Source organism: Rhea americana, unplaced genomic scaffold (genome assembly GCF_003343005.1).
Source record: "Rhea americana isolate MKP2758 unplaced genomic scaffold, rheAme1 scaffold_386, whole genome shotgun sequence".
Lineage (NCBI taxonomy): Eukaryota > Metazoa > Chordata > Aves > Rheiformes > Rheidae > Rhea > Rhea americana.
Window position 1 is genome coordinate 47964 of NW_028186519.1, and position 61526 is coordinate 109489.

Genomic DNA, 61526 nt, shown 5'->3' on the forward strand with positions numbered 1-61526 from the left:
AAAAATGCAGACAAAAAGTCCTTTGTACGCCTGGCAGATCTCCTCAACATCCAGGTGATTACCCTGAAGATACGCAGACATCCACTGGGGCAATGGCTGCCTCATATCTACAACTCTGTGGCAAGCCAATTCCTGCGCAGCATGGTTAGACACAGGTAAGTCTGTGCTGTTGGAGCAAGTAGCCCTTAGTATTCAAAGGGCTGCAGAGCAGTGGTATGGCAAGCAAATGCTCTTCTGAGTGACATACTGGAAACTGCAAACTCTGTGCAGGCAAATACTGAGTCCTGTTTTCAAAAACATTCTGTGGACCAGCTCCTAGTCTACCTTTGCTGGTGTGCAGAAACTAGACTAAGCTGTTTGTGAGTCCATACCCCTTCCAGTCTCACTTGTTCAGCTTTTTTGATTCCAGTAACAGCTACTAAATGCTGCACCTGTAGAACTGCTAGATCATCTAGTGTAACAGTCTTGCTTAAAGCAGAGTCAACTAGATGAGGTGGTTCAGGGCTATATCTGTTTGGGTTTTGAATATCTACAATGATGGGACTTCAGAGTCTCTGCAACATTTGACAGTCCTCTCCTTTTAAGAGAAAAATACCCGAACCAACCACGTACATACACAGGTTTGTACACACACCCTCTTGTTTAAATGGAACTTACTGCATTTCAGCTAGTGCCCGCTGCCTCTTGTAGTTTCATTGGATTCMGCTCATAAGAATCCAGCTCCACCTTTGCTTCCTCACGTCCAGGTTATACACACTAATAACACCCCCCAAGCCTTCTTTTTTTTTTTTTTCCTGGCTGAACAATCGCAAATCTCTCAGCATCTCATGTGTCCAATGATCTAATGTCTTAATGATCTCTGATGGGAAGTACTGCCTCCCTTGACCTGCTGATTGCGCTCTTCATAAGGTAGCCCAGGATGCTATTGGCTGCCTTTGCCACAAGGGTGCATTGCTAGCACACGTTTAACTTGTCCACCAGGGTTTCCAGGACCTCCTCTGCTGAGCTGTCTTCCAGACAGTTGGCCTCCAGCCTGTACAGGTGCATGAGGCTATTTCTTCCCAGGTGCAGGACTCTGCATTTCCCTTTGAACTCAAATTCCTGTCTACCCATTTCCCCAGCCTGCTGGGTCCCTGAATGAGGAGGAATTTCTTCACTGTGAGAGTGACAAGGCACTGGAACAGGTTGCCCGGGGAGGTTGTGGAGTCTCCTTCTCTGGAGATATTCAAAGCCTGCCTGGATGCAACCCTGTTTAACATGCTCTAGGTGAGCCTGCTGAGCAGGGAGGTTGGACTAGATGATCTCCCAAGGTCCCTTCCAACCTTACTGATTCTATGATTCTGYGAGTAAAACACATCTGGTGTATAAACCACTCCTCCCAAGTTTGTGTAGTCTTCTGTTCTACTTTTCTGGTCATTTTACTTGAAAAATGCTAGTTGATTTCRTGGAAAATTGGCTGCAGTCAGTATCTAAGTTTGTGTTTAACACTGAGGAAAACAGTGGTGTACCTTGAAGGCATGTGCTGTTTTCAGTGTTGGATGTCAAGAGCAAAGCTAAATGCCAGAGCAACTCTACTAAACTCTCAGGTTTAGGAAGAATGGATGAGTAATGATAGTTCTCTAAATGGCAAAGAATTTTGCCACTCCCAAGAAGGTCAAAGTTAGTTACTTCCAAACCAATTGCTCTTTCTTTCTCTTCTTGCAGGGGATTTGTTTGGACTTACGATGTCATAATTCTAATAAATGCTATATTCATTGCTCTGGATGAGGAAAGCCCCTATATTTCCTAYGCAGAGTGGGTCTTCCTTGCTTTGTATATAATTGAGATACTCCTGAAAGTGTATACTTATGAACCAAGGATATTCTTCGGCAAAAACCAATTCTGGAACTGGTGAGTGGAATGGGTGGCTGTTGTGAAGGTAGTGCGAAGTGTGAATTAATCCCTGTGTTTTACTTCTCAAGAACTGAAAGTCTCTTGAGGAAGATTGGCTGACTGAGGCAACTTCTGTGCTAGGGTGTAGTTGAAATGATTGTTGGCACAAGATGATAATATGCTCTTTCCTGGCAGTAATGGGTCTTCTTTTCTCTGTCCCCTCTGCTAACTCAGAGCTTTCTCTTGTTATCTGAGCCCTAGGCAAAAAAAGCCTTGATCATGTATCTTAACGAGGATGGCTTTACAGTGCGCGRACACTTCCCCCTCATGTTGCGCAAGGGAGAAGTGTTTTGCTAAACAAAGCTTTCCCATCTCCCTGCCCTGCAAATCTAAGATGAAGCAAAACTGTACCCTGTGCAGATATAGGGAGAGGGGTCACTACTTGTCTCTTGTGTGGCAGCTGAAAGCCTATTCTGTTGCCCACAAATCCAACAGCATTACCCTTCCCTTGTGCTAGGTTTGATACCCTGATCATCTTTGCTGCCTTGACTGCAACAATACTCAACACCACTCTAAAATCGAGTAAGTGCAGTTTAAATGACCTGCATGCATTTGGGAAACCTGGTGGTCTTAAGAGTCCTCTTTTGCAATTATCTTTGGTTTGGGAAGCCTTTAGAAAGGTCAAAGAATTTCCTGTAAGATTTCTAAGAACTATCCTAGGCTTTTTTTTTTTACAAGGAGGGAAACACTTTGCATTTTTTTGTTAAGCTCTAACTATTCATAACAGGTAGCAATAAACCGAAAAATGTGCTTTACATCTACAGTTTCCTGCTTATTTTTCTGAAAAACAATCTTTCTTTTTCCCTCTCTCAGCCACAGAATACAATAGCCAACAAATCCTGGACATTGTCTTCATATTAAGGGTCCTCAGGCTCATAAGGATTGTTGACAGCATTCAAAGGTAACTAACAGAACAGGAAAGGGATACATTTGTGGGGTAAGCCTTCTCAAAGACTAGCTGAGAGACAGTTTCTTGAGCTGCCCTGCAGGGGTGCTTTGGGCTGACTGTGGCTACTCAAGGCATCCAGAGACCTTGTCTGCATGTGCCTGAGGTGAGCCCAGGTGCTGCAGGCTCTCTGAAGACTTTAATAAATGGGTACATGTGGGAGTGTTTGCTAGATGGGATGTGAAGATAAGCAAGCATGGGCTTTAACAGAGCATCCTCATGGAAGGTGGTGTCATGAATCACTTGTTGTAGGTTCCGGGTCATCATGAACACACTGATAAACATCGTACCAACAATGCTGACATTTGGTGGGCTGACTCTGGTAAGAAACTCTGGTATTTTAGCTCAGAGCACTCCAGCTTTGCAGGAATGTGTTTAAAATCTGGGTTGTTTTAAGAAGATAAATGCAAAGCTCTGGATGGAGGGCCCTTAAAACTGTAAGTGTTGATTTGATTCTTGGTTATTGCACATGTAAATGTGCATAGAGAGGTTGGGTTCCTGTTGGTCACCAGGTCAGAGGTCAGGAGTATTTTGCTTCATAGGGCATTGAAAGTGCTCTGTATAGTCTGGGCTTCAGACRCTGTAAAGAATCAAACTGATTTGGGCAAAAAGCTGAATGAGAAACCTATTTCTTAAACCATTTCTTAAAAACAAGCTCTTTGTGGGTTGAAAATTCCCATTTCCATGTCCTTGAGCTCTGGTTTATATGTGTGGGTGGTTTTTGGTTTGTTTGTTTTTGTTTTGTTTTTTTTTTTTAATTCCTGGGTGGGAATTGCTCTTTAAGTTGGTTGTGTTTCTTTGTCTCTATATACTCTGCAGCAGCTTGCAGTGGCTGTAACAGAACTAAAGAGGTGGGGAGGGGGAAACCTTCTACTGGAACCAGTAAAACTGCTATTGGTCTTGCTGCTTACTGGAGAAACAGGTGATGAATGGAGTTTCTCTTCCTAGGTTGTGTACTATGTATTTGCTATCATTGGCATGGAGTTATTCCAGGGCAAAATCCAGTTCTTCCCTGCAAACTCAAATGCTCCTTATGCCCTGGAGTGTGGAAACCCAGCTCTCAAGGACTCTCTGTTTGCCCGTGGGAAATACTGCAAGAACAACTTCAATAACTTTGCTTCTTCCTTCATAGTCCTGTTGGAGCTCACTGTAGTTAATCAGTGGCATGATATCCTTTGTGGTAGAAGGTCCAGGCTAGAGCTCCATGAAAGAAAGTCCAAACTAGAGCTCCATGGTACCATACTCTTTCCCCTGCCTCCTGTCCTCCCTTATTTGTGTGTACCTAAGTGTATATAGTGCCACACAACAAAAATAATCCCTGCAGAATGTTTTCTCAGAAGATCATTGCTAGGCAATTTTATCTGGTTCCTCCCTTAGTGCTACTCTACAGCAAAATGTTCTCTTCCCTTAGCACTCTAGCCCTTAACTCCTCTGTTATACTCTTTGCCAGCGGATTTGCCAATGTGACTGTTCAACCTGCAAAACTGTACTTCATTGCCTTCCACATTGTGATGGTTATAATTATTGTCAAGTAAGTCTTGAATTGCTCTCATCTCTATTTTGGAGTGAAGGAGAAGGGGCTCTACCTCCTGCCAGGGTAGTGTTGATGATCCCAGGGGTCACGCATGGGGCAGCTCTTGGAGAAAAGCAAGATATTCATTGTAAGAAAGCCTGTTGCAGCTGTTTTCTGAGTGCTTTCTGGTGCTATGACTTACAATTCCCCATTTCCAGCAAACATTACCGTGAGCCCTGAGTATGTAGTGCTTGGGAATATTGAGATAATGGTACGTGCCCACAAGCATGGAGGATGCTAGTGATGAAATGCTGCTATGTAATCCTGCTCATCGTTTCTTTCAGTATCTTTGTATCATTCATTTTGGAGGCTTTCTTTGTGGAGTATTCACTAGAGAAGAGTGAAGTGGAAACAGCCATTGAACAGAAAATCCAGGAACTGGGAATGGGCATCCAAGAGTAAGTCCCCTAAAGAGTGATGATGGATATGGCTGGCTTGACACATCAGATGAGGGCTGTGTGATGGCAGGAAAATACCCTTCTCTGTTCCCAGCTTTTGTCTGAGACTTCCTTGCCATAAAACTCTTTCTAATCTGTATCATAAGCATGGAGGCTTGGTCTAGACAGTAGCAGAAAGTCACTTACCTTGTTCTGGTAGGTGAAAGTGCAGTACAGAGCATGCCTTGGTGAGCTCTTCCAGCCTAGGGCTGTTGCCCAGAGGACAGGAGAGATGCTGGAGACCTGCAGGGTGACCGCAGTGCTTCTCCTTTCTGAGACTCTATTAATGCTATGTACATGTGGCCATCCTCTGGAATAACTTGTCCCTTCTTGTATAGGGAGGAGCTCCAGGATGAAAAACTCCTTGATAATATGGAGAGTGCTGAGCATGACCTTGAGGGAGAAGGTGGATCAAAGCCACAAGCTAAAGGGCTGGTGTTTAAAATTGCCTCCAAGCGTAAGTGTTGCCCTACAAACTTCTGGAGGTGGTAACTCTGCTGCTGGTCTGACCAAAAGTTGCTTTAAAAGAGGCTAGAGCTCTGAACTGTGTCTAGTAGTCCTGTCTCTGGAAGCTCCCAGAGCACTTCTGCTTCCTAGGCATGAGGTTGGCTGTGAGTTTGAGCTAAAAAGGCAGCCAAAACCCAGCTGGAGGCATTTACAGAACCCTGGACAGTCTGTAATGTTGTCTGTTGTGTCTTTTTACTTCTATAGCAATGTTCTTCCACTCTCCTACGTGCTTTGGTGCATGTTTATCAGCTCTGTAAAGACACTGTCTTAGTGRCCCAGGTCCTGCTGTTAAGAAGCTTGTTCTCTACTCGTCTCTGCTCCCTGTATGYACTTGCTTTCCTCCTGGCTTGGATCACTGGGTAACTACATGCTGCATTTCCCCTAGCTTAATACGCACTCTTCCTCCCACTGACCTTATTTCTGTCCTGTAGATAGATCCTCTTTAAGCCCATGTTTCTCATTATGACAGCTGGTAAGATCACACATCCATTCAATGAATGTTCATAAAGGGTAAGACCTTTATTTTAAGCGTTAAAACACTTGTCAAATATGCAGGATGCTTAAAAGTAGATGAATACTGGGAGAAGGCAGTTGGGAGCACTTGTGGATACTGTGGACTTGTTTTGTGATTAGTGTGAAATGAAGCGGAAACAAGATTTGAATAGGAACTTCATTAAGGAAGACATTACCTAACTCTTACTGAGAAATAGGAATGGAGGTTGAGTGACTTTTTCACCCCCTTCAGGGTACAGAACAGTTGATGCTCTGCTCCAGCGCATGTTTGAGGCAGAAATACCCCCGGAGGACGAAGGCCCCTCATTCGAAGAGATCTTAAACCTGTCCCCTACTGATGCTATACCGAGCAATGTCACTTTTGAGGCTGCTGCGTAATATAGGAAATCCACAGCAGGCAAGAAGGAAGAGCCTAATTCTCAACTGTGCCTAAGTCTCAAGAGTGTTCTCTGGCTGCCTTCGGTCAGTCTGCCACTGCAGTCATCTGCCTACGGGCCAGATCAAAAGGCAGAAGGGGCAGCAGATGCTGGAAGTGCTGGAGTTGTTGTGGCATGAGCTTTATCTGATGTAAAGTCTCATTTAAAATGTTGAAACTAGAAATACTGTAAAGAAAAAGCATATGGAGAGTTGGTGGACATGTGTATTGTGCCTAACTCACACAGTAAGACACTACTACCCAAAACAGCATAGCATTCACTATGTTATAAAATATCTTAATTCTTGTAACTGGAATTTTCTATTACAGTCACTTTTTATATGCACATATGAACAAGCATAAGATGAAATAAACAGCTCTTGCAACAGAGTGTGTGACATGTTAGTGTGTTAAAGGCAGCAGTCTCTGAAAATGAGCAGTTCTTACAGCACAAGGGTGGGAGGTCAGGTTGCAACCCTCGTGACATGCTAACAGGCACAAAGTCCTGCAATGCTTCGCTGGGCTGCATGTTTCAGAGCTTCTTCAAATACATCAGTAACAAAAGGAAGACTAGGGAAAATGTGGGCCTGCTGTTGAGTGGGGTGAGGGCCTTGGGGACAAAGAACAGAGAAAGCAGAATTACTGAATTCCTTCTTTGCTTCAGGAATACCAGTGTCTGGAGACAAGAGAGAAAGTCCGGAGAAAGGAAGACTTTCCTTTGAGGGGGATTGGGTTGTCATCCCAAAACTGGGTTTTGTTACCGGGTGTGCAGGCACCCAATAGACACATAGGATCAAGATATYTGTTTATTTGATTTCTGTGCAGAGATTGGGTGCTAGGTGGCAGATCCACCAAGCTAGTAGACCTTCTCCTTTGTTCGTTCTTTACTTATGCATACTTTTGGGGGGGAGTACTTTGTACAAATTTTTCTCTTGGTTACAATTTTATTACATCATGTATTTGCTCTGCATTTTTGCTTTTACATTCCTGTTAATTAGCATGAGAAGTGGAGAAGAAGGCAGTAACAATATTATCATGTCATTATCATCTCATTATTCATTTAGGGGCATGTAGTTTAATATGTTACTAAGCCTTAATGAACTTACAGATTACTTGAGGTTATTCTACTGCTTTTTGTCTTGTCTACCCCTCACATTCTTCCAAGTGTTGTGCTTTCCTCGAGGCTATTTGGCTGGAGCTGCTTGTCCTTTGCAATGCTGTTTTAGGATATCCTCTCTCCCTTGTCCTTGAGGTTTTGTTAGCTATTTGCAGAGTTTCCACAGCATCATTCCTACAGGGTGAGAGATCTTTTAGGCAAACTTAACATCCACAAATGTGCACATGGGTACTGAGGGAGCTGGCGGATGTCAGTACTAGGSTGCTCTCCATCATCTTTGAACGGTCCTGGAGAAGAAGTGCCTGAGGACTGGAAGAAAGCTAATCCAGYCTTCAAGAAGGGCAAGAAAGAGGACCCAGGGAACTACAGGTAGGTTAGCCTCACCTCCATTCCTGGAAAGGTGATGGAACAGCTTATCCTGCACACCATTTCCAAACACATGGAGGGAAAGAAGGTGATCAGGAGCAGCCAACATGGATTCACCACAGAGAAATCCTGTTTAACCAACCTGACAGTCTTCTATGATGGCATGACTGGCTGGGTAGATGAGGGGAGAGCAGTGGGTGTTGTCTACCTTGACTTCAGCAAGGCTTTGGACACTCTCTCCCGTAACATCCTCCTAGSTAAGCTCAGGAAGTGTGAGTTAGACGAGTGGACAGTGAGGTGGATTGAGAACTGGCTGAAAGGCAGAGCTCAGAGGGTCGTTGTCAGTGGCGTGGAGTCTAGTTGGAGGCCTGTGGCTAGTGACATCCCCCAGGGCTCAGTACTGGGTCCCATCCTGTTCAACTTCTTCMTCAGTGACCTGGATGAGGGGACAGAGTGCCTCCTCAGCAAGTTTGCCGCTGATACCAAGCTGGGAGGAGTGGCTGACACACCAGAGGGCTGTGCTGCCATTCAGAGAGACCTGGCCAGGCTGGAGAGTTGGACAGGGAGGAACCTCCTGAGGTTCARCAAGGGCAAGTGCAGAGTCCTGCACCTAGGGAGGAATAACCCTAGGCACCAGTACAAGCTGGGGGCTGACCTCCTGGAGAGCAGCTCTGCAGAGAAGGACCTGGGAGTGCTGGTGGACGACAAGCTGACCATGAGCCAGCGATGTGCCCCTGTGGCCAAGAAGGCCTCTGGTCTCCTGGGGTGCATTGGGAAGGGTGTTGCCAGCAGGTGGAGGGAGGTGATCCTGCCCCTCTGCTCAGCCCTAATGAGGCCTCATCTCGAGTCCCATGTCCAGTTCTGGGCTCCCYAGTCCAAGAGAGACACGGAGCTACTGGAGAGAGTCCAGTGTGGGGCTACAAAGATGATCAGAGGGCTGGAGCATCTACTCTATGAGGAATGGCTGCGAGAGCTGGGCCTGTTCAGCCTGGGGAAGAGAAGACTGAGGGGGGATCTTATCAATGTGTGTAAGTACCTGAAGGGAGGGTGTCAAGGGGACGGGGACRAACTCTTTTCCGTTGTCCCGTGTGACAGGACAAGAGGCAACAGGTACAAACTGAACCGCAGGCAGTTCCATCTGAGCCTGCAGAAGAACTTCTTTTCTGTGAGAGTGACAGGGCACTGGACCAGGTTGCCCAGAGAGGGTGTGGAGAGGTGAACCTGGGGAAAGCAAGACGGGTGGCACTGCCCTGAAGCAAGGCCTGGCCCCCGGGCAGCGCCCGCCGCCGCCCGCGCCCGCCCAGCGCGGGTCCGCGCCGCGCCGCGCCGCGCCCCGGGGAGGAGGAGGAGCCTCGCGGCGGCGGCTGGGATTGGTAGAGCGGCGCAGCCAATGGGGAGGCCGCGCGCCTGCGCGGCGAGTTTAAAACGGCGACGGCGGCAGCCGTTGGTGCGAGTGGTTTTGAGGTGGGGGATGGAGGCGGCAGCGCGGTGAGTGGCGCTCGGGCCTGGGTGGGGAGGGAGGGGGTGCTCCCCTGGGAGCTGCGGGGCAGGCCCTGGGGAGAGCGTCCCCGGACCGGGGAGGCGGCGAGGGGAACACGACAGGTCTCTCTTTAGCCGTGCTCAACCTGCTGCTCGTCCTGCAGGAGTTACGAGGCTCAGATACAGAACTACCGAGGGAGCGACCCCCTGGATCCGTGGGACAGGTCAGTGCTTCCCCCACCCCGGCTATCACCTTCTGATATCAGGCAGGCCTGTATCTTGCTTGGTTACGTTTCAGGTATGTGCAGTGGGTAGAGCAGTGTTTTCCCGACCAAGAAAAGCAAAGCCTCTTGCCAGATCTCCTGCAGCATCTTGTGAAGACTTTCCTCAGTGACAAGAGGTACCATGAGGACCCAAGGTTTATTAACTGCTGTATTAAACTGGTAGGTATATRCATGTTTGGGAGTTAAGCTACCCCCAAAAATTAGAGATACCCTGCCATTCTTTAGTTCTCTGACTGCAAACAAAGTTTAACTCCTTTACTCTTCTTGCTAAGCTGTGTGTTTGCATATAGATGCTTGAGGTGAGTCCTCTTTCCTAGGTATCTTCTGTCCCCTCACCCTGCCCTACTCCCCACCCTCTCCTCTGTTGCCTCACCTAACTGTGGGCTGTGATTGCTGTTCCTCAATGCATCTAGTTTAAAAATCTTCCTTGCTAGGTTGGCAAGCCTGTTATCAAAAGGTGCTCTTGYAATGTTGCATCAAATGGATCCCATCTTTCCCTAGCAGCTCTTGATTCTCAGAGAGGATTTTGTGGTCCTGCTGTGGCTATGATAGTAGTCTTGTAGCTGGGTGTTAACTCACAGGATGTTTTTGCCTGAGCCTTTTGCCTTTCACCTGCAAGGTAGAAAACACCTGGGTTCTCCTGTCCTTCACCCCAGAGCTCTGTGGCTCCACTTAGTTGTTCAAGCTCTCCCTTAGAGTCATTGGTGCTCATATGTATGAGCAGTAATGGGCAAGAGTCAGAGGGTATGAGCCTGTGCTATTTCTCCACAGTGTCTTGAATCCAAGCCCCCAGCAAGCAACAACTGTATTCTTGTTTAGGTACTCTGGCTTTGTGCCAAATTAGGAAGAATGGGAGTTCTTATTTATGTTTTTTGTACTGCAGGGTACAGTGCCTTTAAATGCTGAGTAAAGTAGCATACGTTTTCCTCTTAAATCTTTGTCTAGGCAAAAAAAAATTACAGCTAACTGAGCTAGTTAATTCTATTGGAGCCTGGCCACCTTTAATAYGAGCAGTTTTACTGGCTTCCCTTTCCCCCCCCCACTCATCTAATGTAGGTTGGCCTATAAGTGACCAAGTCTAAATGAGGCTAGGGGAGGAAGGAGAGTATTCCAGGTTGTAGCAAAGAATTCAGAGATATTATACTCCTCAGGAAATCTTGAGTGCTTTCTCAGACTTGCTGAGAGGTGATGATTTTTTAATTATAAGGCTGACTTTTGGGGGTTTTTTGTTTGTTTGTTTTTTTAACTGTTTTGCTTATGAGAGGTATCTTATCTGCCAACTGCTTTAAGTTTAGAAAAAAATAGTGCTCTTCTAGAGATTTTCTTTTTAAAGTTTCTTTGACTTTTGAAAGTGCTAATGGGCTCTGTGTCTTTATCTTACGCAGGGAGAGTTCTTTGCTTCTCCTTGCCAGTATTTTGACTACCTGTATGGACAAGAAATTGGTGTCAGGTCATCTGCTTTCTATGCTGCTTGGGCTCAGCATCTTGTAAATGAAGGCAATGTGCAGTGTGCTGGAATTATCCTTCGGAATGGACTTCGCAACCAGGCACAACCAAGAGACAAATTGCAACAGTTATACTGGTAATTCTGACATGCCTTTTACTTGCTGAGCTATTTGGATAGTGTTCAGTTAAACTTTGTTCTTGCCTACATATACCTTGTGCTTTAGCAGAGGTAGACTAATGATTATTTATGTGAAGGTTATGTACAAGCTTAACATTAATGCTGCTTTGCTGTTCAAAATATCTTCATTATGGGCTGCTATAGAGGATGTTTTGAAAAACTTGAACCACAGTGTCTTCAGTGAAGTAGGACCCAGAAAGAAAATCCCTCAATTAGTTCATTTCTTGCCTAGTCTAATTTTACTAGATCTGAATTATAAAAGGTACGTAGCCTGGCCCACTTCAGGCAACCTATCTTGGAAATACCATGTGTGAGCTTTGTTACTTGGAAACTCAAGCAGTTAGCTGTGCTAATGATTGCTGTGTTTTCCAATTAGTGATGTTCGTATACTTTCCACAATGTATGAATTAGCTGCAGTGTCAGGATACCACTCAATCCCTGTACATGCATGTGCTTTTACTGTCACTGACAGCTGAATGTGTAGTTCAGTTACAGCTGGACCCTCTCTGTCTTTGGTTTATAACTATAACTGGAACTGCAGTGAAATCACGTGTCAGTTCCTGATCTTGAGATGGATTTCTAAGGAAATGTGGGGTTATTGTCAGCATAACCCCCCAAAACCTATAACGAGTATTTCCAGTTTCTTGTGGTGCATGTCACTTAGCACTTATCTGAGAGTGGATATCTGTTCAAGTTCAGTATTAAGCTATTGGAAGCACTAGGATTGGTGCTTACAATCGTGTGTGTTCCTCTAGTTCTGACAGAACAGGAACCTGCTTTCTATCCTTTGCTATCTATTAGAGTGGACTTTTTGAATATTCAAAGGAAACAGTATATGTTCATATGCTGTAATAAGTGTCCTGTAATGATCCTGAGTACTTTAATGTTATTTGTAACACYGTTCAAGGAAACCACAGTTTCTTGGGATGGGGGTTGGGGGGGGGGTGGAAAGAACTGACTTGATAGTAACTGCCGTTTCTTTCAACTTAGCCGGCTGCAGAGTTATGAGCCTCAGAATCTTCCTCTGATGCAAGATGAGGCTAAAGATAATCTTCCTGTGAGCAGTATCTCAGCTTTCCAAAAAGGTATCTAGCAATTTTGCTTATCTATCAGGTATTTTCTGTTTAAGGCTACTAAACAAGTCACCTGTGCATGATTGTTAGCTACTTTGTTTTCCTCTTCTGGCTAGCTTTACTGGTGTATATTACTAAAGCAGTCAGTTTTGCTACTGTGAAGCTACTTTGAAGATGCTTCCTTTCTCTCAGATCTTCAGTTAACAGAAGTTTGTATGGGAAACCCTGTTGTGTTGATTCTACTCTAGCCAAAATATTAAGGCATCTAACAGAGCTTTATTTCAGTAAAGCAGTTAGATCTCTTCAATATAATATTACTGTACAATTCTGCATTATAGCTGGGAATGTAAGCAATGAAGATGAGGAAGAAGCTGAGTCATGGTTCCAAAATGATACTGAAACTGAAAGTCTGAAATCTGAGGAATAGTATTTTAATAATAAAAACTTAAAATTCAGTTTCATGACCAGCATGTGCTCCTTGCTAGACTTAGCTGATAGCTGAATTCATGTCTTATACCATTGCTATTGATATTATAGCACCACTTTCCTTCAAGCATGTAATAATGTGCACTTTAGAAGACTCAACTGAAATCTTTAATTGAATTCCAGAGTTGGTTTAGTTACTATGAAATATAAGAAATTGGCTATAGGAACTGAAAGTTATATTTTCCGGATATCTTAAATTCTTTAAATGAATATTTTCAGAATGAAGTATTTTCCTATATTTGAAGTTATTCACAAATTAACGAGTAGGAATCATTTCCCCATTTATTCATGTAAACCCTTGTTTTTCTATCCCAGCTGCTGCTGCTGTTAAGCCACTTCAAACTTCCCATGCTGAAAATCAAATGACTCCTCAAGAAGATGTTCCAAATCTTAATGATCCAACATATGTTTGCAAAAATCAGGTAACTGACTCTTAATGAATGACTTCACTTGACAAGGAGACATGAAAAATGTCTGTGGATTTTCTTTTATGAGGAAGACACCTTCGTATTCTCTGCAACTCTCTCAGAGTAGATTGAGCTTGATTGACTAAGGAAAAAGATAGAATATTAGAGCATAAAAACATCATTTTTTGGAGATGGTAGATACTGCTAGAAGTATCACATCTGCATGGAAATATCTTGGTTGAAAAGAACTGGGAGATATGTATTAGTCACTCAACATATGGCCAGAATTGTAGGCAGAGTGATGCATTCAGCTAGTTAGCACTCCTTGGCGGAATAGTATTGTCAGCTATACTTCCTGGAAATTGCCTGTACTAGACTTTCATAAAAATCAAGTTTAGTTTTTAAATATCTTTAAGAACAAATAAAAGAATCCAATCCCAGAGGAAGAGACTAGTTCTCAGTGAATTAGTGACTGCTGTAGAAGTCTATCTGATCTGGTAAATCATTAGGAAAAGACTTTATCACAGTCGATGAGCTGCTCTAGGGGAATGTTGGTAGAGCACTCCRTAGTTTGACAGGTCAGTCTGCAAAAACTTCTAGCTGAAGTTCTATCCACATACCTTGCGGAGTCCAATTCCTGTCACCCTGTAGTCGTCTTTCATCTCCTTCCCCATAATTAAAAAAAAGTGCTATTTGCAACTCGTCTTAGATAATGAATACCAGAAGGCAGCTCTGAGGCTTGGTAAAACCAAACCTCACAGCCATACTGATGCGATAAATGAAAGGTGAATGGGAAGGTGAAACTGAAGACTGTGGACAGGAAATTGATGTAACCTTTTTCCTCTCTGTCTTCTAAAAGTTCTTAGATGATACCAACCTGTTCTGTGGCTGCCTTAAGGCTCTGACTTGCATACCTCTTTGATCTGTTCTTGCCATGCTTGTGGCCTAAATTGTTCTCTTCAATAAGAATTAAATATTGTAGGCTTGCAGATTGTTGGTCTGGTCAAAATGGGTAGTTAACTATATTAACAGTGTTTCTTTTCTTCCCTGCTGTAGAGTCCTGATTCTGCTGGTACTCAGTCCTGTTCTTTTGGTGGAACAGAAGTGTAAGTTTTTTTTTTTTAAAGTGATATAGTCACATTAGATTTATTTTTGAAGCCTGCTATTTTTTCATAATGAGCTTAAATAGAACATTTTTATTTTTCCTTACAGAAAGTACATTACATACATCTCCAAATCTGAAGTTGTTCCTAAGTCATCTTCAACTGTTGTTGAATGTGAGCAGGTTGTAATGTATGATAAAAGCCTGCTCATTTGTGAAGGCTCTGAACTTTCATTTGAGGAGCTAAGAGCTGAGAGATACCTCAGGAAATATGAACGCCTCAGAAGACAGAAAGAATGGGGTATTCTTCTTTATTTCTATCTAGCTGCTTCAGAAACTGGGTTATATGAATTTCTTTGCAACCTCTATATTGAAGTCTTACCCCTTGTATATTCAGCACTGGCATGCTTGTTGAAATGGTCAGAACACAAAGATAAGGTAAAGCTTGTAGAAAGAGTACATTTTGTTTGTTACTTGAAAACTTTCCAAAAGCCCAAGTTAGCATCTGCGCACACCAAAACTGGGTGGGATGAGCTTGGAAGCATCAGGTAATGTGTCAGATGAGTACTCTATAATGACATTACTTACCTTCAGTCCCTACAAGGATTGAACATTTAGAGGAAAAACTGTCATATGGTTACATATGATGACAAATGTTGTTCTTGGCCTCACTCCACAGCAGAGGAAGTGGCACTCTTACCTTTGCTTGGTTTTACAATGCACCTTACAAAGCTGCCTACATGCAGAAAACACCTAAATTAAACTGACTAGCCATTTTCTAGGAAAACCTCTTCCTCACTAGACTTTTCACTTAGATGAAAAGCAGCTGCCAAATAATTTTTAAAAAAGCCTTGACTGAAAATTTGATTCCTATTACTACATAGGCAGTAGAACAAAGCTAAGTAATTCTTTTTTACTACTTAGCATAGCAAATGTACCTGTATGATGCCCCTTGTATGTTCAGCACTATTTATAGCTGGAATGGTCTGAATACACAGACAGGGCAAAGCTTGTAGATATAGTACCTCTTGTTTGTTGTATGATTATACTTCAGCGGCAAAATAGATAGGCTTTTAGATAGACAAATTCTTTGGAACTCAAAGAAGCAAAACCAAATTAAATGCAAATAAAGACTAGCCCCTCAGAAGTGACTTAGTCATGACTAAGACCATTTAAGAAGGAAAAAAAATGGAGTTATCCTTGGGATAAAAGGGATGTTGCTGGAGTAAAGTAATTATATCATTTGACAAAGGGGAAAAAAAGGATAAACTGTAGTCAGTGGAACCGGGGAAAGGAACAGGTGGGAGAGAAGATGAAGTGTTTTTAATCTGATTTTTTTTTTTAAATCCAGTAGTTATGTATGATAATTCCCAACAGAGGAAGCTCTTCCACTATGGACAACAAGGTCTGTTCCTGCCCAAACTTTACCAAGTGGTCACTTTGATAGAATCTTTCAGAGTTAGTTTCCTGCTGTCTGAGGAAGGGTGCCACTAGCATGCTTGCAGCAGAACTGAGGCTTGGCACTACTGAAAGTACATATCAGCCTAGTAGTATACTGTGTTATGAATTGTCTGATGTTTGTGGCAGTGACCACCTGCTTAAAAGCATTAGGACTGCCACTGTYTGCCAAGCTAGTGTTGAGATGGTAGTATATTGTTCTCCCTTGAAGAAACAGGACTGAAAGCTTAGACATGGTGAGTCCTCAGGGAAGTGTCAGCTCCTCCCAACTTATCCCCCCTCCCAGAGCTGAGTGTGTTCCTCCTGTGGTCATATAGACTACATGTCAAATCTCAAATTCAAGCAGCTTATGTCTGAGTGCTGATGTACTAAGTGCCGAGAAACTCAGTGGGATACTGATTACCTGTTTTACTTAGTATTATGGTTTTATCCTTAGAAGAAGAAGAGAGAGAAACTATAAGAAAGAAAGACTTGGCTCTCCTTGAACTGCAAGCCCTGCAGCAGAGACTGGAACAGCTCACTCAGCTCACCAAAAGCTTGGAGGAAACTAGATTGGAACAGTCATCTTCAGTGTCAGCTGAGCCAAATAAGGCAGTTGTAAGTATGTACTAAAAGGACCCTCATAACCTGTGCTTTAGACTGTAACCTGAATAGCATGTTAATCAAATCTGGAAATAGACTGCAGTGCCTGACTAGTATAGACACCTAGCATTATTTTAAATACATAATGAAATATATTTTAATTGTTGATTCCAGAAGTTTGTTTTTGCTCCTCTGCAATTCAGTTATAGCAGCATATGAAAGTCACCTCTTATGCATGATAAACTGTTCTAGTTACTGTTCAGAACTGTTCAGAACTGTTCAGAAATAAAAAGTAAAACAGCAATAATTATACCTGTTCATGCAGTTTTGGGGTTTAAAAGCCTTTTTCTTATCTAAAGGTACATCCACATGTGACACCTGGTACAGCTCTGCAGAAGAAATGGATGACATCTTGTCAAAGCTCAGATCTGCAGACCCCTCAGGGTCTTGTGCCAGAGCAGCCTCAGTCAAGTACTTCACCATCTACTGTTCTTACACTGCAGTCTATTGAACCAGTTGGCCACCAGATGCCATCAGTTTCCTTGTTAGAAGCAACATATAAGAAAGACACAATCAAAACTCTGCCAGAAGTTGAATGTCTCCAGAAGAGTTTGCTGCACCCTCTGTTCAATAATGCTCCAGCTCAGGAACAAGCACATCTAGGCTCGATTCAGAATCGGAGCCCTGGAGAACAGTATGTATTACCAGGCTAATTCTTGTTCTGCAAAGTATGCAGTCCTCAGTATCTACATTCTAGCTGGGAATTAACTAAAAAGGCATACTTACTTTTCTTCTAAAAGAACTCTGAAGTAGCCTGTGGAAAATGACGGTCTCTAACACAACCTCCTGTTGTGCTAATTTGTRCAGAATTTCTAAGGAAAATGTCCAGTGATGTAACTGGCCTATCTCTCAGACCAAGCTTTGTCCCAAATCATGACCAAGAGAAGATCCTTGTGTTTTAAGACTAATATGATGATATTAAGGGTCTTGTGAATAAAGACTTTGCAAATCTCAATACTTTAAATTCTATCCTCATAGAGTAGTTTAAAACTATAATATTCAGGCATAGATCAAACTTCTATAACTAGCAGTCCTATTTTGGACTTACAATTCCTTTGATCTTAGCTATTACAACTTTAACTCAGAGCTGAAATATTAGGACAAGTTCAGTGTGTCATTGAAGGAGATTATTCAGCATTGGGTGCCTTGATATGCCTAATATAAAGGGATATGCTCAGTTCATGCTAATCCTGTATGTTGCATCTTGACTGTGAAGCTCCACAGAGGAGAAAATTGTACTTGTGTACTTTAGCTGGTGTGACTGAGGTAATACAGGGCATAGAATAAGGAGGAGGGGATGGAGAAACTAAGCTGGCAAAATAAGCATGGCTGAGTAGGCTTGGCCAACAAGAGAAAATAAGTTGTCATTCACTTCTGTTATGGAGTTGGAGGCAAACCACATTCAAGAAGAATCTTTAATCTCTGTGTTTTATCCTTTTTAAAGGATAAAATCCTGCCTTGCAGGTTTTGTGCCTATTGGTAGCTGTGTGAGAAACCTGGGTGTTTCCTAGTAACATTCTAAAGGATCTTTGACTTAATCTGTATGAATAAATAATAGTTACGATGGTAAGATAGAGTAGTTCAAATACTGTAATGGCTATTAAATTGATCAAATTTCATGGCATATATAAGCAACAAACTACCAGAAAATGGGAGCCTAGTGCTTTGCAATTGCTCACACTGCAAATATTTACATTACAGTAGTGTTTAGTGGCAGTAAGTAGAAATTCACCAGCATCTGAGTTAATCTGACAGCTGTGCACTAGAAGAATGTTTCATTTGTGCTCATATAATACAACTGGTCTTGTACTAGAGCTCAGGAGCTTGTCAGACCCTTAGGTGAGTCATTTCAGCTTCCTAACCAAGCAGAAAATCAGTTTTGGGGGAGTTTAGGTGAGTTCCTTTTTGATTGGTTTCGTGTGACAGCCTGAGATTAATGGCATGATGTGTTATCTTGTGAACTAGATTTTAGTTCTACTTTTGCAGTGCAGACTGCTTGGGTGCTGTAGCACTGTAAAGTCTCAGTCTTGTTCGTATGTATTCCTTACGTCACACTTGTCACAGGTAGCGTAGCCTTATTAATTTTTTAAAATAGATGGCACTTCTTGATTCGCACTAAATAAACTACAGTTGAAGGTAGTCCCATGTGCAGAGGGGAAGGGGGAAAATAGGATCATTAGCTGTTGTCTCCCTGGGATGTTTCCTATATTCTAGGCCAGGAAAGACCTCCTTACTCCTTGAAGTGCATTACCGTAAGTCTTAAACTGAAACTGGAATTTAAGAAATCGGTATGATTGAGTTCATGTTCTTAATCTTTCCCTTGAAGGCACTCTAACAAAAGATCTACTGGACTAACTACTGTGGACATGAAAGAAGGTAATAAACCAAGTTTTGACAAAAACTGGTGCTATTACCATGACTTCTACTGGCTGGGGATGAATAGCATGTGATCTTTCAATATTGGTGGATCTAGAACATCCTGCTTAATTCAGCATAAATACATAGAGGGGCTTTACCATGTAGCTCTGACTTATGCTTGAAGCCTGTGAAAAAAAAATGCATGGATGGCACACATGGATGGTATTTTTATTTCCCTTCCATCTTAAACAGGACTCACTCTTCTCATAGCTACAAAGATTGCCTAACTATTGACTCTTTCCCAAAGGAACTGTACAAACAGTAGAAACTTTCTAAGCTGAGATTCCCCCTAATCGGGTCTCTAGTAGAAATTCTGTAGACTGGAAATATTACAGGATCTTCATTAGTTTTTTCCAGAAAATGTCTGAAATTACAAAGAGTATGTGTGATCTAAGAGCAGAGAGTGAATTACGATTTCTTGAACTTCCATTATAGTATGCTACTTCTGCATTAAGATGACCAAGATATTTAATGTTCTCAATCAGATAAACTTCTATAAGAGTCTTAGTACATAACTAAATTTTCTGCAGGTTTTTTTCACCTGTTCCTCAGACATCAGTAATTGTCTACTGGTAGTAACTAGTTACAATGATTTTGATGGACATATGCTCTCCAGGAAAGTTGACCCCATTGCAGATTTTTTAGGGGGGTTATCTTTTTGAGTGGCTTAATGATGACTTGCCTTTAGAAGAGGATTTTCCTTAGGTTAAGGTAGCAAAGTTGCTGGGAGCGTGTTTTGTCCTCTACTTACCTGTAGAGGTAATGTGGCAGAACAAATAACACCAAACTATTGAAACAATATAGGAATAACCTGGCTGAAACAATAACCTATCCAGAGAGATGCACTGCATGGCCTGTCACTATGTGATCTGTTAATCCCTTCCAGTTCTAAACTGTTAACCCTTACAAGCTGTTTGTATTTCACTAGAATTGTGAATTAATCTAGGTTGGAAACTCTTAAAGCCTCTGAGGTAACGCTTCTCTCACCCAAGCCTCAGGGACCTGGGGGTAGAACTTAAAGTAGGAATGAAAGTAAATCAGGCATCATGTCATGTTCATGTCATCTATTACTAGGTCTCCTGTCCCACAGAGCAGCTTGTCCAGAGTTACCTTAGTTTGTTTTGGTTTTCTGTACTTAACTCTTCTCGTTACCCCTCATGTCCCTTGCTAGTTCCCCCTTTTATCTGAGCTTTTTGATGTTCCTAACTCCATCCCTACCTGCCTGGACTCTATATTCCTTCTATATAGTCTGTCCCTCTTTCCACCTTCTATGCACTTCCTTTCGGTCTTTGAGCTCAGTCAAGAGTTCCCTGTTCATCTGCGCTGGCTTCCTGCCTGCCCCTTTGCTAGACATGTCAGAACTGGCCATTCTCATGTGCTGAGGAAGGTATCCTCAAAGACCACTCAGCTGACTGAGGTGCCTTTGTTCTTCAGGGCAGTCTCTCTATGGAAACCTTCCAAGCAGATTTCTGACTAAGTCAAAATCTGCTCCCCTGAAATTCAGAGTTGTCATTCTGCTACTCTTGTTTACAAATTTTCAGTAGTTAGCGGAAAAGTTACTGAGTAGTAAACATCCTCAGGCTACTTGCAGCTTTAGAAGTCATTGCACTGCTCTCTCTTCTAGCATCTGGAATTGGRAATTCTTCCTTTGTTTCTGGAAATGCTTCTCAAGCTACACCAAACACTTCATTAGGAGGACCAATGCAGGCAACACCATTCAAAGTGCAACCTTCACCTACAGTTCATACAAAGGAAGCATTGGGTAAGCATTTGGAATGAAGTTATCTTGCTGGAGTTAACAGGATCTTACCTGGTAATTTTAGTGGAGCTGAACTTTAACTGAGGCTACTTAGTGGTGTATATATGCATAATTTACTGAAAGAGGAAAATTAATGGGACTGGTGTTCTTTTACAGTTAATTGGATGACCTAAAACTTTGTGTTCTTTGACTATGGTGGGAGTGAAACTTAGCAGAGCATCTATTTCTTTAGCTGACATCCCAGCAGCCACATACTGGAAACTCCTGGATAAATCACTGATGTAACTACTAGGTTGCTTTGGGTAGCAAGCTCTGAGCTGTTTTGCTGTACTGTCATTTAGTGATTCTTGTTTCTGGGTTGATGACCCACAACAGGCTAATGTGGCAGAATAATAGAAAGCTTGTAACTGAGCTTTGGTTGATGTTGAGTTTTCCTCAAAGCTGAAGCAAGGAGGCTTATGCTAAAGATTTGTCAATTTTAAACATTGCTTTTATAAAATATTAAAGGGAAATAACAATTGCATTTCTGATGTCAGACCTGAAGAGATAATATTCTGATACTATTTTGTCCATTCTATATGCTTTACTACCTGCCATGTCCCTCTATTTTTATATTATGTTTACCTGCTACAATGTAGCAAGCTCCTGTAGTTGAATATAGATCTGCAAAAAGAAAATAGAAAAATCTTGTGGTGTTCATTAGTTCTGAAGCTATCTAAAAAGGATGAAGGAACTTGCTATACAGTCAGGCACTTCTACTCTCTTAAATTTCACTTTGAAAAAGAAAATGAAAAGGTAATGACACCAACAGATATGTCTGTTAAGTCTCTGATCATCTTGTGTTTGCTCAGTTATCTGGAGTGCTTAAGTGTGAAGTCAAGGATAGTGGAGGAAGTCAATGGTTGACACTTGATTTATCTTACCAGTGATTCCTACATGGTGAGAAATCTGAGAAGTTTGTTTGTTTTTTAAAGGATTTCTAATGGATATGTTTCAAATGCCCATCTTGCCTGAACCATCTCCTCTTGAGGAAAGTGAGGAGCAGTTTGAGGCCTTTTGCAGAAAAAGTGGTATGTACTGTTTTTCAGTCCATGATCTGTAGTAACACTTCACTTTATTTCCCTCTTACTTCCTCCACCAGTCCTTGTATAATTGAGACAAGTAGTTTGATTAAAGTGGAATGAAGCAGCGAATTCTTTCCTGATAATTAATTTACTGATACTTTCTAAATTCTGACGCCCAGTCTAGGAAAGGCAGAAACACTTTGCTATCAGCAAGCCTATTAATAATGTRTATTAAACAAATTACTTCTCTTTAGACAATTTTCTGACATCAAAACCTAAGTTTGAAAAGYGCAGAGCTAATGAACATGCTTTTGTATGAGTAAAGTATTTTTTTTTTTCTAAAACACTTGTCTCCACCCTTTGTATATCTTGAGTATCACAAGCAATGTGAGGCAAGGAGAATATAAAGGCTGACTAGAGCAGGTCACTTGCAGGTTAGATGTTAGTGCCTGAGTTGCAAGCTCTTCARTAACTGTTAAGGATGTATGAAAGTCAGGAAGCAGCACTGGCTTACTACAGTGGGCACAGAAAAATCTCAGTTATAGCTGATCTGATGCAGGCCAACAGGGAGATTTCTGTACTCTTGGTTTCTCTTGGTTCTGAGACAGAAAAATCTTACCAAATTTCATGAACTTACAGCAAGGACAAACAGAGTGGCAATTCTGAGGACATATCTATCCTATCCTGCCTTGCTCTGGGTCAAGCTTTTTCATGTCTACTTCTTTTAGTCAATTTTGTTAGGTTTCTATATAAGCCTCAAAAGGAAAAAGGATGTTTCCAGTATGTCTGTCCTATATAGAAAATAAGCATGCAGTTTCCTTAAATCTACAATTTCAAGTCTATCAGCTGTTTGGTTGGGGTAAAAACATGGCTCTTTGGAATCATCTTCGCTGGGTGAAGATAATATCAGTGATCTCTTTTTTAAGAGCATGATGGAAGTCTGCAAGTTAATGACCTTGCCCCTGTTGAGCCTGTGATTTCTATCTTTGAAGATGAGAATGAAAAAGAGAACAGCAGGTAAGAGAAGCAAGTAACAATGAATTATATTAAGAATTACATATAGAGAATGCCATATAATTTTGTTATGACTGCATTTGCAGTATTGTGATTKGCTAGAATAAAATGACTAGCAACTGGGGAGGTGACATGAGAAAGTTTTAGTTGCTTTTCTCTAGAATTGCGCAACTTTCCTGTTTGGACAATGTGATTAAGATGCTTAATCTTCTGGATAACCGTGGATAGTTTCTTTGAACTACTGAAATTTCTCTAACTTTCAGTAGGTGAGATTCTTAACTTTTGCCTCAGTCTTCCCAAGGCAGACTGATCATAACTATGAATTTATTTTAAACTGCTTGTTTTCAGGATCCCGCAGCATAGAAACAAGTCAGAAGAGCCCAGAACGATTGGAGAACGTCCCCTGACTGACTGTACAGAAGTGAGTGCTTGCTTACTGTAAGAGTTAGCCTTGAAAATCGGCTATGTAGCTACCAGAGTGTATTGTAGGTAGTTGTTTAGTGGGACCTTGCAGCAACCTTCATTCTATCCCAGTCCTGCAACATTGGTTTAAACCATACCTAGCTGAAGTCTAGGTATCCTTTCCTGCCAAGAGGATGAACACCTTTGTTAATTTTCATAAAACTTCAAGGAGACCTTTATCCTTWGACAAATTTGGCTGCAATAGAAGACTAGATTTGGCAGCTACTTGAGGGAAGAAGGGTGGGGAGTAAGAAACTTAGTGTTTTACTAACCACTTAGTAATTTTCATAGCTGAAGAGAAATATAAAAAATTATATGCTGTTCAGGTGTAAATGATCACGAAGAGGCTTTTTCTAGACTCCCATGGCAATTTTTTGCTCTCTGCCATTTTGCTGAGAAATTGATGATTGCCAACACGTGTGTGTGATACCAAATTATGTAAATCTGTGCTTTGGGTCACCTTTTTATTTCTCTAGTATGATAAGTTGATATGTACAGACTCTGTTATTGAGGCTGATTGTAGAGGTTGCTGCTAGGTTACAGGTCTGACAGAATGGTTTTCATTGCTTAGTTTTAAACCTAAATATGTATTTTCATGTCTAGGAAGAAACTCGGACACTAAAGTTCTTGAAGGATGATTATACAGTGTGGTATGCGCAGTATAGCAATAAAACCTTGGCTTCGAGTCCAGACAGCACGAGAGACTTTGCAGAAGCTGCCCAGCTTGTATCAACACCATTCAGTTACTTAACACAGTCACGATCAGCTTTGGAGGAAAAAGGTAAAAGGCAGCAGTAAACAAATAYTTGAGGTTCACTGTATCTGAATACAGTACAATTCCATTTCTGTGCCCTTGTTACTTGCTAAATACTTCATAGATATGGCTACCAGTGTTGCCACCTCTAAAACTAAATTTGCTGCAGAAGAGCAGGTGGGAGAATTTGTTTGCCTAACACACAAGCTTTCCAGGAATTTATTAATAGGAAAGGAAAAGAAAGGTTGCAAGAATGGTGCTGTTARAACTGTTCTGAACTGCTCCAAAAGGTTCTCAGAAGTCTATGGGTAGTCAAACAACTGACTTAAGTCCCAGCACCTTCTTCTATGAGGACCTTTGTTTGTATGCCTTTCTTTAGGCTTGGAATACTCTCCCCAGAAAAATCAATCTATTGTCTTTCCTTGAATGTTTTAACATAGGCTTGTTCAGTCATAGYTCTGTGGCACCTTAGCAAGTTTCACAGCAGCAGTGTTTTTTATTTGTTTTTAGCCTTTTTGTCTTGGTAAATAAGCACTTGATGATGCACTTGCCTTTTGAAGAAAACAAGCATGTATTATTGTTCTTTGTACAGCCTGTGGGGATGAGTTGCTGCAAATGGATTTGGAGCCCTCTGAAACATCAAACAAGCAGACACAGCCTGAGAATCTAAGGTATGGCATTATGTGCTAAGATTTTTCAAGACTTTTTAGACTGCTATGCAAACTTGGAATTATGTCACAGTAGTCAGCCCTGTTATGCTGTGGCTGGTGCATATTTTCCCAGTAATCCAGAACTGATGCACATTAGTATCAGATTGTCTCCGCTTAGCATATATCACAGCACTTTGGAGTTCATTGAATCTGGGTATGGGCATGATGCCATTAAAAATGCTCTGTGATTAAATTTCCTGACACTTTTTATGAACATCAAGGACTTGAACAATTGTACTGGTTTTGTAAAAATGTATTGCATGTAGGATGGCAGTGGTGATAACAGCTAGCTGACAATACTATTGCTGCATTTGAGGAAGCAGTGTCTGCAAAAAGGTGTGGACGAAACAGGTTCAGCAAATTTTTGACTTCCAATAATTGGATGGCTACAGTTAGTGAATCTGAGTGCAGGCTTGAATTTGAACCTGCTTCAGTACTGTTTGTAAAAGCTCTGAGAGGCTCAGCCTGTGTCTCTTCTGCAATACACACTTCATGCCCAAGTGCAAGAAGAACTGTTTCAAGTGATTAGAGAGCCATGATGAAACTGAGAACATGCTATGTGAATTTGAAGGCAGACTTCACCTTGCCTGTTCTGTCAGCATTCTTCACTTACGAGATGTGTTATCCAGTATATTATTATTATACAGAGGTCAACTGGAGCAGCTTGGCCAAACTGCTACTAAGTATGCCAAGAGATATAACCTCAGTGCAGAGTTCTTGGATACTCTGGACACAAGTTTTCGTGGAATACAGTCTGTGGTTATCAGTGAGGAGTTCATAGAATCATAGAATCGGTAAGGTTGRAAGGGACCTCTGGAGATCATCTAGTCCAACCTCTCTGCTCAGCAGGGTCACCTAGAGCGTGTTAGACAGGGTTGCATCCAGGTGGGCCTTGAAGATCTCCAGAGAAGGAGACTCCACAACCTCTCTGGGCAACCTGTTCCAGTGTTCTTGTCACTCTCACAGGGAAGAAATTCCCCCTCACGTTAATGAATTTAATAAGTGAAGGAATCCTAGAAATGCTGGTTAAGATTAGTCTAGTAGGTTCTGCCTTTCCATAGACTGATTCACTATTAAAGGTAAAAAGATGTAGGTAGATATGCAGTGTTTTCCTCCTTTAGGGATTTGGGGGTTGGTTGGTTTCTGTTCTTAATTTTAGTGGTTTGCATTTTAGTTTTATGAATAACCATTCTCAGAGTTGTGTTCTGTTTTAAAAAAAACAATATTTGATATTGGGAAGAATGTACAATAGGGTCATGTTCTCCAGGTTCACAGTGCTAACAGATTTGAGCATTGTTTGAAAAGGGGAGAGTGTATCACATATGTCCTTAATCCTAATGTAAGCTTTTCTGATAAATTTATTGTGGTTCTTATCTTAGAAAAAACACAAAGCAGCAGTGGTCAGTGTTAACTGAATATTATGCTGATCCACTAAAACATTTTGGACTGTTATGGAAACTGTTCAATTTTGGCTAAAATTGTTGGCCAATGAACTAACTGAAAAGTTATTAGACTGAGTAGCAGGATATAACCTAATCTTATTTTAAGAAATGTCTACTATTTTCATTTTGATTTCTGTTACAGCAAAAGTTGCAAGCAGGGAGTTTTGACATACTTTTGGCTTACTAAAGATGCAAAAAAATGCCATAGCAGTACTGTTGATTAACAATATTTTGTTTTAAATATGTAGCCCTGCTCTTGAATACGTTGCAGAACAAGGAGAGCTTCAAGGAAATGTTATCTCTACAACTGCTTTTCAAAAGCTACGTGAGCAAACTGCAACTAATAAAACTGAATATTTCTTGTCTGCTGGGGTGAACAAAATTTATTATGAAGAGCTATCTGGAACTCAGCAGGACAGGAGCATTAAAAATTCAGGTATAGAGCATTGACTACAGTGTTTTCTTCTGTCATATTGGAGACTGGAAAGCAGTGTCTTTTTTTTTTTTTTTTTGGAGCAGTGGTTTGATTTAACACAAAGCTCACTGAAGTGAGCAAACTGTCTTATGGTTTTTGAAGGACATTGCTGTTTGTGCACAATGACAAAATTTCATGTGGAAGGACAAGTGTGAGCAATATCTGCATTGTATGGTGCCAATGATGCTCTGAAGTGCAGAGTATTCAGGAATACCTAAGGATGGATTCTTAGTCCGAGCTAAGACTTTACTTGAAATATGTTTTCAGCTTGTGATTAAAAAAAAACTGAACAAACTTATATCTACACCACCTTTTTTAAAAAAATCAAAATCAATGCTTATCTAGCTTGTCACTGATGAAAGATCAAAGAGGGACACTTTTTCAAGTATAAGCTTGTGTTACTTCTTCTAAATGACATTTTGCTTATAGCTTAAGTATCCTTCTTTCCTTGAAGTCCTTGTTGAGAACCCTTGGGATGAGGAATTGATTTGCAAATTCTTATCCAAGCTTCCTAAGCCACTCAGTACCTATGCCAACTACTTTGAATGGGATTCTACTCTTCCATCCATCAAACTGAAGGCTGAACTCCCACTAGGTAAGAGCTACTTCAAACACTTTACTTTGAAGCGCTTGTTGCAGTCTTTCAGGGGACCTTTAAAAGTACTCTTCTAATCTGGTTTACTTATGCATATATTCACAAGATGCTCAAGAAATAGTTTACAGATTATCTAAACTTCAGCTTTGAAGTTAGACCTGCTTTTGTTTCTCTCCTGTAGTTGAAACATAATTTTTGATTAGCTGTTCTGAAAAGGGAACAAAAACCTTTTCCTAGTAATATGTGATGGAGCTCCAAGCTCTGTAGAACAGCAGCAGTCCTGTTTCAACAAAATCTGTATGATGATAATTGTAGTATATTTGTGTGACTTAATGTCAGTGTTTACTTAAGGAGTTCACTGTGGCATTTCATTACTTTTGGAGAGTCAGACTCTAAATACTGTAATTTCTAGTAAATGGTGTTTCACAGAACTCTTGATCTCAAGAGTGGTTATGGGCGCCCTTTTCATGGGAGGGGATGGCTAGCAAGGAGACCTGCAGTGGAAGGCCAGTGTAAGTTATTGTTTTAGTTTGCTGAGCATTAATGTCTTGTAAAGTTTGCAAGCAGGACTTTAATGATGTTTACCCCTTCCCCCCCCCCACACCCCCAAAAAAAGGTTCCAACTCATTCTATGTGGACTGCTTGCTGGGAGAAGGAGCTTTTGCTCAAGTCTATCAGGCTTCCATCTTGGATGCAAGTAACCCTAAAAACAATCAGAAAGTAATATTGAAGGTAAGTAGTGTTGATTCAGAAAAATGGAAAGTTCTGGAATCTTAATCTGACCCCTTGATGGATTCTGCTGAGTTTCCTTTTATATGAATATACTCTATACCTGTGTATGAATATTTCCTTGTATACAAGGTAAGGCATTTTGGTCTGTCCTCAAAGTCCTATTCAATTCGAGTACTTTATCTGATGCATTTTCTACCTGGGAAGTTATTTAACCACCAAGCTCAATTTACCTTCATCTTCTCTTTAAAAGTATCCTAAATCCCACAAATTACAGCAAGGCTCTTTTTCACCTGAATGAAGGCAGTTATTTGTGTGCATGCTCTTAGCCCACAGCAAATCAAAACTTGTATGAATTGACAATAAAGCTGCTCAATTGACAATGAAGTTGCTCAAATAATTGGCTTGCTCTGAAGGTGTCGGTACTTCTTGCAGAGATGTGCCCACTACCTTTCCACTGCCATCAACAGGGCTGTCAAAGTACAAAAAGCCAGAACACCTGCTATTCTAGACTGACCAACTCCTACTTCTGCTCTGTATTGTCTTCCAAGCTGCTTCTCAGTGCAGGAATGAGCAACTGATGACAGGATGTGTTTAATCCAGGATCAGTGCTGAAAGGAAAGTGTATGTAATTGCAAAGTCAGCTTAGTCCAAGATAGTTATACTAGATTGTACAATTACTATAGTTAAAATGTGGTTTTGTGACTCCCTCACATTCTCCACGTGAAGTCTTTTTCTTACCTTTGGAATCTTTTTGTAGATCTCTTCTGCCACAGTTAGATCTTTCAACAAATAAATCATTTTAGTGTAACACCTTAAGTGGAAGTTATAGTAYGTAAAAGTGGCTGATTTAAGACTTCCTTTTAAACATCTGATATTTAATGTATTGGAGGAAATATGGAGAATCAGAAAGGCTTTCCTTTTTTGAACTCATTGCCATAAACAGTTTCTCTTCAAGGAAATACATGTTGCCAGCAGGAGGCTGAGACATCAGTGTTTCAAAAAAACACTGGACACCTTACCAGAAAGGAAAATATAAGCTATAAGGGATTTGCAGTCCTTGATTGAAATCTTGTTTCAAGAGGATTAATTGCAGATTGTATTGTTCTGAGGTTATCTGTAGATATAAGTACTCTACTTGATTAAAGTAGTGCCTTGATTAAAAGTAGGCACTTGATTAAAAGAAGTACCTAGGTACTTGAGTCTGTCATTAAGACACTGAGATGATCTTCTGCTTTAATGCCAATAGATTTACCTAGTRAATCAACCTTTCGTTACAGGTCCAAAAACCCGCCAGTCATTGGGAGTTCTATATAGCAACACAACTGGTAGAAAGACTTGATCCAAGTATACACCATCTATACATCCACTTCTATTCTGCTCATTTCTTTCAAAATGGAAGCATTTTGATTGGTGAACTCTACGGCTATGGAACATTGCTGGTAAGTGTACTCAGCTTTTGCTCTGAACATCTGTTCTTACTACTAAGACTGTTGCTATATAGTATAATTCTTAGAAGTGTCTTCTACAGTTAGCTTTATACAACTAGACTGAACACATTTTGTGTTTAGCAACGTGGACTTGCAATCCATATTAAGTTGTTTCCCTGTAACTAACATTTTTTTTCCCCCTATCTTCCTTTTGTTTGTAGAATGCCATAAACATTTACAAAAAGCTTCCTGAAAAGGTGATGCCTCAAGCACTTGTAATCTATTTTGCTGTAAAAATTCTTTGTATGGTTGAAGAGCTCCACAACTGCAAGATCATTCATGGTGACATTAAACCTGATAATTTCATCCTTGGAGAAAAGCAAGTATTTCCCTTTACCTGAGATGCGGGCACATCATTGTATCACAATTTTGATATTTTGTGTTCATTACTTGTTGTCTTGAGTGCAGGTTTCTGGACAATAATATGTGTGATATAGATGGTCTCTCTCATGGCTTGACACTCATTGACTTGGGACAGAGTATAGACATGAAACTCTTCCCTGAAGGAACTGCATTTACTGCAAGGTGTGAAACATCTGGATTTCAATGTATTGAAATGCTGACACAGAAACCATGGAACTACCAGGTATGTGACTATAGAGATAGTCTGAATAACTGGACCTTAGAAATCATGCATCTGACATGAATAGATGGAGTATAGAAATATTAGACTTTACTGGTGTGGCAGATCCAGCTCTTGATCTTTGCTCTAAAGGTATTATTTTTATGGAGCTTGCCCTTTTGGCTCTTTGAGGATTTTTTTCGGATAACTTCTAGTGGGCTGGATGCGTATTTTTAACATGAACTTYGGTCGTTCTTTGTTTAGACAGACTACTTTGGCATTGCAGCAACTGTCTACTGCATGCTCTTTGGTAACTACATGAAAGTGAAGAACGAAAATGGTATCTGGATGCCTGAGGGAACCTTCAGAAGGTTGGTGTCAGATCTCTTCAGAAACTTCCTTTTAATGGAAAGATGTATCATTAATTTAAAGTTTGAGGTTAGTTTCTGTCATAGCTTTTAGTGCTGCTTGACTTGCTTTTTTGATGCTCTAAACTGTGAGTTTAGTTCACATTAATGGTGTCATAGATGTTACTGATTTAACTACAGGAAGCATTTCAGCAGTGAATATGGTAAAGTGTCTGGCATCCCCATTTTCTGGGTGGCTACAAGGAGGAAACTGCACTTTTGTTCTAGTGTGGTCTACAGTTTCTCCAATCTGTAACTTGGGAGGTAACAAGGTAAACGGAGGAAAGTGCTTTAATGGTTTGAGTTTAGTTATTTGTTTTTGTTTTGCAGGGTTGCCAATGCCGAACTGTGGAAAGAGTTCTTTAACAGCATCCTAAACATACCAGACTGCCATAGCGTGCCGCATTTGGGATTTTTGCGCAAAAAGCTGAAGGACTTATTTTGCAAGTCATATGCAAAGGAAATAAAACTTCTTCGGAATAGACTTGCTGTGTTGCTCATAGAACACAAAAGGTCACGAAAATAAGCATTTAGTTCATTTGTAATAATGACGAGGGGAAAGTCATGTATGAACTTTTTGCAATTTGTTTTATAAATAAAAGTGCTTAATGTGTTAACCTCGGGACTAATAAATTGTCTTCCTATGCTTTCATGAAAAAAATTACATAAAAACAAGTAATGGAACTTTATGAAAACTAGATGAAGTGTCAACTTGTCCAGCTTCAGGCAAGTCAAATTAGGGGAAGGCAAGGGCATTTCAGAGATTGTCTATAGCTGTAATGTATATTCTTAATTTTCAAAAAGATGAAAAGTATTGTACATATGAAAAACTGCTCTCAACCCCCTCTAGTCTAAAATTCATAGTGTTCAAGTTGAAGGGACCTCAGGAAGTCATTCGGTCCAACCTCCTGTTCAAAACAAGGTCAATACTGAGTTTAGACCAAACTTCTTGTATGGATGCTAGAAAAGAGATGGGTAAAAATATAATCCAGTTAAATGAGGAGAATGCTGCTCTCTGACACATAAGGATTCAGGATAAAATTTCCAAAGATGAAGAATAGTAAGCATCCCATGAGAGAAGGACTTCCTATTTTCATGGAAGTGAAATCATGTTTAATACGGGCTAAGAGAAAGTGAATTCATGTAATGTTCTAGACTTCATTGGGGGGGGGAATCTATGGTAGGCATAAGGAGGATGGGTTTTCTGTAAGGACWAAAATTCACATAGCAGTAAAAAGATATTTTAATTACTTAGGAAAGAAGCAGGCAGACTTAATTAACTAGTTATATCTGTAATAGAGGATGTTCCATACTTTACATCAGCAGGCTCATTTCAACAGTCTAAATTCYTCTTTAAGATTTGGATGAAAAACTTACTGTACCAGAATTATCCTGGTATACTGGGAACAACCAAAAGGCTGAGTCAGCACTACTTGTTCTTGGAGAGACTGGCATAATTGTAGTTGGGTTAGTCCATTCAAAAAAAATAGTAAAATTGCTATTGATTACAGTGTCATTTTTAGCCAACATGATTTGGAAAATAAGTCATGTAGTACAAAACTCATTTGCTTTCTTTGGTAATAGCTAGCTAAATGATTTGTCATTTTTAAGTTGCTTGTGCCATAGTAATTTAATTAAAAAAAGAAAACTTATACATGTTGAAAAGTGTGGTGAGAGGATAAGGTTACACTGTGGTGAGGGAATTATCTGGTCTGGTTTTCTTTCCTCTCTTAAAAGTACCATGGCTTGCTTCTAAGGCCAGCATAGTTGGATCTGCCCACCTCCCTAGTGAAATTGTGTGTGAAAGCCTGGGCAAAAACAGTTATTGAGCAATCCAAATTATACAGAACACTTGGCATTGTTTATCCCAAAACAGTAGAATCTATGATTCCAAAACCAAGGATCCAGAATGACGAAACCTATGAAGCGAAGAAGATAATCTATGAAACCAAGAGTCCAGACCACAACCAGAGAAGGATTTGTATAGTGGAAAAAAAGGACTTTGCGTAAATTTTAGTAGGGTGCTGACAAATCAGGTACTCTGCATTAGCTTTGCTCATTATTGTGGCAGAAAGGATTGATGTCAAGCATAAGGATATAGATATTTTARCAAATAACTACAGCGTGAGTCATAGTACTACTGTGAGAGATCCAAGTATGAACTTTAAGCTAGAAAAGAAAGAAATTCTCCAATTCTCAAACAGCAAAGTGCTGCAGACTGACAAGGCTTCATTTCCCCCCACCCCTTGCCCCACAGTGAAGACTTGCTTTGTGCTCTGGATAGTCTGGACTCTGAAATGTGTCTGTTTAGGTGGCTGATATATATATATATATATATATATATTTTTTTTTTTTTTTTGCCTTGTGCATGATTTCCCTGTGCATTTACAGGGAACAAGTAACTGTCTAGTGCTAATCTAGTGGAAGACACAATATAAACCAGTACCCAGAAACTAAAGCCAGATATTTTGGATGACCTAACTATTGGAACAAAGTACAAGGTGCAATCATGGATCGACTCATTTGTTTCAGAGCAAGGCTGGATGCCTTTTGCGAAGGTGTGCTTTAAGTGAAACAAACTACTCAGCTTTTGTTAAAGCACTGTTTGAATAAAATAGTGCGGATTCTGTGATATGAAGAGCTTAGTAGAAAGTAAAATAGTTATGCAGGATGAATAGGAAGCTGTTATATTCATGCTGTGAGTGGATTATTGCGCTTGTTTGTTACAGATGTCTGATTAATGTAAATGCTTTTTTTCAGTGAAAAATGATGCAAATTCCAACCTGGAAAGTACAACTGTTATAACTCATGTTGCAGACTCCAAAGGATTATAGGAGTGTTGGGGAGGAGGATTTGGATAGGGCTGATGCCTCAAAGTTCCTACAGCTTGACCCTGCCACATATATCAGAGGTATCTGGCTGATGCTTGTACTTCTGCTAATGTTAGAATTTGTTGACTGTGTTGTACTGGATTCAGTAGAATCTGACTCCTTCACCACAAGAAGATCTCGTTGGTCCTTGTAGCTCATCCACTGTAATCCTGGCTTTTGTGGTACCAAAACAATTTAATGTAGAGGGTTTTCACGTACTGGATTTTGCCACAATACTCCATTTAAATCTAGAACAGTTTAACTTTACCGTGTTTATCAGTTGTAGTTTATCTGCCAAAGACTGAAGTGGAGAAAGAGATGTGATTTTATTGGGTGAAGTACCATGACTGTCTAATTCCCTGAAAACATCTCTCCTGCCCCTATGGCAGAARAAGGAGGTGAATCCTGCAGAGTTTGGAAAGCCACTAGGATATCAAGTGCAGGGTAAGCATAAGAGCTCTAGAGTTTGGGAGAACCTTGCTGATGTGTTTTAGCAAACTGCTATCACTAGCAGTGCTTGTCTTGCTGGTAGTCTACCACCTCTGCAGAAGATAAGGGAGGCTAAGCATTGGTGGCCTGTATGAAGAGGAAAGGGGACCTTTCTTCATCCTTGCCCTGCAAGAAGAATTCCCTGAAACTAGTGGGGCAAGTTTTGGGCTAACGGAAAGCTTCTAGGATTAGTGCAGGGCTTGATTCCTTAATATTTATGGGCTATGCCCCTAATGAGAATGTTGTGTGTTAACAGAAAATGCTGTCATCAAAGTTAAGTGCTATTTCTGCTGCCAAGAAGAGCTGGCATATTGTAGGGGAAGAATTAGATGGCCTCAAGGACTGCAGAAACTGCATACTTTTGAGTCATTACATTCCAGACTTATTTATACTCTAAAAGCCAGTTTGTTTTGCTTGTCATCACAGCCTTCTCTGTTCTTTACTTGTAATAGATCTTTCTTGAATGTATACAAATTACCTGTCCTACTGTTCTGTATGAGGTTGTCTGGAACCTTGTATAAATAGCATTAATATTTTTAACACAAGGAAGAAGCTCTCAATCTGTGTTTGCCTCAGATGGACTTTTTGAGCTGATAATTTGTCRTTATGAGACCACACAAGTTGTCACTGACCTCTACAACCTTTCCTAACTACTTTTAAAATKTTATTTATTGGTTTGTTTGGAATGTATCCTTGGTAAGAGGCTCTGCCTCAGGACTTAGGAAGTTTGTTAACAACCTTGTGGGGTCAAAGATGTTTTATGGTAGTGTGTCTTATTGGGTTTGGGGGATTTGATTTTTCCCCCCYTTTTTTTCCTCCTAGCTCTAATGTAGAAAGGATAATAGTGGCTTATCTGGACTAAAAAAACCCTGTCTTTAATTTTCAGGARAGGTTGCATTAGCAGCTAATGCTTCCATCATTGCAACAGTGGAAGTAAGGATTTCTTTGTTCCTTTGTGTTCACAGTACCTACTAATGTGTATATACCTCCTCCATAGTTAAAGTCCAGGATCACTCTGAGTGCTCCCTTCTCTTATTTGGTTAGGTGTCACCTAATCAAACACTTGCCACCTCTACACAGGCTGGCTGACTGCCTGCATCCAACTGGAACTTAAGCTGTATCAACACTTCTGCTAAAGATCAGGCCAAGTCAGCTATCTGGAGTGTCATACAGAATGATCTTGTGGTCCTGTTTCCCCAAAAAAGTCACCAAAAGCAACTTGGAGATAACTAATGAATATATGAGGAGAATGCTGTTTGAAGTCATTCACGAGACAAAAGTGCAGACAAGAACTGCTACTCAGAGCACTGTTACTGCAAATCTTTGAGGTTTGTGGCTCATATGCATTCAAARCCCTTCTACTCTACTCTTTTTCTCAGGAACTTCTAAGTTGAAAGAAACTGAGGTTAGCAGATTAGATTTAGATTAGATAGAACTTTAGTCACACTTGCCACATTTGCTAAATTCTCTTCTGACCAGTCACATCAAAATTATTATAGAAACATGGGCAAAACACCCGCCTTATTGAATGGCTGTTGTCTGTTCATCATGAGGTTTTCCTTTAATGTTGCAGGATATTGTATTAGGGTATCTAGGTGTACCATCCCGGAAAACTCCAGTGAAGCATCCCTTAACTGACTTTCTTTTTAATTTATTTCTACATGTTTCTTAATTACAGTGGCTAATGCACTAACATACTGAATTGTTAGTGACCATACAACTCAGTTATTCACATTTGCATGAAGTCGGCTTGACTTCATAGGTGTTTTGTCAAATGCTAAACAGACCAGCTTAGCCTTGGCCTGAATTGCACAAATTCCCCCAAAATCTGCCAGACAACTTGAACCCACCAGCACCACAGAAATGTCTGAGTTGTATTTTCCTCCTTAACTAAGGAGCAAAGAGTGTAATCTCTTGGGTGAGAATTGACATCACTTTTTTCGATCAATAAACCTACATTTACTCATGCTATGCAAACATCATAGAAGGAGGTTTCCTCTGCTTGCCATTTCTCTAAAAAGTTGTTCAATGTATTCGTTCTTGCAGTTGAAAATGTAGAAGGACACCAGGAAGAGCCGGGACTGAACACGGTCTACAGGCACTGCAAAGGCAGAAGTGGGCTGTAGCTTGTGACAGTGCAGATGGGCAGCACTTCTCGAGAGAGCTCCCTGTCCCACAAAGTAGACTTTCTTTCTGTTATTCTGCATCCTTTAGATGGGGCAYGCACAGAATTGATGATCTGAGGTTTGCACCTAAAACTAGTCTCTGCAACCTTTTCCTAGGATCTAGGAACTATYGTGTCTTTTGAGTGCTTGCTAGCTGGATTCTTGCCTGTCCAACCGTCCTGACCCGCCTTCTCTCTCCTCTCCAGGATTCCCATTCAGTGGCGAAAGCGCGTCGGCGGCASCACCTTGCAGCCTGCAAGGAGAGCCCTCGCGGGCTGGCAACGGCTGTRCGCTGCAGTGAGCGCAGAGGAGTTACATCTGCTTAGAGCAAGTGCTAACCTGGCTGGTTACCTAAAAGGCACAACGCAGCTTATTASCGCATTCGTTCAAGTTTTTGTGGCTGTTGATTGACCTTGAAGAATGAATTCTTACAGGGCTTTGTTCCTTGTGTGCAGACAGTTGGCAGCACTTTGTGTAAATGCCTTATAAGCCATAAATAATGGATTCAAAGCGTCACGTGCATCTTGTTGTTGAGAAGCGAGGCTCACTTGGGCATTCTCTCTCCAGCACTGGGATGCTTCTCTTAAGGCCTTGTTTCTGGGCATGACTCAAATGGGAAGCTGTAACCCAGGACTCAGAGCATTTGGTGTGATTCATAAAGATGATAAAGTATGGGAAATATGAGAGCCAATAGCTCTATATGCTGGCTTCTGGGGAAATTAGCACTCACATGCATGCACAGCATGTGAAATTACTGGCATTCAGACTTTGTTAGCATGACTTTGTTGCCTCCAGTTCCCTTTCACTTGAGCTGCACATGAGTGACATGTGGACCTAATCCTATTATGCAGAATTTGGATAGAGATCTCAGTTCCTGCTTSAAGTCTTGTTGCCTCAATATTCATTCTCATCTCTGAGACTTCAATCTGTAGCAGACCACTTGGCTCTCCCAGAGGCTCAGAAATATCAGTTCCAGTGGAGCTTATTACAGTACTAGAGCAATGARATTCAGTTAATCTGATATTGTTGTATAATCAAGTTCCTATGATGTCCTGACTGTTAGTTCTGTAAAGTAGAGGAGAAAAAAAAAATGTTTATTAGCAAGGAGGAAGTTATTTTAAAACTTTTGTATAGATGGGAGCAGCTCTGTAATCTACATGTGTAAGTGATAGTAGRAAGAACATTAATATCATTTCCCAACCTCAAACCTTAAAAAACACCATGGGTTGAACTTTTCCTTTGTCAAGTCTGGACTGTTGGTATCATSTTGTAGCACGAAACACCTACCATGCCATCATATTGAGTGACTGGAGCAACATCAAAGGGCTGTAAMTACTGTTGCAGGTGGAAATGAAACAGCTTGAGGAAAACTATAGATGTAGATATGTGTACACACACCAAAATGCATGTGCACGTGTATGTGTATACACATGTGTATTACACATATGTTTGTGTGTGTTTATATATGTATATATACTTCCTACCTGCTCTCAATTTTCTTGCTTCAAGGTCCCAGCCATGGGGCTTGACACACAAGGCTTTCTAGAGAGAGGCAAAGGGCCATTATATCGGAGATATCTTGAACTGGATACTTAAAGTTTTTTCAGATGATCTCCAGCTAGCTGTACTTGGAAGTGTTGTTGAAGTATTAAGGAGCAACTACTTTGYTGAGGACCTCTCTGCTTTCTGTCCCTGCCACCTCTCCCAGTTCTCATGGGCACAGCCCTTGTGAGTGGTGATATATCCGCCTGGCCCTGTGCCTCGCTGGCTTTGGGTGCCACTGAGGGTCAGTTCATTAGGATGTGTCCCATAGCCTCAGTGAGTTCATGAGTTCTTTCTAAAAAGTATTGAGATGAGCTGTGAAAAAACACAGGTGAGGTATAGACATTACTTTTAATTGTGAATCTATCCACAAGAGGGTGGTAAACAACAGATTTTCATAAATCTCTGTTTGCTGTTGTGTTTGAGAAGTATATTTTGTTAGACAACGCTTAAGTTGTTAAACTTAAAAATGCTTACAGTTGGATAAGTAAACGAAATACTTTACAAGCTATTTGACACACCGCCTGGATGCTGAGAAATGGGATATTTGGTTAAAGAGCTGAGACTTACCAAAAACATGGATGTATAGTTTGTTTTTCATATGGTTTGCTATTCTGAGAAAGTGTGTTGGCATGGGGACCACAGAAGAAAAAATACCCCCACAGTGAGCTGAAATCGTAAGCTGATTTGCATGTGGAGATACTGAGAAGTGCTTGTTATGTTGTTTTTATAAATCAATTACACTAGAAAAGGAAGGGCTGACCACAGTAAATGTGTCTTGATACTTTTTTCTTGGTATTCTTGGTTCTGTACTGTTACATTATTTGTTTATCTTCTACTCCTCTTGGGCTGTTGGTTTTAAAATGGAGCATTTTTTTTTCAGTGATTTTAGTGTCTCCCTTCAGAAACTCTGCACCACACCTGTTGGCGTTGCTAATTTTCCCTTGCTGCTCTCATAAGAGGCAATGTAGAGGAGGAAAGGTTCTGCCTGTTGTCTCTCTAAAGAACAAGAGATGAAGTGTAGCTGAGCTGGTCTCATCTCTGTCTATCTAAATTTAAAGACAAAGCTAGAGAATGTTTCTTCCTCATCCTGACACTTGCTTCTCCCAAACTTTCCATCAGATCAGTGCATCTTTATCTGAAAGACTGAAGAAACCTGGTGAATCATATCCTGGAAGGATATCCTTAGGATTTTAAGCTATCAGGAATATTAGCTTTAACAACCACTGATTTCAAAGGTAAAAGTAAAGGCTGTCCTCASGCTAGTTCCATGTGACTTTGGTCCTTTCAAAGCATGCAAGTCACACTTTCCAAGTCGATAAAGYTAGATCTGCAAAGGGAAGCCAGTCATGGATGAAGAATGGAAATGCCAAGCTCTTCATATTTTTCTCTGCTATTCATGTGAGGGGTCTCAATAGAGTATTACTTTCTGGCCAGTAGCGATGGCTAGCTTTTCGCTTCTCTGATAAGATGTCCTCCCTCTGACTCTGCTGTTTAAGAGCAAGCTTGCCCAAGATTAATTTCTTCCAATAGGAAGTAGTGCTTATATGTCTTGGCTTGATAGCTGGCTATTAGCCTGCCTGGTGTTTCAGGAGACACAGCCAGCAGATCCCAAAGCCTCGTGTAAACAGAGCAGCAGTGTATCCATCTGTCGAGTAATGCCACTCTTTCCTCACTTTCAGAGGACTTTTCACATGTCATTCAGTAATCAGCCATGCAGGGTGTTTTCTTTAAGAACCATGAAGTCTGTGTTGTGATTCTGAAGGAAGCATCTAACTGCAGCTGGTGCTCTTCTGGATGTTTTTATGACAAATTACTCTCATATTACCCTTTAATGCAGTATGGTTTGCCTGTCGTCTAGGCTTTCTGTGTCATATGGAAAGCCTTCAGATTTGATATGAAACAGCTGGTTAACAAGTCAGCTGTAGCAAGTTGCACCATGAAGCAGATCAGCTGGAGAAGCCTACTTGTAGCTGGTGGAAATGTAAACATTAAATGTTATGTTTTTTTTCCTCCTCCTTAGCTTAATTTTCTTATGACTTGAGTTGAAGCCAGATGTTCCCCAGGCAAAATACTCTGCCAGGCTCAAGTTTTTTTATATGTACAAGCATATATATATGTGTGTGTGTGTGTGTGTGTGTATTTTTATATATACTTTATATGTATATATTTAGTCCTTCAGCTCACACAACTTCATGTAACATTCTGAAAAGTACAGAGAAGGACCTCAGTATGACAAAGTCTTAACCTGCATGTTTAGCCCCATTCACAGAGAATCATCTCATTAGCTGGCAGTGGAGCTGCTAGTGTTGCACAGTAAACTAACCTACACTGGTTTATTCCACCTTAATTTGTGCTTACTCCAACCTGTCTTAGTATCCAAGGGTGATTTGCAAAGGYGATTGTTGTCCTGAAATGATACTGTCCTCAGGAACTCCCCCCCCCCCCCAGCAGATATGTTTTATGTACCTTTTAGATTGATGATTTTGCTTTCCAGTCACTGAAAGTCGAGGGAGGAATGGTGCAGAGATGCACGTTTTAACAGCCTGACCTTAAACATCAGACCAGTATAGGGAAATGTTTTTGTGTTCCTTGGGCTCAGAGTGACTCCTGGACCCTGCACTAATCCAGGAACAAAAAGAAAATAAGCAGGAGGCATTGCTCAAAAGTCCTCAGAGTTAGAGGCTTGGGGAAAACAAGGGCAGCTCAGAAAGATGGAAATAGCTCTCTGTGTTGGCACTGTAAGCTGTGCGTGCTTGTGAGAAAGAAGAAAGTGAGAAGGCTGCCGTCTTCCTGCCACTGGCAGAGTTAGCTGTTACACTGATCACGTTCAGCAAACTCAGGACTTGTTCTGGAACAGTGCTACTGGCCTGGCATTTGTGAAGTGCTGCCTCCCAAGAAACAAGACACAGACRAAAGAGGTGCTTTTAACCAGATGTTGTAAAAGGCAGTGGAAACCAGAGGAGAAATGGAGAGCTGCTCCTATGTTGCAATAGCTCCTGGGGAAAAGATGACCGTTACTGGGGTAGGGTCACCGACAGAAACCAAATGAGGAAAACGCGGAGGTTATCAGGACATGGGAAAGATCTCAAAGTGGAAGAGCTGAGAGAATCCAGCTGGTCCAGCAGGACCAAAGGTGTCAAGTAGCTACGGGCACAAGCAAGGTTACTGGGCTCAAGCCAAGCAAGTAGAAATAAGATTTTGGTAAGGTGGAGACCAGCACTAATTTAAATACCCTGAGAGAGAGATGAGGAGTTTGGAGATTCTAGGATGGTGGTCATTTGGGCTGGGAAACCAAGGCTCAAACTAGCAAGCTGCAAGCAAAGATGTTGAGAGGTCATGCCATGCAAACTTGAAGAGTTCAGGAGATTATAAAATCTATGAAGGCCTCAGTATTTTAAGGTACATAAATCTTACTTGCACATTACTCCCCCGAGGGTACAGGTGCAGCCTGTACACCTATGATCAACAGCTGTAACCCAATGCCACTAAAACTCAAATGTCAGACCATTTAAGCAGAAAAAGAGGTTCTGCCTGAGCGTGTGGGTGTAATAGTTTCATATCTTTATATATGGCAATAGGTGGTAACTAAAATTCACTGTAAAACCCTCCTTGCAATTGCAGAAGGAGCTTGGCAGACCTCCCATATCTCTGCAAACATAGGCTCACTCTCCTCATTTTCAGATGTATGACTTGAATGAAAGCTGAGCACAAATCCAGGAGAGCCTGGGTCAGTGCAGGTATGTGGTGTGTTAGCTAAAAATGAACTCCAGCTTTGTCTGTCCTGCAGGCAGGGATTCCTATGGAAGCTGCACAGCTGTGAGGACTCAGCATATGGGATTTCTATCTGTAATCACCTTGATTTTTGTCATTCTGAGATCTTATTCTGCTTGAGATGGCTTTACTACAAATTACTGTGACTAAGCCAGTAGTCGTGCCTCCCTGAAAAGTACTGGTAGAGGACAATATTTGAGGTAGCAATAGCTGATAGGGCTATGACAGCAGAAGGGACACTCTCTATCCAGGTTCATGAATGGGTTTAGATTTATGACTGCTGGTCCTCAGTATCCTCCATTCAAAAGGTCACTGAGAAACAGCTTTAAAGTTTTAATATTATTTCCAACAACAGCTGCAGAGTCAGATTTTTAAGCTGTACTTTCCCCTGCTGAAATGACAGGATGGCACCAATAAAACATAATCTGTCACCTGCAATCATTTTGTTTCTCAGAAAATGAAGAGCTGGAGTGCTTGTAATTATAGCAGCTGAGTCAGAGGAAGTGGGGGGATTTGCAGAAATCTGATGAGACAGAGAAAGCCAAGCAAAACAGTTGCAATTTGGGATCCTGGGAACTGTTTCCACCTTGAATATGGGACACTACACACACAGGGCAAAACTCTGTTTACAGAGTGCTGCACAGCTCAAAGCTAAGCTTGTCTCTGTCAGATGATGTGTCTGAAGGAGGAATAGGTGAGACCTCTGTCCCCTTGCGAGTGGATGAAGTCAGCTGTTTTGCTCAAGCTCTAGCAAGCAGCAAGACATAAGTGTGGGCTAACAAATTTGTGTGCCTGGGTTAGCCTGGGAAATGAAGGCACAGATATAGGAACTGTAAGATGATTGTGCCCCAGAGGGGAGTTCAGTAGATCTTAGGTCACATCAAGCAGAAGTGGCTGGATTCACTGTCCAACAAGAGGGGTTTGTTGGACCCTGCACTTCCTTGAGCTCCCAGTCTCAAAGCCTGTTATCTTTTCTTCATCTTCTTGATAAGAAAAATGCATGTGGACGGCAATGGTGGTAGGAAAAACAAAAACTGATACCGTGGTAATCGAGAATAGGTGTGCAATGGATCATGGCTTAACAGGCACCTGCAAGAGACAGCGGTTTATGTATTAGAAAATCCTAGACAAAAAGGCAGTGAAAAAGCATGTAATCCTTGTGCTCTGCTGGTTGGCTTCTCCAACAGACCTGCTCAAAGCCAAACTACACCTAGTGGCCCTTGGCTGACTCAGTGCTTGAGGTGCTGCAAGCTGAGCCTGCTCTGCAGCTGTGCCACGCTCCTGGGGCAGTGTGGGCACACTGGCATGGTGAACAGGAACAGGCCAGCTCGCAAACTCAAAGCAGGATGCAAAACCCACCCACGAGGTGCAGCAGTTCAGCTGYGCTGAGCTCCAGGCTGCTGCAGCTGCATTCCTTGCAGACCCCCAGGCATGCACTCASTCTTCAGGGGGTGGTGTAACCGGTAGAGCAGAGATCAGTCAGCAGTGGATGCTGGCAGAAGCGGCAATTACTTGGTGACACAAAGACTGTTAAAGGCCAGATCCCTGGAGGAGGCTCCACACCCTCTGCCTTTCACAAACCAGGTGCAAACAGCAAGCATGGTAGGTTACAAAGCAGCCTTCCAGCTGGATATACTGCAAAAGGTGGCTTTAGCTAGCAAAGTATGGGGTAGCTTTTCAGAGCACCCCTGCAGGCGAACCTTGCCCTGCCCCAAATGCTACGGAGTGCAAGGGGGCAACGGCAGGTGGGCTCACGGCAAAAAAAAAAGCTGCCCTATTTTCAAGAAGTCCCACAGTCCTGTTGCTAAGTCAGAGCCATGAACACAACTCATGAAGAAGCAGGAGGGATAAAGGATGTAAAATCATCTGTTGTAGCATGCTCCGTTCAAAGAGGGGTCTGGTAGAATGACAGCTGTGAGAACAGGTCAACAGAAATGATTTGAGGCGGTGGAGAAGATCTCATTTTTTTTAACTGATCTTAAAATGAGCTACTGAAAAAGCTGTAAAAAACAACAACAAAAAAACACAAAACCCAAAAGCCCCAGCTGGCAAAGTTGATATTTCCTCCTCTGCATGAGCTGAATCCACACTGATGAAGATCTCTAGGTATCCCCAGAGTCGCCCTTTAGAGATAACTCATCTTGGGGCCTCCACCACCTACACAGAGAGGAGAGATTTCCTGATGCGTAGGTGGCTTTGCTTTTTCTTCTTCATAAAACCCAAGTTTACTCACTTTTCACTCTTTGCCATAGTGCTGTGCCTTGGGGGTGTGCTGGGACCAGTGTCTGGCACTTGTTTTTCTAATGTTCTCTACTATTTGCTGGTAGCAATCCATCATGAATTACCCAGTCCAAGCATATCCTTGCCACAGCCCAATGCAGTCCAAATTTCTTAACTGCAGTTTTTAAGCAATAAAAAAAAAGTTTAAAGTTGTTAAAAATTTCAGGCGCCTTGCCCAATTAATTAGATGCATAGTAATGAAGCAAGGAGCACCTTGCAGCAGTCAGAATTCCCATATAGGTGAGACATTAATTTTGCTGAAGGCTATGTTAATCAGCCCTATTAGGGACAACAAATAATTTCACCTAGCGTGAAGTATCCATTAAACAGGTAACGAATTAACTTCAACTACCAGTAAATCAAAGCGACAGCAAACCCCTTGCTGCCCTCCTCCATCCAGGCTGTATCTACCCCTGTTCCAAAGACCACAGGGTCATGAGTGGAAAGTTCTCAGTAATAGTCCGGATCCAAGGGGTCCCTTCACTCTCCCAGGCTGTGCTCTGGATCTTGGGATCACAACCWAATCACCAAAGAAGCAAGAGAGACACTGTGTTCATGGTCGGCTAGTCCTGGACCAGGGCCTCCACCTTGCCCCAAGAGATACAGGCTATTCTTGAAACTCAGCTCTTACACTAGCAAGCTCCTCGCTACCCTTATAAGGCTGCGTTAGTGCTCTCCAGGGAGGGTATTAGTTACGGTGGTCTGTTCTAGACAAGATATCTGATGATGGGAAGGTCTGTATTTGAAAGAAAAGGTCTCCATCTCCTACCTCCAGAAGGCCTTGCTGCTATAAAAGTGTCTGTCAGTGGCTGTGGGAGCTGGCAAAGTCTCCTCTGATGAAAGGCAAAGAATAGCAAAATTTGACAGAGATATGTTAGATGGATTTTTTAACAAATACACACACACACACACACACACACACACACACACATATAAAACCTTCACATGTTTGTAACATGGAACCCAAGCAATGAGATCACTGCCAAGCTGATGGAGAAGGAGTAAGCAGCTTTTTTTTCTTTTTTTTTTTTTTCTTTTTTTTTAATTCAGTAGCTTGTTGTTCACCCAGGATGTGGAAGACCTAGATTCAGTCCCTGCCTTTACATAAGGGATTTGTACTCGTGTCTGTCGGATGATGTCTCAGTCTGAGGCATGGGAAAAGTGGTGCTTCATCACCCTAACAGATGCTGAGTTATCCTTTTGGCCAGAGAGAGGGCAGCTGTGACAAGTTGGACAGATCCATGGCCTGGGAACTCTCCAAAGCCAAGGCAGAGGAAGAATTTGAACTTGTGTCACTCATTTGCCCAACCTCCTGGGCAGCTGGGGCTCTCTCCCCTGACAATGTAACGCTGAAAAAAGCCCCATATTTTGGCTGAACCCAATCCTGCCTTCCGATGTGAGCACTGATCCAAACCTTGGCATCCACCGTCTCCTCTACCCACTGTCCTGGTTCTGGCTAACACCAGGGAGCCTGAGCACAGCTCCAAGAGCTTCAAGTAGGTACAAATGATATTTATTGCCCTCAAAGTAGAAGAGAAGCTGTCCCATCTGTCAGCAGGTGCATGTCTACCCACAGGGACACGAGCAGGCGAAGATCAGCCTCTCTCCAGAACCTCTAAGCTGATGTAGCCCCTGGCTGGAGAGAGCCACACCTGTGTTATCCCATCACCCACACGCTCTGTGCTGCTGAGCGGCAGCGCCATGTGCTTTCGAAGAGTCTGGGGGTTTGTGGCACCTGCTTGGCATGTTAATGACCTCCCGGTGCACAGGCGATATTGGTGACATCACCTGCAGGTGTCTGAGCCTTGTGGTGGAGGGCGGCAGCCTGGTGTGTGTTTCACGGGGTGCTGTTAGCCACATCTGTGCTCAGCTGTGAAGGCTGTATTAACCAGAGAGCTCCTGTGGAGGATGTTTTTAACCAGAACATCCAAATGCAGTGAATAGGCTTGTTAACTCTGTGCTTTTCCTGCTATGACTTACTCCCCATGGCAGAGGACAAGCGTGCGCACCCAGCTTCATCCAAGCCTGCTGGGGAAGTGAAGCCCTACACACACACACACACACACACACACACACACACACGCACTCACACACACGCACACACACACAGTTCAGCCCTTTCTTCAGTTTCTAAAGCACTTTCTTCTTTAAACACATCAGAAAAATATCCTCCTCTCAGATAAAAGTCTCCTTTCACCCCCCACCCCCGCTCCAGAGGTATCTTTAAGGTATTTCAGCTAATTCATGAACTGCTCTGTATTTGTTGGTATATTCTGAATGCTGAAAAAATCACCGTATTTAGCATAAACTGCCTTACTGTGTTGCTGCACTACAATAAAGGTCAGGTTCTAAAACTGATTCAGATAAAGTCTCATATTTAAGACATGTGGCTTAAACTGATTTTATCTACAAGTCTCGAGTGAAATAACATTTATCACAATGGGCTGAAGAAGCAGAAGTCATCTTTTTTTTCCATTCCTAAGTGTTGTAAAATTAAAACTGAGTTTGGTGAGCAGGTGATTGCAAAGCATTTTTTGTTGGATTTTTTGTTTGTTTGTTTGCTTGCTTTGCTTTTCCTCTAGTGTTATAGGTTTCCAGCTCTTTGTGGCAAATGTTTGGTCCATGCTGGCTGTAAGAGAATTCTTAGTCTCCCACCAACCTGATAGTATCTTCTTTGCATCCCTTCTTTGCTCCTCCCAGTTCAGTCCAGTAGAGCAGTGGTTTTCAGCAGCAGCAACAGTCTGTTGGTTACTTCTAAGGGGACCATGAAAGGTAACTACAACAAGAAAACTATTGCCAAGGGTCTGATATTTGCTGGCCAGATGACCTCGTCCCTTCCTAGTCCCTCTGCTTAGCCTCTTGACACCCTTCAGTATGATCTACAGAACTGGACAGTGCTGAGTTGGCCCCAGGAAAGCAGATACCATGCTGTCCTAGCATAGGATGGCAAAAGCCTTCAGCATCTGTTCATCTAGCAAGTCAGRAGAGCAACCAGAGTAGGTTGGGGAGCTTTGATGATGTTTCTGTTGTTGCTGGAAATGTCCAAACCAGCTGCATGCATGGGGATGTACCTTTTTCATTTGTCCCTTTCATACTGATGATTTCCCAGCTCTTGGATGGCTTTTTGCTTCAGAGCTGCAGTGGTGACTGGTCGTGTCCCTGTAGTACAGGAAGAACAATTGTTGCAGTCATTTCAGGTCAAGATCTTCTCTAGGTATTAGCTAAGCACTTGCTCCTCCAAACACAGCTATTCTGGTGTAGGATCCCCAATGTTCATCTGAAATTTTTCATTTTGGGGCAGTAAAGACCCATGAAAATGGGTTCCCCAAACCTCCTGTTGGCCTCTGCATGGAGTTGATGGTGTCATTGTCCTTCTCCTGTGTCCTCTGGAAATCCAGTGACCCAGGTGTAAGGCTGGACGTGAAGAGGGGCAGCCCACTGCCTCATCTCCTAAGCCAGCTCCTCTTGCTTTTCTGGAACCAAAGCACAGTGCCAAGGAAGCACTGGGGCTGCCGCAGCATTGCAGAYGCTGAACATGGTGCTCCTCATGCCTCATGCAGTCACCTCTGTAGAAATCATGCCAAAATATGATGGCAGACATACACTGCAGAGAATTGGCAGTCTCTTTGAAATTTATCAAATGTTATATCTAGTGACAGATAACACAGCTGAAGCCAAAGCTTTGAGGTTTGAAAGGAGGGAAACACTTGTTTTTTGTTAGTCAGAGTATAGATGGTTGGGCTTTTTGTGGGTTGAGTTAGCATAAAGGGAGGGCTCGTATGAGAGTGTGTAGGTAGCTGAAATGAATGATCTGCAGCAATTAATCTGTAATCATTTGGTGGAACTGCCCCCCTTTAGATGGAGCAGCTGAGCTCAGGCCTGCCCCAAAGGTGGTGGGAAAGCCCTTGCTGATCGCTCCATTTCTCCAGGTGCGCATAGTCAAAGGCCATGGTGAAGAATGGGCTGGAGGGAACAAATCACAGAGATCGATCGTGTGGGCTGGAGACAGGACTGATACCAGAAGCACCTTGCAGGCTGTGCAGTGGGTCAGGAGATGCTAGTGCTGCTCATGAGACATAGTGGAGTCTTTTCTTTCTAGGTGTGATGTACAATCTGGCTCTTTGGCCCACAGTCTTTAAGGGTGGCCTTGTTATCCATCCCTTTCCCACAGCACAGATGTGGTGGATCAGACGTCTCCTGGAAATGCACTTGTTCTCAGGAGTTTCTAAGCTCTAACCATTAGGCAGGACTTTTTTTGTGCCAGTTGGCTGCTTCCAAATCGTTCTCTGATTTTAAAGCCTCCACAGGAATAGCTTAGCTATATCCCAGAGCAACACAAAGGGTAAAGTCAGTGAACCAAGCTAGGAGATGCTATGCAGAAATGATGGTCAGAGCAAGAGAGGAGTGACAAACCAAGCATAGCAGAGCCAGAAAACACCAAGGGAAGGAGGTGAAGAACTAAATACAGTGAATTCTGGCCAAACTTGGGCTGGGGGCTGGAGCCAGAAACCTTCCCAGCAAGAGGAAGTTGCTGTAGGGTATTTGTGGCTGACGTGTGCAGTCTGCCCGGGGCAGAGTTGTATGCATACATGGGGCAGGTCAGGGTTCAAGAGAGGGCTCATGAGCTCAGGCTGACCACAGATTTTAGCCATGCATCACCTACTGTGTTTGTAGCTATGGGTGTGGGTGTGAGAGAGAGCAAGAGTGGAAATATTTGCTCTCCCTCCTTTCCTGAGCTTTACATCCCTGTCTTGAAGCTCTGCTAACCCTGCCACTGGGTTTTGCTTAGCCTTACAAGCCTCTCCAGTAATTTTCAACTGGGAGAAAACATACTTCCTTACGGACCAGCCTGTCATATTTTATGTGACACAAGCAGCACCATGTCCAAACAGAAATTTTCTAATTAGCTGTTAGTATGTGTCTCCTGCTCTCATGCCCTTGGATGTGTCCTGGTTCCTTCCATCAGAGTGCATGCCTAATCCTGTGGGTCAGACTCCCAAAGGGAAGAAGGAGCCTGTGATGTGGCATCCCCGATACAGCATCCTAGAGGGACTGAGGGGATGGATGATGTGCAGCACAAGGCTGTCCCTGGGATGTCTGGCTCATCTCTCCCTCCCTAGTCGTCTTTAATGGATGACCCATAAGGTTGCTTTCCACTAGCAGGCGATATGGCAAATTGGTATATCTCTTTTCCAGCTCTCCTGAAGGTCAGGTCCACCTGAGAACTGAGCCAGGAGCCAACACAGTGGCAAAAGGAGAGTTTGAATTAATAAATTTGCTGTAAGCATAGCTGATAGCTGGAAGCATGCTGACAGCCAAATAAATGTCCAGTGTCTTTTCAAAATCGCTATGCCAAGTCTGTTCAGTATTTCACCCACTTGTATTTACTCTCTCAGTTAAGCAACTGCAGTCTTTCAACCTCTCTTCATCAGCAGGTTTCTCCTTCAACAGCAGTGCTCAGTGCTGCAAGGCACGCCACCAGACCTGCACTGGGTGACTGCTCGAGGGCAATAGTCATGGTATTTCTCCAGTCCAGGCATGGAAAACAGTACAGGCTGAGCATAGATTTCCTTTGGTCTGTCTGCATTGCTCCCCATGTTCCTTCCTGGCGTCAATACAGTTCAGAGTGCTGTAAATCCAGGACTGGCTAGTTTCTCCTGCTACAGTGTGAAATACTTCACGCTCCTGACCCTGCTCTTTGCTTTCCCTTCACTGGCTGTTCTCTGAGCCCGTACCCCACAGACCCCTGGTGTCCATGCCTGTCTGGGAGTCAAAATGGGTGATGCCCCTCAGCAAAGATCTTCTGCAAGGAAGTGTGCGAGGAAAGAGATATGGCCTTTCTCCATAGCCTCTACCCTGGCAGATGCCCAACAAATGATTGTCTGGAAGGTGTTTTATTGTTTTAGTTTTAACCATCATCTCAACCAACTTGCCAGTGATGCTTGTACAGCTTCCAGGTCTTTGAAATACTCACAGGGACTTTTCTGTTTTAACGCAGCAGCAGCAGCATTTGCTGCCTGTCCAGCCCTCTGTTTTACATCTGCCTCTCTGGCCCATACTTGACTCAACCATATAATGTCCTCCTGAAACTAACTCACGGATGAAATATCATCCAAACCACTACAGGGGTTTGTAGTTCCTGTAGCTTTAATGTGAGCTTTTTGTGTTCTCCTGCAGTGTGTGGCACTGGATCCCTTTTCTCTGAATCCTAGGAATAGGCTAGGCACCATGCTATTGTTCCCAAAGGCTCAGGGATTCAGATCTTCTTGTGCTCACTTAAGAGAGACAGAGGGCTTTTGCTCGAATGTAAAGTGACTTCCTCTCTGTACTGAGTTCCCAAATTCCTCCAGCTCTGTTTTGACAAGTCACTCCTCTGGCTTGGACTGGCCACTTGGGCAGCTTGTGTGAAGCCATTCTGATCTGTTGAGCTCGATCACTAAGTCTCTGGTGAAGGTCCATGCAGCATTTGGGCACAACATACCCTGCTGATTAAACTCAGAGCAAGGCAGAGAATCTAGATGGTATTTCTTTATTGGATCAAAACTGACTACCAATTTGGAGACCTCCAAATGATAAATTACAAATAGCCTCCTCTTCAGGGGGGAGTTTTCCCCAACTCTTGAATACTTTTGTCAAGGATCTTAAAGAAAATAGGAAAGGCTTGCTACTAAAGTTTGCTGATGATGCAACTTGGAAAGTGTCTTAGTCACAGGGGAGATAGATCTGCATTGCTTGCTAAGCCAAACATTGTTGAACAAGACACATCTAGCCCAGTTACACAGGGTCATACATGTGAAACCCAGCAAGATAGGCTGTATTTTCAGGACATCTGGAAAGCAGCGATTGAGGCAGACCTGGCATAACAGTCAATAGCCAGCTGAACTAAATTCCTGGGGCTATAAAGTAGCTGGAAAGAACCAATGTGATTCCAGAACACAGAAGTGGGGAAATACTGAGTTCAAAATGGCATCGCTCCCAGGGATAAATGAATGGCATATGTTTAGAACATCATAGAACAAGTTAACAGCAGGGGAAGATAAGCCCACAGTGCCCTCTGAACTAAGCAAGTATATCCACAGTGCAAACAGTGGAGTCTGATGCTCTGAGAGCCACAGGAGCTTCTCTTTGGTCATGTTTATTGACAAGTGCCATGCTGAACCGGTTAAAATGCAATGACCTTTGAAATGTGGCTTCAGTATAAATATATCTTAATATCTGAAATAGTTTACAACAATAGAAATGAGGACAAAGTCGAAACAGATTTGTTCCACGAGACCAGTGCTGTGATTCACAGGGTAAGAATGCGATTAGAGAAAGAGCAGTTTAAACAGGCGATTATCATTGCTCTTTACAAATACACTGCAGATGCGGGTAATGAACTGCTGGAATTGCCTTGCAATCACTGCTTTTAACACTCACTAGGAAGCAAAATTGTTCCCTGGGGAAAAGAAGCCTGCCTGGCCAACATGCTGCCCAGGCACCAGGAGTGCCCAAGGTGCCAGCTAATGGCACAGAAGATGTTTGGCTTCTCCACCGCCTCTTCAGGACAGGTGAGGAAGAGTCCAGCTCTGCAGAGCAGAGCAGGTGTGCAGCGGACACAAGCAGAGGTGTTTTCTGAGCTCAGGAAAGCCTTTCTGTAAGAATCACATCAGTTGGCAGAGCTGTATCTGCTCCTCCCAACGGCCATGCCCAGGGCCTTAGCAGGGTGAAGAGGTGCCAGGAGCAGATRCAACACTTCCTTGCCGTGGAAGAGTCCCCAGGACAGGCCACCTTTGGCAGAGCTGTCGCACACCTGCGCAGGACCATGACCCTCTGTGCCAACTTCTCCTGGAGCATCCCTCTCAGGGCTCTCCTGCAGTTCTATGAAATGGGCACATTTTAGCCCTGAAAGTACACTTAAAATGTGGGCTTAAATTTAGGTTTTTAAAGGACAGCCTGTTCTTGTCTTGCAAAACATTTACCCAATAACCTTTCTGTTCACATGAGCCACCCACACAGAAACCAAAATGAACTACAAGGAGAAAATAGAAAAGGCATCTGACTGCTGAAAAATCATACCTTTTAACAGTCCTCTTTCATTTTTAAATAATCCCCTCCTTGCTTTTTGACAATGCTTTGGGTATTTAAAAATGCCTAATTGTATGTTTACCTTGTGTAGTTTGAAAGTCAATATTAGAGGATGTAAAAGTTTGGTGGCTTTTGGATCCAACTGGAAGGACAGGGAAAGTGTTTCTTTCCTTTCAGAGGTATACCATTTTTTTTTCAAAGGCACTTGTTTCAGGAAGTTCCAAAAAGGAGGTAGAAATCTACTTTCCAGCTCTGTTTTTAAAGGCATTTCATGGGATCTCAGCCCTGTGGACAAACAGGCTACATTTTATTCACAAGAATTGCCCCATTGGAGACACCTAAGTATGTAAACGTAATGGTACCACCAAATTGGAAGTGAGTGTGAGACCTCTTTACTTCCATCTCCTCCTGTAAGCGATGACAGTGGCTCTAAAACTCTTCAAAGAAAAAATTGGATGATTTTTCACATTTATGAGCCTTTAGTCATCACAAACAGTTTTCCTCACCTCTGCAGTAGCTAGGTTCCTCTTTTTTCATGACCTCAGGACTCAAAGATCTAGGCATTTAAGAAAACCATTAGTATTCCTGACACTGGATAAAGCAGTGGCTCCAGCCTGGAAAAGAGCTGCACATGACCGATCAAAGCCAGCCCATATGAATCAGCATGAAGTAGCGTGGCCCAGATCTGTACAGGGTGAACCCGAGCTTTTATGACGTGATTATGAGTTGTGTGCCTTTTTATGGAGAAGGCTACATAGGTCAGAGTAAATGAGCGCTTATTGCAGGCATGGGTGCACATGTGTCCTGATAACTTCCATGTGTGGCAAATGAAAAGGATTATTGGAGGCAACTGATTATAGCCTTGTGTCTGCTCCCTCAAAGACAATGGCAAAACTCCCATGGACTTCAAGGGGAGCCGAGCTGAACCCTATTAATGCAGCACATGGGCACATAAACATAGTTATGCTAGTCCCAGATAAAGCTCTGTTTCCAAGTCTTTATGGCCCTGAGGAACGCCCTTTCTGCAGACAGCAGTCTGACTTGCAGTTCTAAGGCAAGATGTCTTCAGGGTTGCTGCACTCTGCCTAAATATCTTAAGATCTTTTGGTGAGCCTTCGAAGGTGCTGGCAAGCAGCATGCAAAATCCTGTGAGGAATTCTGTGGTCACCCGGGACACAAGTGTTCCTCAGGGCACTGGAATAAATAGAAGCTATCAGGAAACAASGAACAAGGACCAGTCACTACGTTCTGGTAGGACTGCTTACAAACAAGTGCTGCATTTCTCTCTTACCTGCCCTTTTTTTTTTTAATCAACCAGAAGTTATGTGAATTTTGGTTCTGATGAACATCCACAGATATTGTTGTGTTGCACTTTGGGGGATGCAGAAGTAGCAGCAGAAAAGTGGGAGAAGTGCTGGTAGCAGAAAAGCTCTATCCAATAGCATCTTGTTTTCTTCAAGMTCCAGAGCATACAGGATGCTAATGTCAAATAATCCTGCCAAGAGTTCCCCACTGCAGTTTCTGACTATTTGATGTCTTACATAATTATTACTATTTCAGAATATCTGAGCTAGAGTCCAGGCCCTAATGAGACCTCCTGCATCCAGGGAGCGCTCAGRTCTGGGGAAACCCTTAACCAAATATCTGGTGAAGGAACACAGATAAACCTGTTGGGTTGGTCTTGTACTTAAAACTGGGCTTGGAGGGACCATGACACATCCCCCAACATACACTTGCCCTCAGTATCAGCCTAGGGTATCAACCAAAACCAGATAGTACCAGAAATTCACATACAGATTATCTCAGTTGCAGCTGGGTTTGCTGGCAGAGCTCTCTAGGACTGTGAGCTGAGCTTTATGCCCTGGGTGACTTGTAGTAATGAGGAAAGTCCTTGTTTTTTTCCTTTTGACCACTGCTACCAGTGGTATACAGCTGTTTCTGACTCCATCAGCAACCCTTCTGTGTCCACACAGCTCAGTGGCTCTCCAACAGCCCCTGGACTGTGCAGGTATAGGCTCAGGGTGATAGACCCAAGCTGTGGACACTTACAGCTCTGTGATGGCTGTGTGGGTTAACCTAGTGGGAGGCAGTGTGACAGGGAGCTGTAAATCTGGTCACAGCATCCGCTTTCCTTTGATAGCCTGAACCATGGAGTTGCACTGGTTATACTGGGGGCAAGGCTGTCCTCATTGCACCTGGACTCTCGCACCCTTGAGAAAAYTCCAGGAGGACATCCACAAAGAGAGCAGATGCTTGCTGCCCTGTCCAATGTTTTGGCTAGACTTTCCCCTGAAAGAAGTGGGGACAGAACTGGAAGAGTTGCTTGAAGCCAGCTCATCATTGAGAAAAAGCAGGTGGGTGTGAATGATGCAAGCCTAGAAGGGCAGATGCTGCTGTGAAAGAAGAAGAATGGAGCAGATGAGAAAGAGGACAAAACTCAAATGTCCCAGAACTTCCAACTATTTCCATGTTCTCCAGCAAAGGCTTGTAGACATGCTGGCTGATAGCAGCTCTGAAAGCACCAAGGGGCAAAAAAAATGAAACCAACATAAAAGCACAATGGGTGCTGTGCATGGGACACGTAATCCCAAGGCTCTCCCTACAATCCCTTTTCAGTAAAAGAAGGACTTGGAGGGTATAAAATACTCCCCTGTTTCAGGGCAGCTCTGCAGCATGTCTGTGGCTGAACAGCCCTGGAGAACGGGGGGACCTGAGTGTATCTGGGATGAAGGAAAGTAAGCAATTAGGTGTGAAAATGTCCCATTGTGAAATGAGTTATTCTTCAAAGACACATTTGGTATCACAAATGCCCATTTTTTGGTCAGATCCTTCTTGGAAAGGGCAAAAAAAGACATCAGCAATAAGCCAAAGTCTTTTTAAAGTTCATCCCTGTTGAACAAAACATTGACTGGTAGGCAAAATGCTAGATTTAAATATTGTCCTTAGGCCAAACCTCTGCCTGAGTGCTTGGATAACTGAGGCCTTCTCTGATGGAAAACCTTSACCTTCTTTAATCACACCATGCAAACAGGCATGCTTCCTAGGCATTTCCAGTGTAAACTGTGGTTTGAACAGTTATATCATCCCATTTTTTCCTTCTCCTGGTGGATTACTTATTTCTATTTTTTCCTTATGGTTTTTCATCTCACGTGACTATCTGGACGCACTGCTAAAAGGCACATAGGGAGATACTCCATGCTCTTTTGCTTCTGATCCCTTTGGAGCAACGCAAAGGGAATAGGAAAACAGTTGTTGGGAGAATGGCCAGGAAACCCTTGGGCAACAAGTAAAATAAATCTGCTCATTGAACAGTCTTGGGCTCTCGTTTATTTGATAACAAGCCACACAGAGCTGCCTTCAGGCCTAGTGATATCAGCAGTGGTTTGTCTATTTGTGCTAGAGTTAGATGAAGTAATTGCGTTCAGAAATATCCCAGAGAGGAACAGGACACRGACAGATGCATGATACAGGGTGTGCGAATAGCCACAGCTTTTGTACATGGGATAGGGACACAGAGCCTGCAAACAGGGGATGTGTAGCAGAGAAGGACAAAGCTGCATCCTAATTAAAGTGCTCTTCTAGCACCTCCAAGGGAAATCTTTCATAACCTGATTTAAACYCTCTGGAGCTGCGACTGTCTTCTCATCTTTCTCCAAACCTATTATCATGATCTATAGCCTGAGCTCTGCATCCGACTCAGTCTAGATAAATTACAACACTCTCCCGCATCTTTTGAGATGGTCTCATTGGGGGCAGAGAGCTKCCAGCGCCAGAAAACCAAGCAGCATTAATCAAGACTTGCTCCAAGCCAAGCAGTGTCTGTACGACTTGCAGATAGCTCCRAGGGTAAGGTTACCCCTGAAAGCAGGGAGCCCATTTATCATCCGTGCGTTTTTACGGTACAATCTTGTCATCTGCGAGTAGGAGGGGTTTGGGCTAATGAACACAACTGCTGTCTTGAGATCGCAAGCGCGACAGGAAAGTGGGTGTCAGGCACTAGCAAGRAATTGAGCTAATTCTCAAAAGATCTCAGCTGGTTTGATTGAAACTCTCGTGTAGCCCAGAGGCAGACTCTGGGAAATGCACACCTGCATCCATACCCATCCCAAGAGCAGCAAGGGCAGAAGTGACCTCAGATGGAGCTGGAAAATACTGTATGTCCTGTTAACATCTTGCATACCCTGCCAATACACAAACTGGTCAGATGAGATATAGTCAAGTTTGCTGCATCTATGATGTGAGACATCAGTGGTTGCAGGCTGCATTCTGAATGTGTCCCATGTCCAACACCAAGGGGACAGCCCGTGTGAGCACAGCTCACTGCTCAGCAAAGGGGTTTAGGTCTCCTGTGTAGATCTTTGACCGTGTCTTTTAAAAACCTCTTTGCAACATCTTATTACTACTTTCAGGGAGGGTGACTAGGAAGAACTAGCAACCATGCAAAGAAAGGTCAAAACTGAATCTAGACAGTGGGTTTTGTATAAACAGCTTATCACCAGGCTCCATCTAACTTTGGCCACCTTTGTGCTGCTCTTTCACACAGCTGCAATGACCCTCCTGCCACCTCAGAGCCTATTTTAGACACAGACCCTGCYCCTTGCACACTGACATGTGATGCTGGGGGTGGGAGCTGTGTACCATGACCAAGCCACTGACTGCCCTTTGCTGTGCTGCACCCAAAGTCATGTGCTGGGAGCTAATGACCGGCAAGGCCACCTGTTTTTTTCTTTGGTTGAACTYTGAGAAGTCTTGAAGTCCCAGGTACTCCCCAGCCCCTACTACATAGGTGCTTTGCTCCCCAAGGTGGCCTCTGGTGTCTGGAGGAGTGCTTGGACAGCGGAGGATGTTCATAGTGCCTCCTTCATCTGCTTGGTAYGACGTTCCAAGGTGTTTCTGGGGAATGCAGGGGCTGTGCAGTAGGCAGCCCACATTCATGGTCTGGTTCCCAAGAGCAGGCTGAGGAAGCCAAGGATTGCAGTGGGGAGGAAGGAAGCTGCAGAATGAATCCTGTGTGTATGCTCTGATGGACACAGCTCACATGTACATGCAAGGCCTCCAAGGGTTGAACCAGCATTGGCAAGATGCCATTTGGAAGCAGGGCAGGAGGTCAAGATGGGGAAGAAGCAGGAGATAAAATGGCTCCATGTCCATGGCAGCTCCCTGCCCCACTGGAGACCTGAGACAAGGGAAAGATTTAGCCAGGTGTCTCCGGAGCCTGTCTTCTTCCGAGGTGGTCTTAGAAGGGTGGGAGTACCTTGTATGATTATCCCAAATACCCACTCTTTGCAGTATCTCAGCRCCATCATGCAGAGCACAGATAGCTGGAAGACTAGCTCATGGGATGAGCTATGCTTCAGAAAATTCTCCTCTGGTCACTGGCTGGAGGAGAGGAGACTTTTGTCCTTGTGATGTTCTTCCCTGCTCTTGAGCTATGCTGTGTGGTGGGATGCTGATTTTCTCCTGTGCCATAGGGAGAAACTGTCCTATTGTCCTGGACATATGGACTCACAGATGCACTCATGGTCCATGAGGGCAGACACCTTTGGTACCGGGCTGCAAGCCCTGACATTACCCTCTGTGCATCTCCACYGGCTCTTAACAACCTCTCAGAGGGCCAAGATCAGCACCCGCCCTGGCAGGGAGTGCAGCTGGTCTTGGGGATAGGCGCTGCGGGACGGCACCAGCCCCATGCTCAGCAGATAAAGGCACACCCTCGCTGCACCAGCTGGGGGACAAGATGTCCCACCGCACATGGGATGTTTTTCAAGATCGCCTTGATGCTTTGTCGGGGTGTCTGGCAAGGCAGAGATCAAATCCTTGGAAAGGCGCGTGGCTCTTTGCAAGCCTGGCTGTGCAGGAGGTTGTGGGTGAAAAGAGCAAAGTGGCCAGTGCAAAAGCAGAATCTTTGGGAGAGAGCAGGAGCAGCAAACTTTGCTTTGCTTATCCTAACCAGGACAAAGTGTCCAGGAGCCACAGACGTGCACCAGCCTTGTCCTCCACCTGTAGGACACTCTTGTAGGTGCAACCACCCACAATATAAGGATTCACAACCTTTTGGTTGAATTGGGGTTGGAAAGAAAGGCTGCAAGAGTGAGTTGTCCCATCCCATCTGCAAGTTGGAAGCAGACGGTAAAGACTTCCCCGACCWACACCTGTGGCCACAAGGGACTCGGGAACCCAGCCTGAAGGGGCTGTGGACAAGCCACCCCTCTGCCCACCAAAGATCCCTTGGCACCTGCAACAGTCCACGCATAGCCTAGTGCTGCAGAAAACGAGGTTGTCATCTACTTGGATTATGAATAATGGTTGTAAGCTGTCCAGAATCAGACTGGCTGCTGAATAGCAGCTGCCTTCCACCATTTACCATTACCAGGCTGATCACCGTGAAAGGAGGTGTCTAGTGGTGGCTCTCCTTAAAGGTGAGGCAAGTTCAGACTATTTTGGACATCACTGCTGCCTGCACCTGCTTGGTGCTGCTGGGCAGATAAGCCTACACATAGACACTTTGCTRATTCGTTGCCCTTGTGAGCTTCCTCATGTGAGCTATTTTGGTATTTATTTTCAAAACTGCCATTGCAGGCAATTCTTAGTGGAGATTATCAGGCAGCAAAACTCACCATCCGGAAGCTGAGCCATTTTGCTAGGGGCTCCTTTGTATTTTGTTGGCTTTTTTTTTTTTTTTTAATTTCCCCAGTAAAATTCCCAAGTCTTATCCAGCTCTTGAAGTTAAGGCGAAGCAAACCGCATGAGCAGGCCACTGTCCACTACTGGAGTTAACAGAAGTGTTTAACATCTGTGTTTTTATAAGGATGTTTATTTACTTATGTAAGAGTTGGATGTAAAAGAGGACCCAGAAGTAGAGAATACGCCAGTGCTGTCCTCAGGTTTCATGCACRAGTCAACATTTGCACAGTAGTTCATGGTGAGGTGTTGAAAAGCAAGTTGTTAGCCAGAGATAAGAGTCCCCCATTTTTAGGCCTGTTAAATATTGGGCGTCTTTCTCTGCATTCCCATTTGTTTGCAAGCCTGTTGCTTGTTCAGTCAGGCTGGAGGAAGTGGAAAAGAAGCTGTAAGGCGCAGTAACGTGACTCTACTTTTTAAATAAATACTCTGATTGCTTGCTGCCCAAAGAGATGCATATCCATCCAGGTGTTCAGCTTTATTTCCATGGGAATGCAGCTTAGCACTGATCATCTCAGGATGAGTTCTTCCTTGGATGCATAAGCATGTGAAACCTTTGCTGGGCTTTCAGTCTCCTCGGCTAACTTCCTGCTGTTGCTGCGTCCTTGTGCCAGGGAGCTCAGCTGGCCTCCTTGGATGCATTTGTCCAACAAATACGGTTCTGATCGRGCTGGACCTTCTCACACTGGTTCATGTTAATTACCAACTTGTCCTCGCTTCTGTGGGACGTTGGACTAGGGGTTAAAGAAAAGGGTGGCTCTCTACCTGTATGCAGCGGTAATGGATTGCAAGGGCAGCTCTTCCTTTCAAACCCCTACATGCAAACCTGTGCCTAATCCCTTTACTGTCTGTCTGGATTGATCTTTATCAGTGAATCCTTGAAAGTGCCAAGYTAAGCCCATGTGTCTTTGTGCAGGGGCAAAGTGAGCCAAGGAACTCCTCCGGGACACATTCCCAGCAGCTTATGCCTTCTCTCCTGTCCTGTTTCGGTTAAGAAGCAGGGATTCCCCTATTCTCACGTAAAAGAGCCTGTCTCCTCTTGTTACCTCCTCGACAATACCTGGCAGTGTCCATGGGGTCCCTCACAGATCTTGCAGACCTGGCGGTTYTCTACAGGGACTTTGCCACAATACCCCAGGAGACCCACGAGAAAGCTGAGATCTGAGCAGAGGCTGCTCGGCAGGGGCCTTGGGGGCCRGTGTCATAAATCCCCAGCTCTCCCAGGGGCCAGGAAAACAAAGCAGGATAAGCATGCATGCAGGAATTTCTCAGTGTACCTCCAGCCCTTCGCCATCTCGTTGCTGTTGCTCAGCACCCCTCTTCTGCTTTCCGTTGTCACACCAGAAATGACTCCTGACTTCATGGGAACCAAGAAATGTAGGGATGAGTCATTGCTCAATGTCCCCRTGCACAGCAATGACTGTGTCTGAAGGCAACACAGCAGCTCTGACCCACAGGTACTCGATCCTACAGGCTGCTGAGCACAGAGTGCTGAACACAGGCAATGGCCAGCTGAAGCCAAAAAAAGCCCTTGGTCTCCYGGGGAAATTCAGTGCTTTGAAGGACAGGAGGCTGAGGAAAGTGCTTTCTCTGCAGGAGGGTGGGGGGTGGGGGAAGAGTGATAAATCAAGAGCAAATTTAAGTGAATAGCTGTGTTGGAAACAAGGCTCTCCCGATCTATATATTTAATTTCCAAAGTACTTAATCTCATTATTTATTAAATAAAGGATTTCCCGAGGCAGTCAGCAGGAGTCTCCCCAACAGCTCTGTACTCTCCATGATGCGAGGATGAGCCCGGGCCTTGACAGAGGCAGAACAATGAGGAAACTAAGGAAGGAGCAGATAGTCCATCGACAGGAACGAGACGTTTGTGTGGGGCAGAGTCAGTGACCTTCACTGTCATGAGTCCTGTATAAAGACAGGAGCGGGACTTGCTCCTGTTGTGCCCTGGAGAGCATCTTAAGCAAAACAGGAGGAGAGCAACTTAAGCCATGGTAAATACTCGAGGAAAAACTTCTCCGAGGACGGGGATGAGCAAATGGCAAGGGAAGTGCTGGAGATGATGCGGCTTGTGCAAAAAGCCTGTGTGGGGGACACAGACAGACRTGGGAATGTGCCTTTCGCCTCGTAGCAGGACCCGAGCTGCGAGGCACCAGCGATCCTGGGTCTCTGCTGGGCTGCGATGGGCGACTTTGCTCCGGAGCCTCCAGCTCCATCCCACACCATCAGCGAAACCGCCGAAGAAAAGCCACTGCGGCAGCAAGAAATTCAAGTGGGACTCGGCACTCACAGTGAGCCCGACCGGCCCCTGCCATGGGTGACACGTGCCCCAGGACTCGCGCCCTCCTGGTTTGGGGGTGCCTCGCTGCGAGGAGGCAGAGCGCAGCCCGGGGGCGGGGGGCCGGGGCTCGTGGTCGGGGGATTGGGCAGGATGCAGGAAAGGAGAGGCGGCGGGGTGCCGGCTGACCCTCCCCGAAGGCGCAGTTTCAATCTGAACCGCGCCGCAGCTGAGTCATGGCGGAGATGAAGCAATGCGAGGCTGGGTCCTGGATTTAGCCTCCAGCCTCCGGTTCCCCCAGGTGCTGCTCTCTCCTGGTGCCCCCCGGCCGCGAATTCCCCCAGGAAGGGCGCTCCGGGCTGGCTTTCTCCCGCGGTGCAGCTGCGGGGACCGTCTCCGGGGGCAGCACAAGGCGGAGAGCCCTTAGCCATGCTCGCGGGCAGTGGTTTCTCCAAATCTCCCCTTTCCACCCTTCTCCCTTCACCAGGACCAGACGTGGGTCACCAAATCACCCTTGGCTTCCTTTTTCTCCCCTCCTCCCAGCTCCCTGAGGTTAATAAATCAGACCAAGAGCCGCCCGGGACTTCAGCAGAGGAAATAAAAGCAGCACGCTCATCGTTTCCCCTAGGAGCTGAGGTGTATTTCCCCGGTTCCAGGTCGATCCCTTCAGCTCCGGACCGCCTCAGGACGGCACCTYCCGGCCCCCGGGGAAGGCGGAGAGCCATGCCGGCGGGCGCCCGGGGCGCCGCGGCCAGCCGCCCCGCGCAGCGCCGAGCGGAGGGGCGGCGGGTTCACCTCCGGCTTTGGCAGTCTCCTCCAGTTTTGAGAGGGCTCATTCGAGCTTGCTTCCCTCGGCCCCATCGCGAAAAGCAGGGGCTGGACCGTGCTGCAGAGGAAACTGTGGTCTCCAGTTATCTGCTGCCAAAGGTGCAGTTTTGAGTTAGTCACCACAAAATAATATTGTGATTGTTCATGCAAAACGTATCGTAAATTTTTGTTGTTTTTTGGTTCACGGTCAAATTAAGCACTGCAAAGCCACACTGATTTCGGGGGTTATTCATCTCTGTCCCGGCAGAGGAAGGTGCAATTCCCCCGCAGCGCAGAGCAGCGCAGCGCAGCGCAGGCGAAGGCTGCGTCT

General features: G+C 43.4%; 2 protein-coding genes across 3 annotated transcripts in view; both read left to right on the forward strand.

Moving 5' to 3' along the window:
* Positions 1 to 6712, forward strand: part of LOC146591103 (two pore channel protein 2-like) — a 14506-nt gene extending 7794 nt beyond the window's left edge. The window contains exons 10-19 of the mRNA XM_085313447.1: positions 11 to 155; positions 1705 to 1890; positions 2390 to 2454; positions 2746 to 2833; positions 3131 to 3200; positions 3827 to 4046; positions 4319 to 4409; positions 4736 to 4849; positions 5227 to 5345; positions 6141 to 6712. Coding sequence (XP_085169573.1) covers positions 11 to 155; positions 1705 to 1890; positions 2390 to 2454; positions 2746 to 2833; positions 3131 to 3200; positions 3827 to 4046; positions 4319 to 4409; positions 4736 to 4849; positions 5227 to 5345; positions 6141 to 6286 — 1244 coding nt within the window. The 3' untranslated portion in view covers positions 6287 to 6712. The remainder of the gene's footprint in view (positions 1 to 10; positions 156 to 1704; positions 1891 to 2389; positions 2455 to 2745; positions 2834 to 3130; positions 3201 to 3826; positions 4047 to 4318; positions 4410 to 4735; positions 4850 to 5226; positions 5346 to 6140) is intronic.
* Positions 6713 to 9225: 2513 nt separating this feature from the next.
* BUB1 (BUB1 mitotic checkpoint serine/threonine kinase) lies at positions 9226 to 30859 on the forward strand. Of its 2 annotated transcripts, none has more exons than XM_085313448.1 (25): positions 9226 to 9294; positions 9450 to 9509; positions 9584 to 9728; positions 10955 to 11151; positions 12184 to 12278; positions 13068 to 13174; positions 14216 to 14265; positions 14372 to 14562; positions 16156 to 16316; positions 16661 to 16995; positions 18688 to 18737; positions 20404 to 20541; positions 21513 to 21608; positions 22529 to 22619; positions 22965 to 23037; positions 23682 to 23859; positions 24425 to 24503; positions 26233 to 26420; positions 26914 to 27054; positions 27671 to 27786; positions 29064 to 29225; positions 29435 to 29592; positions 29682 to 29859; positions 30100 to 30206; positions 30573 to 30859. In XM_085313448.1, exons 1-25 carry the CDS (start codon positions 9278 to 9280, stop codon positions 30766 to 30768), a joined length of 3309 nt encoding a protein of 1102 aa, XP_085169574.1. In that variant the 5' UTR covers positions 9226 to 9277; the 3' UTR covers positions 30769 to 30859. The 2 variants fall into 2 exon arrangements, with proteins under 2 accessions (XP_085169574.1, XP_085169575.1); XM_085313449.1 differs by having other exon boundaries at positions 16159 to 16316.
* The last annotated feature ends 30667 nt before the right edge of the window (positions 30860 to 61526 follow it).